The 72,089-nt window shown below is 40.5% G+C and overlaps 1 protein-coding gene across 1 annotated transcript; it reads right to left on the bottom strand.

Moving 5' to 3' along the window:
- Positions 1–37,181: 37,181 nt before the first annotated feature.
- Positions 37,182–40,941, bottom strand: LOC148121419 (secretoglobin family 2A member 2-like). The gene is made up of 3 exons (XM_087907635.1): positions 40,762–40,941; positions 38,828–39,015; positions 37,182–37,395 (listed from the first exon to the last, which is right to left on the bottom strand). The coding sequence occupies exons 1-3, from the start codon at positions 40,823–40,825 to the stop codon at positions 37,363–37,365; spliced, it is 285 nt and encodes a 94-aa protein (XP_087763761.1). The 5' UTR covers positions 40,826–40,941; the 3' UTR covers positions 37,182–37,362.
- Between the last annotated feature and the right edge of the window lie 31,148 nt (positions 40,942–72,089).

Genomic DNA, 72,089 nt, shown 5'->3' with positions numbered 1-72,089 from the left:
TACAATAGAAGGACTTGAACCTCTTAATTCAGAAGAATTGGAAAAAAATGCCATGATGAAAGCAATAGAGTCCCTTAAACAGGATATGAATAATTCCCTTAAAGAACTGGATGAGAAGTACAACAAAAGGATTGAAGAAATGAGTAAAGAAATGGATGAGAAGTATAACAAAAAGTTTGAAGAAATGAATAAATCCGTGAACGAAACACTGGGAAACCATGAAAAAACAATCAAACAGGTAATGGAAACAGTTCAAGAATTGAAAACTGAAATGGAGGCAATGAAGAAAACACAAAACGAGGGCTGGCTGGATATGGAAAATCTAGGTAAACGAACAGAGACTACAGAATCAAGCATAACCAATAGGATACAAGAGATGGAAGAACGAATCTCAGAGTCTGAAGATACCATAGAGAAAATAAATGCTCAGATCAAAGAAAACAGCAAATCCAACAAATTCTCATCACAAAACATTCAAGAAATCTGGGACAATAAAAAAACCAAATCTAAGAATAATAGGGATTGAAGAAGGAGAAGAACTGCAGATCAAAGGACCAGAAAATATATTCAACAAAATTATAGAAGAAAACTTTCCCAACCTAAAGAATGATATTCCTATGAAGGTTCAAGAAGCATACAGAACACCGAATAGACTTGATCAAAAAAAAATCCCCTTGCCATATAATAATCAAAACACAAAACATACAGATTAAAGAAAGAATATTAAGAGCTGCAAAGGAAAGAGGTCAAGTAACTTAAAAAGGTAAACCTATCAGACTTACACCAGACTTCTCTATGGAAACCATGAAAGCCAGAAGGTCCTGGATAGAGGTACTGCAGAAACTAAGAGACCATGGATGCAAACCCAGACTACTATACCCAGCCAAGTTATCATTCACTATCAATGGAGAAAACAAAATATTCCAGGATAAGAACAAATTTAAACAATTCGGAGCCACAATCCCAGCATTACAGAAAGTAATAGAAGGAAAATCACAACCCAAGGAATCCAATATCGCCAACATGGCCTACAATAACTCAGACATCTAGTGACCCTTCACGAGCTTAACTCAAAAAAGGGACACATACAAACTCTATTAAACAAACAAACAAAAAATAATAATAACAGGAGTCAACAACCACTGGTCATTAATATCACTTAATATTAATGGACTCAATTCACCTATAAAAAGGCAGAGACTAAGAGATTGGTTATGAAAACAGGATCCAACATTCTGTTGTTTACAAGAAACACACCTTAACCACAAAGACAGACATCTACTCAGAGTAAAGGACTGGGAAAAGGTTTTCCAAGCAAACGGAACTAAGAAATAAGCAGGTGTGGCCATTCTAATATCTATCAAACTTGACTTCAAACTAAAATCTATCAGAAGAGATGGAGATGGACATTTTATACTCATAACAGGAACAATTCACCAGGAGGAAGTCTCAATCCTGAATATCTATGCCCCTAATATAAAGCCTCCTACTTATGTAAAAGAAACACTTCTAGAACTCAAGGCAGTCATCAATCCACAGACACTAATAGTAGGAGACTTCAACACTCCTCTCTCACCAATGGACAGGTCAATCAGACAGAAACCTAGCAAAGAGTTAAGAGAATTATTGGAGGTATTGAATCAAATGGACTTAACAGACATCTATAGAACATTCCACCCAAATAGGAAAGAATATACCTTCTTCTCTGCAGCTCATGGAACCTTTTCGAAAATTGACCACATACTGGGTAACAAAGCAAACTCCCACAGATACAAAAAAATATTAGTAACCACCTGTGTCTTATCAGACCACCATGGATTAAAGTTAGAATTCAACAACAGTGCTACCCCCAGGATGCCAACAAATTCATGGAAGTTGAACAGTCAACTACTGAATCACCCCTGGGTCAAGGAAGAAATAAAGAAAGAAATTAAACTCTTCCTTGAATTTAATGAAAATAAAGACACAACATACTCAAACCTATGGGACACTATGAAAGCAGTGCTAAGAGGAAAGTTCATAGCACTAAGTGCCCAATTAAAGAAAACAGAGAAAGCACACATTGGAGACTTAACAGCACACTTGATAGCTCTAGAAAAAAAAAGAAGCTGATACACCCAGGAGGTTTAGAACTGGAAATAATCAAACTGAGGGCTGAAATCAACAAAATAGAAACACAGAAAACAATCCAAAGAATCAATGAATCAAAAAGCTGGTTCTTGGAGAAAATCAACAAGATTGACAAACCCCTATCCAAATTAATCAAACAGCAGAGAGAGAACATGCAAATTAATAAGATCAGAAATGAAAAGGGGGACGTAACCACAGACATAGAGGAAATTCAGAGAATCATTAGATCTCACTACGAAAATTTATATGCCACAAAGTTGGAAAATGTAAAAGAAATGGACATTTTTTTAGATAAGTACCATATACCAAAGTTGAACCAAGAACAGGTGAACAATCTAAATAGACCTGTCAGTCGTGAAGAATTAGAAGCTGTTATGAAAAATCTCCCTACCAAAAAAAGTCCTGGACCAGATGGTTTCAATGCAGAATTCTACCAGAACTTCCGGGAAGAGCTAATGCCTATACTCCTTAATATATTTCACAATATAGAAACAGAAGAATCATTGCCAAACTCTTATTATGAAGCTACAGTTACTCTGATACCAAAACCACACAACGACACAACCAAGAAAGAGAATTACAGACCAATCTCACTCATGAACATTGACACAAAAATACTCAATAAAATACTGGCAAACCGAATCCAAGAATACATTAGAAAAATCATCCATTATGATCAACTGGGCTTCATCACGGAGATGCAGGGTTGGTTCAACATACACAAATCCATCCATGTAATCCATCATATAAATAAACTGAAAGAAAAAATCCAAATGATCATTTCATTAGATGCCTAAAAAGCATTTGACAAAATTCAACACCGCTTTATGATAAAGGTGTTGGAGAGATTGGGGATACAAGGATCATATCTAAATATAATAAAAGCCATCTACAGCAAGCGAACAGCTAACATCAAATTGAATGGAGAGAAATTCAAAGCCATTCCACTAAAATCAGGAACAGGACAAGGATGTCCACTCTCTCCATATCTCTTCAATATAGTGCCTGAAGTTCAAGCAATAGCAATAAGACAACACAAGGGGATCAAGGGTATTCGAATTGGAAAGGATGAAGTTAAACTTTCGTTATTTGCAGACGATATGATAGTGTACATAAGCAACCCCAAAAAGTCTACCAAAGAACTCCTTCAGCTGATAAACACCTTTAGTAACGTGGCAGGATACAAGATCAACTCCAAAAAATCAGTTGCCCTCCTATACACAAAGGACAAAGAAGCAGAGAGGGAAATCAGAGAAACATCACCTTTCATGATAGCCACAATTAGCATAAAATATCTTGGGGTAACTCTAACCAAGGAAGTGAAAGACCTATTTTACAAGAACTTTAAGTCCTTGAAGAAAGAAATTGAGGAGGATACCAGAAAATGGAAAGACCTCCCCTGCTCTTGGATTGGGAGAATCAACATAGTAAAAATGGCAATTCTACCAAAAGCAATCTATAGATTCAATGCAATTCCCATCAAAATCCCACCAAACTTCTTCACAGACATTGAGAGAAAAATAATCAAGTTTATATGGCAAAATAAAAAACCCATTATAGCCAAAACAATCTTATACAATAAAGGAACTTCTGGAGGCATTACCATCCCTTACTTCAAACTCTATTACAGAGCAACAGTGTTGAAAACTACTTGGTATTGTCATAACAACAGAGAAGTTGACCTATGGAATCGAATAGAAGACCCGGGTATTAACCCACAAACGTATGAACACCTGATATTTGACAAGGGAGCTAAAGGTATACAATGGAAGAAGGAAAGCATCTTTAACAAATGGTGCTGGCATAACTGGATGTCAACCTGTAGAAGAATGAAAATAGATCCATATCTATCACCATGCACAAAACTCAAGTCCAAATGGATTAAAGACATCAACATTAATCCGACCACTTTGAACCTGATAGAAGAGAAAGTGAGAAGTAGTCTACAAGATATAGGCACAGGAGACCGCTTCCTAAGCAGAACCCCAGAAGTGCAGACAATAAGAGAATCAATAAATAAATGGGACCTACTGAAACTGAGAAGCTTCTGTAAAGCAAAGAACACTGTCAGTAAGACAAAAAGGCTACCTTCTGACTGGGAGAAGATCTTCACAAACCCCTCATCAGACAAAGGTCTGATCTCCAAAATATACAAAGAACTCAAGAAACTAGACACTAAAACCCTAATTAACCCAATTGAAAAATGGGGTACTGATCTGAACAGAGAATTCACAACAGATGAACTTCGAATGGCCAAAAGGTACTTAAGGTCATACTCAACCTCCTTAGCGATCAGGGAAATACAAATCAAAACAACTTTGAGATATCATCTTACACCTGTCAGAATAGCCAAACTCAAAAACACCAACTATAGCCTATGCTGGAGAGGATGTGGAATGAGGGGAACACTCATCCATTGTTGGTGGGAATGCAAACTTGTGCAGCCACTGTGGAAATCAGTGTGGCGGTTTCTCAGGAAACTGGGAGTCAACCTCCCTCAGGACCCAGCAATTCCACTCTTGGGAATATACCCTAGAGATTCCCGAACATACTACAAAAGCATTTGTTCAACTATGTTCATAGCAGCACTATTTGTAATAGCCAGAACCTGGAAGCAGCCTAGGTGCCCCTCAATAGAAGAATGGTTAAAAAAGGTGTGGAACATATACATATTAGAGTTTTACTCAGCGGTAAAAAACAATGACATCTTGAATTTTGCATGCAAATGGATGGAAATAGAAAACGCTTTACTGAGTGAGGTAAGCCAGACCCAAAAAGAGGAACACGGTATGTATTCACTCATAAGTGGATTCTAACCATAATTAAAGGTCTTTGAGCCTATTATTCATGATCCTAGAGAAGCTAAATAAGAAGATGAACCTGATGAAGATTATTTAGCTATCCACCAGGAGGTAGGAAATAGACAAGAGTCCCAGGTAACCTCGGGTACATGGGGGGGGCGGTGGGAGAGAGGAGAGGAAGGGGAAGGGTTAGAAGAGAAGGGGAGAGGGTTAGAGAGAAGGAAGGAATGGGGAAAGCTCCTTGGACCGGGATGGGGGGGAGGGAGGAAGGTTGAATATGGGATCAGGGAAGAATATATTTCAACTAAGGGAGTCATTTTTGGGATTACAGGAGACTTGATTATATATGGGATCCCAGGTCCAAGGAGAGATTCCCAGATTGTTCTCTGGACAGAGGAGAGGGTGCCTGAACCGGCCTTGACCCATAACCATACTGATGAATATTTTGCTTATCACCATAGATCCTTCATCTGGCGATGGATGGCGATACAGACAGAGACCCACATTGGAGCACCGGACTGAGCCCCACAAGGTCCAAATGAGGAGAAGAAGGACGAAGAAAATGAAAAAGGAAATAAGGACTGCGAGGGATGCTATCACCCACTGATACATGGGGACGGATCTAATGAGAGTTTACCAAGGGCAGTTGGTCTGGGACTGAACGAGGACGTCATCCAACCAGAACTCTGAATGTGGCCGGATTCTCTGAATGTGGCTGGCCCGGAGTCTTTCTGAAAAGCCATTGACAATGACACTGGGACTTGTTTCCTCTGCATATACTGTATTTTTGGGATCCAATCTGTTTGGATACTCACCTTCCTGGACCTGGACGGAGGGGGAGGTGCTTGAACTTCCCACAGGGCAGGAAACCCTGACTGCCCTTAGAGAGGAAGAGGGAGGAGGAGAGGGAGTGGGGGGAGTGGGAGGGTGTTGGGAGAAGGGGCAGAAATGGAAACTTTTATAATTTAATAAAATTACTTTAAAAAAAAACAAACAAAAAACAAAAAAAAACAAAAAAACAAAAAACAACAACAAAAAACAACAACAACAAAAAAGAAAACTATGTTTTAATGAATCATTTCTGGAATTGGAACACATTTCTAACTTGAGAAGCTACAGTTGAGGACTGTATAATTTACCTATTAAAATAGACAATAGAAATATTAGCAAATCTTAAACTGCAATGATTAGTTTTATAAATTGCAACACTTTCTCAGATTCCTTTTTCCTGAAGACACACGTCATTGCTAAATCAATGAAATTTATTTATTTATTTATTAAAAATTTCCACCTCTTCCCATCCTCCCGTTTCTCCAGTCCAAAGATGTCAGGGTGCCCTGCCTTGTGGGTAGTTGGAGGCCCCCCTCCTCCATTCAGGTCTAAGAAGGTGTGCATCCAAACAGATTTGACTCCAAAAAAGCCAGTACATGCAGGTGAATCAAAATTCAGTGTCATTATCATTGGCCTCTCAGTCATCCCACATTGTCAGCCACATTCAGAGAGTCCGGTTTGATTACATGCTCCATCAGTCCTAGTCCAGCTGGCCTTGGTGAGCTCCAATTAGATCAGTCCCACAGTTTCCATGGGTGGACGCATCCCTCGAAGTCCTGACTTCCTTGTTCATGTTCTCCCTCCTTCTGCTCTTCATCTGGGCCTTGGGAGCTCAGTCCAGTGCTCTAATGTGGGTCTCTGTCTCTATCTCCATCCATCACCAGATGAAGGTTCAATGTTGATATGCAAGATATTCTTCAGTGTGTCTGTGGGAGAAGGTCAGTTTAGGTACCCTCTCCTCTGCTGCCCACGGACCTAGTTGGGGAAATCCCTTTGGACACCTGAGAACCCCTCTAGAATTAGGTCTCTTGCTAACCCTAAAATGGCTTCCTTAGTTTAGATATCTTCTTCCCTGCTCCCATATCCATCCTTCCTCTATCTCAATCATCCCATTCCCCCAAGCTCTCCCCAATCCCCCCCTTCTCCCTTCTCTCTCCCCATCTCCCCTTCCACCCAATTCACCCCTACACCCCTGTACCCAACTTTTGCCCGGTGGTCTTGTCTACTTCCAATATCCAGGAGGATAAATATATGTATTTCTTTGGGTTCACCTTCTTATTTAGCTTCTCTAGGATCACGGACTATAGGCTCAATGTCCTTTGTTTATGGCTAGAATCCACTTATGAGTGAGTACATACCATTCCTCTTTTTGGGTCTGGGTTATCTCACTCAGTATAGTGTTTTCTATTTCCATCCATCTGCATGCAAAATTCAAGATGTCATTGTTTTACCGCTGAGTAGAACTCTAAAGTACATATGTGCCACACCTTCTTTATCCATTCTTCTATTGAGGGGCACCTAGGTTGTTTCCAGGTTCTGGCTATGACAAATAGTGCTGCTAATGAACATAGTTGAGCAAATACTTTTGTAGTATGATTGGGCATTTCTTGGGTATATTCCCAAGAGTGGAATTGTGGGATTCTAAGGTAGGTTGACTCTCAGTTTCCTGAGAAATCACCACACTGATTTCCAAAGTGGTTGCACAATTTTGCATTCCCACCAACAATGGATGAGTGTTCCTCTTACTCCACAACCTCTCCAGCATAGGCTTTCATTGGTGTTTTTGATTTTAGCCATTCTAACAGGTGTAAGATTGTATCTCAAAGTTGTTTTGATTTGCATTTCTCTGATCACTAAGGAGATTAAGCATGACCTTAATTGTCTTTTGGCCATTTGAACTTCTTCTATTGAGAATTCTCTGTTCAGATCAGTACCCCATTTTTTAATTGGGTTAATTAGAGTTTTAATGTCTAGTTTCTTGAGTTCTTTATATATTTTGGAGATCAGATCTTTGTCTGATGCGGGGTTGGTGAAGATCTTCTCCCAGTTAGTAGGTTGCCTTTTTTCTTAATGACAGTGTCCTTTGCTTTACAGAAGCTTCTCAGTTTCAGGAGGTCCCATTTATTTATTGTTTCTCTTATTTTCTGTGCTGCTGGGGTTCTTCTTAGGAAGTGTTCTCCTGTGCCCATGTGTTGCAGACTACTTCCCATTTTCTCTTCTATCAGGTTCAGTATGGTCAAATTTATATTGAGGTCTATAATCCATTTGGTCTTGAGTTTTGTGCATGGTGATAGATATGGATCTATTTTCATTCTCCTGCATGTTGATATCCAGTTATGCCAGCACCATTTGTTAAAGATGCTTTCTTTCTTCCATTGTATAATTTTGGCTCCTTTGTCGAAAATCAGGTGTTCATAGGTTTGTGGATTAATATCCGGGTCTTCGATTCAATTCCATTGATCAACCTCTTTGTTTTTATGTCAATACCAAGCTGTTTTAATTACTGTAGCTCTGTAATAGAGTTTGAAGTCAGGGATGGTAATGCCTCCAAAAGTATTTTTATTGTAAAGGACTGTTTTGGCTATCCTGGTTTTTTGTTTTTCCATATAAACTTGATTATTGTTCTCTCAAGTTCTGTGAAGAATTTTGTTGGGATTTTGATAGGGAGTGCATTGAATCTATAGATTGTTTTCCATAGAATTGCCATTTTTACTGTGTTGATCCTCCCAATTCAAGAGCTTAGGAGATCCTTCCATTTTCTGATATCCTCTTCAATTTTTTTCTTCAAAGACTTAAAGTTCTTGTAAAATAGATCTTTCACATCCTTGATTCGAGTTACCCCAAGACACTTTATGCTATTTGTGGCTATCGTGAAAGGTGATGTTTCTCTGATTTCCCTCTCTGCTTCTTTATCCTTTGTGTATAGGAGGACAACTGATTTTTTGGTGTTGATCTTGTATCCTGCCACATTACTGAAGGCGTTTATCAGATGAAGGAGTTCTTTGGTAGAGTTTTTGGGGTAGCTTATATACACTATCATATCATCTGCAAATAATGAAAGTTTGACTTCTTCCTTCTGATTCAAATCCCCTTGATCTCCTTATGTTGTCTTATTGCTATTGCTAGAACTTTAAGCACTATATTGAAGAGTTATGGAGAGAGTGGACAGCCTTGTCATGTTCCTGATTTTAGTGGAATGGCTTTGAGTTTCTCTCCATTCAATTTGATGTTAGCTGTCGGCTTGCTGTTTGTAGCTTTTATAATATTTAGGTATGAACCTTGTATCCCTAATCTCTCCAACACCTTTTATCATAAAGGTATGTTGAATTTTCTCAAATGCTTTTTCAACATCTAGTGAAATGATCATATGGTTTTTTCTTTTAGTTTATTTATATGATGGATTACATTGATAGAATTTTGGTATGTTGAACCAGCCCTGCATCTCTGGGATGAAGCCTACTTGATCATAATGGTTAATTTCTTTGATGTGTTCTTGGATTCTGTTTGCCAGTATTTTATCAGGAATTTTTGTGTCGACGTTCATGAGTGAGATTGGCCTGTAATTCTCTTTCTTGGTTGAGTCTTTTTGTGGTTTTGGTATCAGAGTAACTGTAACTTCATAAAAATAGTTTGGCAATGACTCTTCTGTTTCTGTTTTGTGAAAAACATTAAGGAGTATAGGTATTAGCTCTTCTTGGCAGTTCTGGTAGAATTCTACGTTGAAACCTTCTGGTCCTGGGCTTTTTTTTTTTTTTGGTAGGGAGGTTTTTGATGACAGCTTCTCATTCTTCACAACTTACAGGTCTATTTAAATTGTTCAACTGGTCTTGTTTTAATTTTGGTATATAATACTTACCGAAAAAAATTCATTTCTTTTACATTTTCCAAGTTTGTGGCCTACAGGCTTTTGTAGTAAGATCTAATGATTCTCTGAATTTCCTCTGTGTCTGTGGTTATGTCCCCCTTTTCATTTCTGATCTTATTAATTTGCATGTTCTCTCTCTGCCATTTGATTAGTTTGGCTAGGGGTTTGTCAATCTTGTTTATTTTCTCTAGGAACCAGCTTTTTGTTTCATTGATTCTTTGGATGGTGATCTGACAGTCCACAGGTGGTTACTACAATTTCTTTGTATCTATGGATGTTTGCTTTGTTACCAATTATGTGATCAATTTTTGAGAAGGTTCCATGAGATGCTGAGAAGAAGGTATATTCTTTTCTGTTTGGGTTGAACGTTCTATAATTGTCTGTTAAGTCCAATTGGTTCATTAGATATGTTAGTTCTTTTATTTCTCTATTAAATTTCTGTCTGGTTGACCTGTCCATTGGTGAGAGAGGAGTGTTGAAATCTTCCACTGTTAGAGTGTAGGGTTTGATGTATGCTTTGAGTTCTAGTAGTGTTTCTTTTACATATGTTGGTGCTTTTATATTAGGGGCGTAGATATTTAGTATTGAGACTTCCTCCTGATGAATTGTTCCTGTTATATGAATAAAGTGTCCTTCTCCATCTCTTCTTATTGATTTTAGTTTGAAATCAATTTTGTTAGATATTAGTATAACCACACCCACTTGTTTCTTTTGACCATTTGATTGGAAAACCTTTTCCCAATCCTTTATTCTGAGGTAGTGTCTGTCTTTGAGTTTGAGGTGTGTTTCTTGTAAACAGCAGACTGTTGGATCCTGTTTCTGTATCCATTCTCTTAACCTGTGCCTATTTATAGGTGAATTGAGTCCACTGATATTAAGTGACATTAATGACCAGTGATTGCTAACTCCGGTTATTATTTCTGGTGGTAGTGTTTGTGTGTTTCCCTTCTTTGAGTTGTGCTGGTGGAGGGTTGTCAGATGCTTGTGTTATTATGGGTCTTGTTGGTTTCCTTGGTTTTGTGGTTTTCCTTCTAGTATTTTCTTTAAGGCTGGATTTGTGGCTAAGTATTATTTAAATCTGTTTTTGTCCTGGAATATCTTTTTTGCTCCATCGATGGTGAATGCAAGCTTTGCTGGGTATAGTAGTCTGGGCTTGTATCCATGGTCTCTTAGTGTCTGCAGCACATCTATCCAAGACCTTCTGGCTTTCATGGTTTTTATTGAGAAGTCAGGTGTAATTCTGATAGGTTTCCCTTTATATGTTACTTGACCCTTTCCCTTGCAGCTCTTAATATTCATTCTTTATTCTGTATCTTTTATCTTTTGTGATTTGATTATTATATGGTGAGGGGATGCTTTTTTTTGATCCAATCTATTTGGTGTTCTGTATGCTTCTTGTACCTTCATAGGAATATCCTTCTTTAGGTTTGGAAAGTTTTCTTGTATAATTTTGTTGAATATATTTTCTGGGCGTTTGATCTGGAATTCTTCTTCTTCTTCTACCTCTATTATTCTTAGGTTTGGTCTTTTCACAGTGTCCCAGATTTCCTGGATGTTTTGTGTTAAGATTTTTTTGGATTTGTTTTGTTCTTTAATAAATGAGTTTATTTCTTCTATAGTATCTTCTGCATCTGAGATCCTTTCTTCTATCTCTTCTATTCTGTTAGTAATACTTGTCTCTGTAGTTCCTGTTCAATTACCCAGATTCTCCATATTCAGCCTTCCCTCAGTTTCTGTTTTCTTCATTACCTCCATTTCAGTTTTTAAGTCTTGAATTGTTTCCACTCCCTGTTTGATTTCTTTTTCTTGGTTTCCTAGGGTATCTTTGAGGGATTTATTCATTTCTTCAAACTTTTTGTTATTCTTCTCATCCATTTCTTTAAGGTAATTTTTCACATCCTGTTAAAGCGACTCTATCACTTTTATAATGTTATATTTAAAGTTGATTTCTTCTATTTCTTCTGGGGTAGGGTGTTCAATTCCTCTTGTTTTGTGATCCCTGGATTCTCGTGATGTCATGTTACCTTTCAGGTTGTTGGAGGAATTCTTGCATTGGCACCTGCCCATCTCTTCGTTCAAATGCAGCCAAGAGAGTCTTGGTGTCTTGGACCAATCTTTCCTGTGACTGACTCTCTGGTTGGAGCTCCTCAGAGCAGGAGTAGGTACTGTTCCTGGGCCAAAGACCTCGCAGACAATAGGGCAGGTTTGGTGGGGGGCAGGGATGTGTGGAACAAAGAAGCACCTGCAGCAGGAGCTGAAGGGGCCTAGTGCTCCTTTCCTGGACTTTCCGCCCTGCCCAGGATGTCACCCACTCACCAGTCTGAAAGGTTGCCCTCAGCACAGGGACTGGACTCTTGGAGGTTCAAGGACCCTGCAGACAAAAGGACAAACTTTTGGGGGAGGGAAGGTCCCCTCTGGGTGGATAGCCTCAATGCAGGAACGGGACCTGTTCCTGGGCCAAGGTCCAGTCTGAAAGGGTCTCAAGTTCTTTTTCTCAAGTTTGTTCTCTCTTTCTCTCCCTCCTTCTCTCTCTCTCTCTCTCTCTCTCTCTCTCTCTCTCTCTCTCTGTCTCTCTCTCTCTCTCTCTCTCTCTCTTTCCTTCCTTCTTTCCCTTGGAGACACAATTTGTGTGGAGGCCTGGCCATCCTGGAATTCACTCTGTATACAAAGCTAGCCTCAAACTGAGAGATCCTTCTGCCTCTGCTTCCCTAGAACTGGGATTAAAGATATGTGCCACCACCACTCTCATGTTCTTTCTTTAGGGCAATGTTTTTATTGTGGATATCTGTCTCTTCTGTGGCTAAGTTTATTTCTAAGGATTTTATTTTGTTTTTAAGTTGATTTTATGTATGTATGAATGTATGTATGTGTGTATGAGTATTGGTGGTGGTCACATGCCATATGAGTATAGAGAGATCAGAAGAAAACTTTCTGGATCAGCTCTGGACTTCTACCAGGTTTATGTAAGGTTGTTAAGTTTCCTCTGCATCCTTCAGGCTATCTGGCACACAAACTTCAGTCCCAGCATCTTGTGTCTGTTTGTCTTGTCTCCTTATAGGGCTACTCCAGATTGTATTTCTACATCTGGCTTTTTCCATGGATTCCAGGGATCAAACTCATCTCACCAGACCTGCATAGCAAATGTCTTCATCTGCTGAGCTACTGGTGTTTTACTAGTTTTATTTTTAAATATTGGTTGGCTTAAAAGTTTTGGTTATCTTAAAAATTCATTGTTTGATAACTTCATTCACGTATACAGTATATTTGATCATATCATCATCCATTATCTTATCAACTCTTCCCAAACCTCCCTTCCCAGCATCCCCTCCCAATTTTGTGTCTTCTTTTCATAGGCACTGATTCCAGTCTGTGCTGTCCTTATGTGCATGGGTGTGGGGCCACCCCTGACACATGGACACAAGACTAGGGGCCACTTGTTGAAGAAAACTGCCTCCCCCCACCTCAGTACCCTTCAACTGTCAGAGTGCCTTAGTTTCATAAGCCCTCCCCCCATCCATATTGGAATTTTGACTGGTTTGATCCTGCATAGGTCACTTACAGACCACCACAGTCACTGTGAGTTCATGAGTACATCATCTCTAATGTGTTCTGAAGACACTGCTTTATAACAGCTTCCCTAACCTCTGGCTCCTACAGGCTTCCTACCCCATCTTCTACAATGTTTCATGAGCCATGTTCGGGGAGGCCATGTCATAAATATTTTATTTAGGGAAGAGTATTCCACAGTTACTTACCCTGTACTCTGACCAGCAGTGAGTGTCTGTGTTAATTACCTTTTGGTACAAAATGAAGCTTCTATGGAAAGGGTTGAGGGTATCACTAATCTGTGGATATAGAGATTAGCATTTAGAAGGCAGTATGACGATCTTTCTATCAATAAACAAAACCAAAAATCCAATAAAACAGGTTCTCGTATAGGAACTGTGACCCCTTCAGCCACAGGTTCTTGGCCAGGTTTACAGAACCAGGCATGAGTTCTAAGCCATAGAATAGTCCTTGAGTTCATTAAGAAAGCCATTGGCTACTCCAGTAACATCCATTCACCCTGACACTAATGGTTGTAATTGCCAGATCAGTCATTTTGGTAGCTCTCAGGGTTCATGGCTGGGTAGAATTCATTGATTTTTCTTCCTCTGCCATCCATATAGTACCTTCTGGCTCTATAAATAACACTAGCCTCTAGGGAGGAATTTCTCAAATCATTACTAGCTTCATTGATCATGCCATGTAATTCAAATGTGCTGTGTTTTTAGATACAGGGTTTTATTATTTAATTCTTGTGGGTAACTAAGAACAATGATGATAGCCTTATTTTTGGCAATCTATAAAGCTTCTTTGACTGACAACTCGAAGACTCACCCTAAACCTGACAATGTACATTTTGTTTGATAATCATCAATTCCCTATTAGAGGGGCTCCATTTATACTCCTGTTTTATATGTACATGTGGAAGCTTCTAAAACATCAACTTTCCTTATGGTTTTTTCAAACATCCTTAGTATTAGTTATCCCTACTCTGTACTATGAACTTCTATACCCCTAAATCCCTCCTGACATAAATCTTCCCCCACCGTATCTCCTTCCTCTCGTCATACTACCTGTGTTCTACTGTCCTCCTTCCCTTCAGAGTCTCCCTCACAGTGGCCTCATTCTAGTGGTCTGATGTCTAAAGGCACTCACAGTTAATTGTACATATCTAAGGATTTAAAGGAAAGGTCTGCAAATGAAAGAGCACTTGAGATTTTTTTCTGGGTCCGTGTTTCCTCACTAAGTATGAATTTTTCCAGTTCCAAGTATTTATCTGTAAATTTCAAAATTTTATTTTTCTTTGTATCATATAATATTTCATTATGCCTATATGCCGCACTGTCATGATCCAGTCATTAGTTCATGTACATCTGGGTTATTTCCGTTTCCTAGTTATTGTGAACAGAGCAGCAATGAGTGGGCAATGTAGTAGGTTGTAGACCCTCCCAGTCTACATGGCCAGGAGAGGGATAGCTGGGTCATATGGTAGTTTTATTTACAGTTCGGTGAGGAAACCTTCACACTGATGTTCATAGTGTCTGTCTTTGAGGAAGCCTTCACACCGACATTCATAGTGTCTGTGAGGAAGCCTTAACACTGACGGTCATAGTGTCTGTGAGGAAGCCTTCACACTGATGTTCATAGTGTCTGTCTTTGAGGAAGCCTTCACACCGACATTCATAGTGTCTGTGAGGAAGCCTTAACACTGACGGTCATAGTGTCTGTGAGGAAGCCTTCACACTGATGTTCATAGTGTCTGTGAGGAAGCCTTCACATTGATGTTCATAGTGTTTAGGAAGCCTTCATACTGACAGCCACAGTGTCTGTGAGGAACCTTCACACTGACATTTTTAGTGTCTGTGAGGAAGCCTTCACACTGACGATCATAGTGTCTGTGAGGAAGCCTTCACACTGACGATCATAGTGTCTGTGAGGAAGCCTTCACACTGACGATCATAGTGTCTGTGAGGGAGCCTTCACACTAACGGTTATAGTGTCTATGAAGAAGTCTTCACACTGATGTTCATAGTGTCTGTGAGGAAGCCTTCACACTGACATTCATAGTGTTTGTGAGGAAGCCTTCACACTGATGTTCATAGTGTCTGTGAGGAAGCCTTCACACTGATGTTCACAGTGTTTGTGAGGAAGCCTTCACACTGACGTTCATAGTGTCTGTGAGGAAGCCTTCACACTGACGTTCAAAGTGTCTGTGAGGGAGCCTTCACACTAATGGTTATAGTGTCTATGAAGAAGTCTTGACACTGATGTTCATAGTGTCTGTGAGGAAGCCTTCACACTGACGTTCATAGTGTCTGTGAGGAAGCCTTCACACTGACGTTCATAGTGTCTGTGAAGAAGTCTTCACACTGATGTTCATAGTGTCTGTGAGGAAGCCTTCACACTGATGTTCATAATGTTTGTGAGGAAGCCTTCACATGGACTTTCATCATGGTTCCACCAGTAACAAGGAATAAAATTTAACCTTTCTCCACATCCTTGATGGGGGGTTTCCCTCTGAATGCTGTGATTACCATTAATGAATAAAGGACCTGCTTTGGGCCTATAGCAGAGCTATGGGGGAAGAGAGCTAGGTGGGGAAAACTAAACTGAGTGCTGGGAAAAAGGAGGCAGAAGTTGAGAGAAGCCATGAGGCAGCCAGAGACAGATGCTGGGGACTTTACCAGGTATACCACAGTCACGTGATGATATTCAGATTAATAGAAATGAGTTAAATAAATATGAGTTGGTCAATGAGAAGCTATATCTAATGGGCCCAGCATTGATTTAATAAATACAGTTTCTGTGTGATTATTTTGGTTCTAAGATAGCCAGGTACCAGGAACCAACAAGCAGTCCTTTCTCCAAAAATATCCTGGCCAGAATTTCTTTTCATAACATCTCTTGATAACAATCATCTGACCATGGTGTGATGAAATCTCAAAGTGGTTTTTATTTACACAGTGCATGCTGGGCTATTTCTCTGGCTCAAGTCAATCCTTAATTACACATAATGAGTGCATTATTTAATGTCAGGATTATCCTGATATCTTTCTTCCTGTCATTCGGAGGGACCAGAATATGCCAAGAACAAAGTTCACTTAGGAGGGGGCAGAAAGGAGTCATGTGTTTACCTAGTTGCGTGCTTTCATCTTCTGGTTCACAGCCAGAGTCCATCAGTCTAAAGTCAGGTAAGGACACCGAGTGTGAAATGTAACATTGTGTCCTTGTCCAAGACTTAATTATCATCTGCACAATGCCTCTGACCTTAATGAACTCAGTTTGTCATCTACTGGAGTCTCCTTTAGAGGCTTCTCATGCATATTAATAGTATGCCTCAGGAGGTGCAGGTGTTCAGAGTAAAGAGACTTTCTAATTTTTAAGACTCCTGTTGGTACTGTTTTTCCCCCTGAGGAATCAAATGACTATAACTTGGTCCAGAAAAGGCATAGTAGATATTCAAGGTGCCATATAAGGCAGAATAGCTGTGCTTTTGACTCTAATCCTATATGCAATGGTCTCCAGGTTTCAAAATAAGAATTGAAACTACACAATTCTAGCACTCCTCAAAGTCCTCGTATCCTGCCACAACTGGGTGCATTCGGGGTGTTATGACCACACAATGCCCCACATCATGGGTCAAGTATTTATGGTTCAATTGGAACAAAGTCTGGTACAACTGGAAATCTCAGGATAGTATTCTGGAGAAACTCATGTTCTCAGAGAGAATAAAGGTTGAAACACAAGAGAATGACATTTATGTGTACATTTGTTCATAGATGACTCAAAAAATAGTCACATTAACAGTTTTTGTCAACAGAAAGTACACATCATACTTAAGGAATGTGAAAAAATGAAAGATAAAATCAAGTGGCTTGTGTATTTACAGAAAAAAGCTACACAATAGAGAGATTTCCTGTTTAAATGTTCTTTTATAAACTTAATTTTCTTTTAGAACTTTAAACTTTATTACTAAAGATCTTGAAAGCAAACTAAACTGTTTACAATTAAAAGTTAAGGATGTCTCTGCTGTGTGGCATTTAGGAACAAAACAAAACACATTCCTGCCCCGCGCTACCGTCTCGCCTGCAAGAATCACGCAGGACACATAGGATACTTCTGCAGAAATAGCTTTAATGTCTCTTGGGAGCTAGAGCATAAGCCACATGGTGGAGACCCAGATATGAAGGAAACCATCCCTTATATATGAAACAGACCCTGCTTCGGACGTGTCACTCTTGGATTGGTCCGCTGCTCCCAGGCGGGGACACAGAAGTGGAAAGATACCAACACGTGTGCGTTCACCTGGTGGTGAAGCCGGATGTCAGCGCCATCTTGATGATGGAGAATGTGGTTGCGGCCTTCTACATCTCCCCCTAATTTTACTTCTTTGCAGAAAGGCAACTCCCTCAAAAGGTAAAGATAGAGGTCGCACTTCCCAAAATAGAAACATTAAAATGGGCTTACACAGAATCTGCCCCTAGGCTCATGACACCTGGAATTTATCCGGCCTGCCCTCTGCCATTTTTCTGGGAAAGGGAACATACGGCAGGAAATCCTTATGCAGGGTGACTTATCTCTCAGAGAGGGCCATTCTCTGTGCGATGCTCTTCAGCTCGACAACCTTCAGGACTAGCTAAGCCAAGCACTCCACCCTGTGCCATGGACCACAGTCCTAGGGGTGCAGGAGCTGGTTGGCTTAAACCTTACTGCTTTAACATAGATAACCACATATCAGTAGAGGCTCCCTGTTCTAGGGCAGCCAGCGCTGTGCAAAAACCACTTTGTCCCTAAGACTTTGGGATTTGAGTCAGCAGACCATCCAGAGGAGAAACACTATTCCATAGCGTAGGACCATTCCAAAACATTTCCACCCCCACCCATTCTTTGAAGTAGGGGATGAAGGACACAATCCAGGACTGGAATTCTTCGGCCAAGCTTATGTCCACTCGCGTGGAGTTGATTGTCACGATGGACCATCTCAAGGAGGACAGCAAATCATCAAAATTCTCCTGCAAGATACAAAGACAATTCTCGGGACAAGTTAGCCACTTTTATAAAGTTCTCATATGGTACACTGGTCACACATAAGGCTGGAGTTTTCCATTTACAGCCCAATTGGGCAAGCTGCCATAAGCTATCCACCTGTTCTTGCATTAGGTCAATTATTTGATTAAGAACCATTATTCCACCTCTAATAGATGGATCTATGGTAGCCTGCTGATCCAGGGCTCTAGCCACTGTGGTAGATAACTGATTGAGGGTCTTTGTTTTTCATGGTATAGGCTGTGCTGCCATTTAAAAAATGTATAATGAACAGAGCATCGGGGGCAGTTCCTTTATTATTCCCCCTTTTTTCAATTTTAACAAGAACTGGTAAGTCCTCCAGTCCAATTACCTAGAAGATAACTAGACAATTGCTTAATAATCTGGGATCACAGGGGCACAACTCTCCAGCTGCATCAAGAAGTCTGTAGTATCCAATTCTTAATTTGAATAACCATGGCATTTTGTAACCTGTCTTGAAGATACCCATAGTGTTTAGCAGAAATAACTGACAGGATAAGGGAAACTGATAGCACGCAATAACTGACAAAACAAGGGGAAATCCAGCAGCATAGCAATGGCACAGCAACAATAACATTACAATGTACAGCAACAACAGCACAGCAATAACTGACAGACCAAGGGCAGGAGCTGGACCATCCCTCAGGAACCCGCCAGCTCTGCAGCAATCAGGCCAGACAGCTCCATAGCAGAGGCTTTGTCCTCAGGCCTCTGGACAGATGAATCCACAGCATGAATAGTAGCATTCCTAGAAAAAAAACATAAACAAACTCTTCTCCCAAAATAACATTTAAGAGTATTAAAAAACTCAGTGTAAAAATTTAGCACAGTCAGTACTGGAAGTAGGCTGGTCTTGAACTTAGAGACCTATAGGTCTCTGTTCCAAAGAGCAATCTTGTTTGCCTGTGCCATTACAGCAGGTCTTAGAATTAAACCATTTTAAATCTGGCACAGATGAGATTATTGTTTCAAAAATATGAGAAAACCGTTTTCCTGTTTCCAGCCTGGAGTCCTAAGATGACGTGGCCACTGGGGAACCCATACGGGGGTCTCTGTTTTTTATGGTATGGGCCGTGCTGCCCCAGTGGCACCTAGGAAAAACCCAGGCCCTGTTTGTTGATATAAGGTTTAAGATTTATTGGCTCCCGTATTCCTTGCCGGTACGGTGGCCTTGGGTTCCAGAGCCCACCCCTCCATTCTCCGAGGCCCTGGGCCTGTTTGCTGTGCGGCTCCACCTGTCCCGGGCCAGGAAGTGGTGGCTCCACCCCCACGCGCCCCTGCCTTCCCTGCGGCTGTGTTGGTGGGGGAGTGTGGCGGGAGCCGACACCCAGACTGAGGCGGCACAGGCCGGCAACATCTCAAGGTCTGCACCAGAGCCGCTGCGGCTCAAGGGGCCGATGGGAGAGGTGGCGAACAGGGCCGCTTCCCTACTAGCAAACTCTCAACACCTGTGCCACAGCAAAAGCGGCTGTAAACTCTCACAGATCCAGCCAACGACCCAATCACCCCAAAATCCAAGGGCCCTTCGCATCCATCTCCCTGCGGAACCCGAAACATCAGACAAGCCAAGCGTATACACAGCAATCTTTCAGGAGGACTTGAGTTCTTAAAATGTTAAGCAGTTCTTAAAAACTTAAGTCGCACTATGTAGATGTAATACGGTACTGCCTGTTTACTGTGTCTAAACCTTAATTGCGCTTTTATTATGATAATTACGACCAGTCCTGCCTGAAGTTAGCATCGTTTAGCATAGCCAAATGGAACCAGAGCCGTTTCAACCTCAGAGACCCTCACAGTTTTAGGTACATTGCAAGGTACAATTAGGTACAATACTGGCCTGGCAGCTTGTGGCACCGCTCTCATTCTCGGTACGTGACACCCTCCAGGCCAGGCACCAACTGAGCCGGCGCAATGTGCCCCCCACCATAACCACCGAGCAAAGCTCTGCTCCAGCCGCAGCTGCACCCACTCCGAGCCCAAACCGGTGTACAGAGCAAAGCAGAACTCAGAGAAGCAGGTTTGCTGCTCTGCAACCATTGAAAGGACCTCATTTAATCTTTAAGGGAATTTGGGCATCGTTAGTCTCTCTGGCTGCTTCCTGCTGTTATTGGGCCGCTGCATTTTAGGGGTAAACACTACAACATTTCAGGAGGTCTCGGTGATTCAAACCACGTGGATCTCAAGCACATACTTAGGCTCCCATCCTCCGTGGAGGCGAAAACAGAACCTCTCCTCCAAAACATCATATTCTTAAGCCCATGTTTTAAATTTAAACTACCTTTTTTAGCAGTTCCTAAATTCAAATATCTTTCTCCTGTCCAGTACATAAAAAAAAACATGAACAACATAACATAAAGCTTTTGACCTTGTAAATCAGCCTTCTCCCCCATTTTTACTTTCTTAGAATCACTGGGGGGTCCTTTTTAACTTATCTGAGTGTGCACACAACCTCCCACTGCTGCTCAGTTTCTGATATGCTCTCTGGACTTTAGAGTGTACCTCTCTAAGCATGCATGCATGCAGTTCTGAATCCTTCCTGGTCTCCGGCGGTGCAAAGTTCTTCTTCTTCCCGGGTATCGCACCAGATGCCCCGTGCTCGGCCTCGCCTGAAAGAATCACGCAGGACACATAGGATACTTCTGCAGAAATAGCTTTAATGTCTCTTGGGAGCTAGAGCATAAGCCACATGGTGGAGACCCAGATATGAAGGAAGCCATCCCTTATATATGAAACAGACCCTGCTTCGGACGTATCACTCTTGGATTGGTCCGCTGCTCCCAGTCCCAGGTGATGCCTCGGGAGTAGGCGGGGACACAGAAGTAGAAAGATACCAACACGTGTGCGTTCACCTGGTGGTGAAGCCGGATGTCAGCGCCATCTTGATGATGGAGAATGTGGTTGCGGCCTTCTACACATTCCTATCTCCCCTGTCATTCTGCAGATCTGGATTCTCCCTCCCCTATGAGGCTAGATCAACTTCAGAAACATGTATAAAGCCCCTTCCTCTTAATGTCTTTTGAAGTCTAGAAATGTGGTAGGGTATACTTCCACAGCACAGAGATTTCAAGAGAGGCCTTCTGTAGTAGGAGGCCGCTTGTTTGTTCCCAGCTGCCCAGACTCGAAATAACCACACAGATTAATTAATTGTCCCATTAGCTCTAGCTTTATATTGGCTAACTCTTACAAATTAATTCAACCCATTCATATTAATTTGTGTATCATCATGTGGCTGTGGCTTACCTGGACAAAGTTCTGTCCAGCGTCTGTCTCTGGAAGAGCTTCTCTCAACTCCACTTTGTATCTAGTATCTCAGAGTTGTTTTGATTTGCATTTCCCTGATGTCTAAGGATGTTGAACATGTCCTTAAGTGTCTTTTAGCCATTTGAAATACTTCTGTTGAGAATTCTATGTTTAGCTCTGTACCCTATGTTTTAATTGGGTTTTTTGGAATTTTGATGTCTAGCTTCTTGAGTTTTTTTCTTTTTTTAATATTTATTTGTCTATTATGTATACAATATGCTGTCTTTGTGTATGCCTGAAGGCTAGAAGATGGCACCAAACCTCATTATAGATGGTTGTGAGCCACCATGTGGTTGCTGGGAATTGAACTCAGGACCTTTGGAAGAGCAGGCAATGCTCTTAATGGCTGAGCCATCTCTCCAGCCCGAGTTTTTTTCTTTTTATATATTTTGGAGATCAGTCTTATGTCTGATGTTGGGTTGTTGAAAATCTTTTCCATTCAGTAGGCTGCCTTTTTGTTTTATTGACTGTGTCCTTTGCTTTGCAGAAGCTTTTTAGTTTTGGGAGGTTCCAAAACTTATTTATTGTTGCTTTCAGTGTCTGTGCTACTGGGGTTATATTTAGAAAGGGTCTCCTGTGTGCATGCATTGAAGGTAATGTCCCAATTTCTCTTCTATTAGGTTTAATGAGTGAGATTTATATTGAGGTCTTAATCCATTAGAACTTGAGTTTTATGCACTGGGATAGATATAAATCTATTTTCTTTCTTCTACATGTTGACATCCAATTATGTCAGCACCATTTGTTGAAGATGTTTTCTTTTTTTCCCACTATATAATTTTAGCTTCTTTGTCAAAAATCAGGTGTTCATAGGTGCATGGATTAATATCCAGGTCTTTGATTTGATTTCATTTGTCAACCTTTCTGTTTTTATGCCAGTATCAAACTGTTCTCATTACTGCAGCTCTGTAATAAAGCTTGATGTCAGGGGTGGTGATGCCTCCAGAAGTTCCTTTATGGTACAAGTTTGTTTTGCCTATCCTGGGTTTTTTGTTTTTCCATATTCAGTTGAGTATTGTTCTCTCAAGGTCTGTGAAGTATTTTATTGGTATTTTGATGGGGATTGCATTGAATCTATATATTGCCTTTGATAGAATTGCCATTTTTACCATGTTGATTCTACCTATCCAACAGCATGGGATATCTTTCCATTTCCTGGTATCTTCTTCGATTTAGTTCTTAAAGTTCCTATCAAATATGTCTTTCATTTCTTTGGTTATTGTTACTCCAAGATATTTTATGCTATTTGTGGCTAATGTGAAAGATGATGTTTCTCTGATTTTCCTCTTAGCTTCTATTTAGCTTAGTATTTTGAAGGGCTACTGAGTTTTTTTTTTTTGAGTGGATCTTGTATCCTGCAACATTAATGAAGGTATTTATCAGCTGTAGGAGTTCGCTGGTAGATTTTTTGGGGTCACCTATATATACTATCATATAATCTGCAAATACCGAAAGTTTAACTTCTTCCTTTCCAATTTTAATCCCCTTGATCTCCTTTTGTTGTCTTATTGCTATAGCAATGTTGAAGAGATAATGGAGATAGTAAACAGTCTTGTCTTGTTCCTGATTTTAGTGGAGTCATTTGAGTTTTTCTCCATTTAATTTGATATTGGCTGTCGTCTTGCTGCATATTGCTTTTATTATGTTTGGATATGTTCCTTGTATCCCTGATCTCTCCAAGACTTTTATCATGAAGTGGTTTTGGATTTTATCAAATACTTTTTCAGCATTTAATGAAATGATCATATGCTTTTTTCTTTCAGTTTATTTATATGATGCACTACACTGATAGATTTTAGTATGTTGAATGAGCCCTGAATCTCTGGGATGAAGTCGACTTAATCATAGTGAGTAATTTTTTGATGTGTTTTTGGATTTGTTTTGCCAGTATTTTACTGAGGACTTTTGCATCTATCTCCATGAGTGAGATTAGCCTCTTCTCCCAGTTAGTAGGTTGCCTTTTTTTCTTAATGACAGTGTCCTTTTCTTTCCAGAAGCTTCTCAGTTTCAGGAGGTCCCATTTATTCATTGTTTCTCTTATTGTCTGTGCTGCTGGGGTTCTACCTAGGAAGTGGTCTCCTGTGCCCATGTCTTGTAGACTATTTCCCACTTTCTCTTATATCAGGTTCAATGTGGTCAGATTAATATTGAGATCTTTAATCCATTTGGACTTGAGTTTTGTGCATGGTGATAGATATGGATCTATTTTCATTCTTCTACAGGTTGATATCCAGTTATGCCAGCACCATTTGTTAAACATGTTTTCTTTCTTCCATTGTATACATTTAGCTCTCTTGTTGAAAATCAGGTGTTCATAGGTTTGTGGGTTAATATCCGGGTCTTCTATTCGAAGTCATAGGTCGACTTCTCTGTCCTTATGCCAATACCAAGCTGTTTTCAATACTGTAGCTCTGTAATAGAGTTTGAAGTCAGGGATAGCAATGTCTCTAGAAGTTCCTTTATTGTATGAGATTGTTTTGGCTATCCTGAGTTTTTTGTTTTTCCATATAAAGCTGATTATCGTTCTCTCAAGGTCTGTGAAGAATTTTGATGGGATTTTGATGGGGATTGCCTTGAATCTATAGATTGCTTTTGGTAGAATTGCCATTTTTACTGTGTTGATCCTCCCAATCCAAGAGCAAGGGAGATCTTTCCATTTTCTGGTATCCTCTTCAATTTCTTTCTTCAAAGACTTAAAGTTCTTGTCAAATAGGTCTTTCACTTCCTTGGTTAGAGTTACCCCAAATATTTTATGCTATTTGTGGCTATCGTGAAAGGTGATGTTTCTCTGATTTTCCTCTCTGCTTCTTTATCCTTTGTGTATATAAGAGTGGTTAAAGAAGGTGTGGAACATATATACATTAGAGTTTTACTCAGCGGTAAAAAACAATGACATCTTGAATTTTGCATGCAAATGGATGGAAATAGAAAACGCTTTACTGAGTGAGGTAATCCAGACCCAAAAAGAGGAATATGGTTTGTACTCACTCATAAGTGGATTCTAGCCATAATTAAAGGTCTTTGAGCCTATAATTCTTGATTTTAGAGAAGCTAAATAAGAAAGTGAACCTGAAGAAAATCATATAGTTATCCTCCTGGATATTGGAAGTAGGCAAGATTGCCAGGCAAACTTGGGGGCATGGGGGGTGGAGGTGGGGGTGGGGGGTGGGTGGTTGGAGGGTGGATGTAAGGGGAGTTGGGTAGAGTGAAGGAAGAAGGGGAGGATTCGATATAGTTTGGGGGAATGGGATGAGTGGGATGGAGGAAGAATGGATATGGGAGCAGGGAAGTAAATATCTCAACTAAGGGAGTCATTTTAGGGTTTGTAAGAGACTTGATTCTAGAGGGGATCCCAGGTCCAAGGAGAGATTTCCAGATTGTTCCCTGGGCAGCAGAGAAGAGGGTATCTGAACTGGCCTCGTCCCATAAGCATACTGATGAATATTTTGCATATCACCATAGATCCTTCATCTGGCGATGTATGGAGATAGAGACAGAGTCCCACATTGGAGCACTGGACTTAGCTCCCTAGGTCCAAATGAGAAGCAGAAGGAGGGAGAACGTGAGCAAGGAAATCAGGATCACAAGGGGTGCGTCCACCCACTGAGACAGTGGGACTGATCTAATGGGAGCTCACCAAGGCCAGCTGGACTGGGAGTGATGGAACATGCGATCAACATGGACACTCTGAACATGGCGGGCAATGAAGGTTGACTGAGAAGCCAAGGACAATGGCATTGGAATTTAATTCTGCTGCATGCTCTAACTTTGTGGGAGCCTAGTTTGTTTGGCTGTTCACCTTTAAAGACCTGTATTGATGGGGGAGGACCTTGGACTTGCCACGGGTCAGGGAACCCTGACTGCTCTTAAGACTAGAGAGGGACGGGGAGGTAGAAAGGGGAAGGTGGGGAGGGGGAGGGAAAAGGGAAGCGGGGAAGAGGTGGAAATTTTTAATAAATAAATAAATAAATAAAAGATTTGAATACATACTGAAATATACCATTATATATCTAGAAAATCTCTCTAACATGACTATAAGGTTGACTATTATAGATGATTGATTATCTATCAACCTATATTTCTTAATCTTATATAATTACATTTTTAAATAGCCATACAAACACAATACCTTAATCAAGAGCAGAAATATAAATACAACAAAATTGACCTTAAATTTGTATCAATAAACCAAGTTCCATATCAATGCAAAGTATCCATCTCTATAGCATAACCCCCTTTATATGTAAACAAACATTTATGAACAGTGTGTGGGTATATGGGAATAGTTCTCTTAAAACTGCTTCCTGCTGTTTGTAGGGTGAAATAATTTTTGGGGGTGTTCATGGTGATTTTTCAAAGGGTCTTGTTGCATCAAAGCACATTATTCTGGAATGAATTCACAGGTTCTCAACCTCTGTGTAAACAAAACAAGAACCTCTTTTCTAAAGCAACATATCCTTAGATCCATAATTTGAAGACAACATACCTTTAAAGTATATATGCTGGTTACTTAGCTCCTTCACAGTCAAAAATTCAAAGAAAGTACAATAATATACATAATGTGTATTTCATCTTTATGTGGTTTATTTTCTTTATTTCTTTATGATTGTCTATACTTGGTCTCTTTAAAGACTTTACCTTTTTAAAAACAAACTATTTACTTTTTAAAATAACTGTCTATATTCTTTTTCTTCTCTCTCCAATGCCTATGTACATTTATCCAACACTGTGACCAATTTAGAGGTCATTTCCACCTGAATTTGTCTTTATTGTCTATATGTAATTATTGTCTGACTAGAAGCACTTCTTAAAATTCTAAACGTTTCTTAAGAATCTAAGCTGTGGCATTGCCAGGATATATACAGCCCTGACTGCTTGCTCCACCCAGCCCAGCATGGCTGAGCTGTTTACTGCCACTGAGAGCCATGTACATTGCCCCATTTTTAGACACATAGTGGGTCTAAGTTTCCTTTAGGCAAGTTGTAGCAGTCTACACACAGAACCCATTTAAATGCTCTGCAGCTGGACCTCATGAAAGAGCCAGAGCCATTTGTGCTGGTGAATCAGGAAGTTGCAGTTTCAAAACAGCTCAGCCTTTTTTCAGCTACCACTGAATCAGGAAAACCTCTCTTAAAGGAGCTGCAGCATTAAGCTGTGCTTAATTCTGCTTTCTTTCCTTCTTTCTTTCTTTCTTTCTTTCTTTCTTTCTTTCTTTCTTTCTTTCCTTCTCTCTCTCTCTCTCTCTCTTTCCTGTGCCTAGAATTTCTCCCCAAACTCTCTGAAGTTTTAAGTGAATTTTAGTTGGCCACATGGGTGCCTATTTGTTGTAATGAGGCCACTTTTTCATCCTGACCACCCAGAACCAAAATAATCACACAGAAACTGTATTAATTAAATCACTGCTTGGCCCATTAGCTCTAGCTTCGTATTGGCTAACTGTTACATATTAATTTAACCAATTTTTATTAATCTATGTATTGTCACGTGACTGTGGCTTACCAGCTAAAGTTCCAGTGTCTGCCTCCAGCAGGGCTACATGGCTTCTCCTGTCTCTGCCCTTCTTTCTCCTAGCATTCAGTTTACTTTTTCTTGCCTACCCATATTCTACCCTGGCAATAGTACAATGAAGTTTATTTATTCACCAATGGTATTCACTGCATACAGAGGGGAATGCCACATCAACTTGCCTCTGTAGTTTCAATTCGTTTACCCAGATTTTCCATATCCAGAATTTCCTTGGTTTGTGTTTTCTTTATTGTAAGTTCTGTAACTGTGACCACACCACAGTGAAGAGTTGTAACTCGCAACTGTGTTAAAATAAACCTTTTCTCCCTTAGACTGTCTTTTGTCAGGATATTTTGTCACATCAATAGCAATGAATGTAGGGCAGACACATAGACGGGCATTTATTTTGAGTGACATTGTATTCTTAAATTCCTTCCCAATGTGTTCCTTAGAGGAGTATAGAAATGCTGTTGGGTTTGTACACTCTGTATCACATCTAATGTTTTTCTAGTAGAGCGTCTCTGGTCCAAGAGTTTTCTGGTAGAGACTGTTTTTCTTTGTAATTTTATTAAATTATAAAAGTTTCCATTTCCGCCCCTCTTCCCAATACCCTCCCACTCCCCCCCCTCCTCCTCCCTCTTTGTCCCTAAGGGCAGTCAGGGTTTCAAGCCCTGTGGGAAGTTCCAGTTCCTCCCACCTCCCTCCAGGTCCAGGAAGGTGAGTATCCAAACAGACTGGATCCCAAAAATCCAGTATATGCAGAGGAAACTATTCCCAGTATCATTGTCAATGGCTTCTCAGAAAGACTCCGGGCCAGCCACATTCAGAGAATCCGGCCACATTCAGAGAATCTGGTTGGATCACGTGCTCGCTCAGTCGCAGTCCAACTGCCCTTGGTAAACTCTCATTAGATTCGACCCCTTGTATCAGTGGGTGATAGCATCCCTCGCAGTCCTTCGTCATTTTCTTCGTCCTTTTGCTCCTCATTGGACCTTGGGGGGCTCAGTCCGGTGCTCCAATGTGGGTCTCCGTCTGTATCGCCATCCATCGCCAGATGAAGGATCTATGGTGATAAGCAAAATATTCATCAGTATGGTTATGGGCCAAGGCCGGTTCAGGCACCCTCTCCTCTGTCCAGAGAACAATCTGGGGATCTCTCCTTGGACCTGGGATCCCATATATAATCAAGTTTCCTATAAACCCTAAAAGGACTCCCTTAGTTGAAATATATTCTTCCCTGATCCCATATTCATCCTTCCTCCCTTCCCCCCATCCCGGTCAACCAAGCTTTCTCCATTCCTCCCTTACTCCCTTCTCTCTAACCCTCTCCCCTTCCAACAACCCTCCCACCCCCCCCCCCCCATGCACCTAAGGTTACCTGGGACTCTTGACTATTTCCTACCTCCTGGCGGATAGCTAAATAATCTTCATCAGGTTCGTCTTCTTATTTAGCTTCTCTATGATCACGAATAATAGGCTCAAAGACCTTTAATTATGGTTAGAATCCACTTATGAGTGAATACATACCGTGTTCCTCTTTTTGGGTCTGGCTTACCTCACTCAGTAAAGCGTTTTCTATGTCCATCCATTTGCATGCAAAATTCAAGATGTCATTATTTTTTACCGCTGAGTAAAACTCTAATGTGTATATGTTCCACACCTTTTTTAACCATTCTTCTATTGAGGGGCACATAGGCTGTTTCCAGGTTCTGGCTATTACAAATAGTGCAGCTATAAACATAGTTGAACAAATGCTTTTGTAGTATGCTAGGGAATCTCTAGGGTATATTCCCAAGAGTGGAATTGCTGGGTCCTGAGGGAGATTGACTCCGAGTTTCCTGAGAAACCGCCACACTGATTTCCACAGTGGCTGCACAAGTTTGCATTCCCACCAACAATGGATGAGTGTTCCCCTCATTCCACATCCTCTCCAGCATAGGCTATCATTGGTGTTTTTGACTTTAGCTATTCTGACAGGTGTAAGATGGTATCTCAAAGTGGTTTTGATTTGCATTTCCCTGATCGCTAAGGAGGTTGAGCATGACCTTAAGTGTCTTCTGGCCATTCGAAGTTCATCTGTTGTGAATTCTCTGTTCAGTTCAGTACCCCATTTTTTAATTGGGTTAATTAGAGTTTTAGTGCCTAGTTTATTGAGTTCTTTGTATATTTTGGAGTTCAGACCTTTGTCTGATGAGGGGTTGGTTAAGATCTTCTCCCAGTCAGAAGGCAGCCTTTTTGTCTTACTGACCGTGTCCTTTGCTTTACAGAAGCTTCTCAGTTTCAGTAGATCCCATTTATTCATTGTTTCTCTTATTGTCTGTGCAGCTGGGGTACTACTTAGGAAGAGGCCTCCTGTGCCTATATCTTGTAGACTACTTCCCACTTTCTCTTCTATCAGGTTCAAAGTGGACGGATTAATGTTGATGTCTTTAATCCATTTGGACCTGAGTTTTGTGCATAGTGATAGGTATGGATCTACTTTCATCCTTCTACAGGTTGACATCCAGTTATGCCAGCACCATTTGTTAAAGATACTTTCTTCTTCCATTGTATACCTTTAGCTCCCTTGTCAAAAATTAGGTGCTCATAGGTTTGTGGGTTAATATCCGGGTCTTTTATTCCATTCCAAAGGTCGATTTCTCTGTTCTTATGCCAATACCAAGCTGTTTTCAATACTGTTGCTCTGTAATAGAGTTTGAAGTCAGGGATGGTAATGCCTCCTGAAGTTCGTTTATTGTATAAGATTGTTTTGGCTATCCTGGGTATTTTGTTTTGCCATATAAACTTGATTATTGTTTTCTCAAGGTCTGTGAAGAAGTTTGATGGGATTTTGATGGGGATTGCATTGAATCTATAGATTGCTTTTGGTAGAATTGCCATTTTTACTATGTTGATCCTCCCAATCCAAGAACAAGGGAGATCTTTCCATTTTCTGGTATCCTCCTCAATTTCTTTCTTCAAAGACTTAAAGTTCTTGTCAAATAGGTCTTTCACTTCCTTGGTTAGAGTAACCCCAAGATATTTTATGCTATTTGTGGCTATCGTGAAAGGTGACGTTTCTCTGATTTCCCTCTCATCTTCTTTATCCTTTGTGTAGAGGAGGGCCACTGATTTTTTGGTGTTGATCTTGTATCCTGCCACGTTACTAAAGGTGTTTATCAGCTGTAGGAGTTCTTTGGTAGAGTTTTTGGGGTCACTTATGTACACTATCATATCGTCAGCAAATAACGAAAGTTTAACTTCATCCTTTCCAATTCGAATCCCCTTGATCTCCTTATGTTGTCTTATTGCTATTGCTAGAACTTCAAGCACTATATTGAAGAGGTATGGAGAGAGTGGACATCCTTGTCGTGTTCCTGATTTTAGTGGAAAGGCTTTGAGTTTCTCTCCATTCAATTTGATGTTAGCTGTCGGCTTGCTGTATATTGCTTTTATTATATTTAGGTATGATCCTTGTATCCCCAGTCTCTCCAACACCTTTATCATAAATGGGTGTTGAATTTTGTCAAATGCTTTTTCAGCATCCAATGAAATGATCATATGGTTTTTTTCTTTCAGTTTATTTATATGATGGATTACATTGATAGATTTTCGTATGTTGAACCAGCCCTGCATCTCTGGGATGAAGCCTACTTGATCATAATGAATAATTTTTCTAATGTGTTCCTGGATTCGGTTTGCCAGGATTTTATTGAGAATTTTCGCGTCGATGTTCATGAGTGAGATTGGTCTGTAATTCTCTTTCTTGGTTGTGTCTTTATGTGGTTTTGGTATTAAGGTAACTGTAGCTTCATAAAAGGAGTTTGGCAATGACTCTTCTGTTTCTATATTATGGAATACATTAAGGAGTATAGGAATTAGCTCTTCCTGGAAGTTCTGGTAGAATTCTGCATTGAAACCATCTGGTCCTGGGCTTTTTTTGGTAGGGAGATTTCTGATAACAGCTTATAATTCTTCACGACTAACAGGTCTATTTAGATTGTTCACCTGTTCTTGGTTCAACTTTGGTATATGGTACTTATCTAAAAAAATGTCCATTTCTTTTACATTTTCCAACTTTGTGGCATATAAATTTTCATAGTAAGATCTAATGATTCTCTGAATTTCCTCTGTGTCTGTGGTTATATCCCCCTTTTCATTTCTGATGCTATTAATTTGCATGTTCTCTCTCTGCCGTTTGATTAGTTTGGATAGGGGTTTGTCAATCTTGTTGATTTTCTCCAAGAACCAGCTTTTTGATTCATTGATTCTTTTGATTGTTTTCTGTGTTTCTATTTTGTTGATTTCAGCCCTCAGTTTGATTATTTCCAGTCTTCTAGACCTCCTGGGTGAATCAGCTTCTTTTTTTTCTAGAGCTTTCAAGTGTGCTGTTAAGTCTCCAATGTGTGCTTTCTCCGTTTTCTTTAATTGGGCACTTAGTGCTATGAACTTTCCTCTTAGCACTGCTTTCATAGTGTCCCATAGGTTTGAGTATGTTATGTCTTTATTTTCATTAAATTCAAGGAAGAGTTTAATTTTTTTCTTTATTTCTTCCTTGACCCAGGGGTGATTTAGTAGTTGACTGTTCAACTTCCATGAGTTTGTTTGCTCCCTGGGGGAAGCATTGTTGTTGAATTCTAATTTTAGTCCATGGTGATCTGACAAGACACAGGTGGTTACTAATATTTTTTTATATCTGTGGAAATTTGCTTTGTTACCGAGTATGTGGTCAATCTTCGAAAAGGTTCCATGAACTGCAAAGAAGAAGGTATATTCTTTCCTATTTGGGTGGAGTGTTCTATAGATGTCTGTTAAGTCCATTTGATTCAATACCTCCAATAAATCTCTTAATTCTCTGTTTGGTTTCTGTCTGATTGACCTGTCCATTGGTGAGAGAGGAGTGTTGAAGTCTCCTACTATTAGCGTGTGTGGTTTGATGACTGCCTTGAGTTCTAGAAGAGTTTCTTTTACATATGTGGGTGCCTTTATGTTAGGGGCATAGATATTCAGGATTGAGACTTCTTCCTGATGAGTTGTTCCTGTTATGAGCATGAAATGTCCCTCTCCATCTCTTCTGATTGATTTTAGTTTGAAGTCGATTTTGCTAGATATTAGAATGGCCACACCCGCTTGTTTCTTAGGTTCATTTGCTTGGAAAACCTTTTCCCAACCCTTTACTCTGAGTAGGTGTCTGTCTTTGTGGTTGAGGTGTGTTTCTTGTAAACAGCAGAATGTTGGATCCTGTTTTCGTAACCAATCTCTAAGTCTGTGCCTCTTTATAGGTGAATTGAGTCCATTGATATTAAGAGATATTAATGACCATTGGTTGTTGACTCCAGTCATTTTTGGGGGGGGGTAATAGAGTGTATGTGTTTTCCTTCTTTGAATTGTGCTAGTGAAGGGTCGCTAGATGTCTGAATTATTGTAGTCAGTGTTGGCAATGTTGGATTCCTTGGGATGTAATTTTCCTTCTAGTATTCTCTGTAAGGCTGGATTAGTAGTTACATATTGTTTAAATTTGTTTTTATCCTGGAATATTTTGTTTTCTCTGTTGATAGTGAATGAAAGCTTGGCTAGGTAAAGTAGTCTGGGCTTGCATCCATGGTACCTTAATTTCTGCAGTACCTCTATCCAGGACCTTCTGGCTTTCATGGTTTCCATAGAGAAGTCTGATAGGTTTACCTTTATTAGTTACTTGACCTTTTTCCTTTGCAGCTCTTAATATCCTTTCTTTAATCTGACTGCTTTGTGTTTTGATTATTATATGGCGAGGGGATGTTTTTTTCTGATCCAATCTATTCGGTGTTCTGTGTGCTTCTTGCACCTTCATAGGAATATCCCTCTTTAGGATGGGAAAGTTTTCTTCTATAATTTTGTTGAATATATCTTCTGGACCTTTGATCTGCAATTCTTCTCCTTCTTCTACTCCTATTATTCATAGATTTGGTTTTTTTTATTATGTCCCATATTTCCTGAATGTTTTGTGATGAGAATTTGTTGGATTTGCTGTTTTCTTTGGTCAGGGCGTTTATTTTCTCTATGGTGTCTTCATAATCTGAGATTCGTTCTTCTATCTCTTGTATTCTATTGGTTAAGCTTGATTCTGTAGTCTCCGTTCGTTTACCTAGGTTTTCCATATCCAGCCGGCCCTCGGTTTGTGTTTTCCTCACTGCCTCCATTTCAGTTTTCAATTTTTGAACTGATTCCATTACCTGTTTGATTGCTTTTTCTTGGTTTCCCAGGGTATCATTTACGAATTTACTCATTTCTTCAACCTTTTTGTTATATTTGTCTTCCATTTCTTTACTCATTTCTTCCATCTTTTTGTTATATTTGTCTTCTATTTCTTTAAGTGAGTTATTCATACCCTGTTTAAGAGACTCTATTGCTTTCATAATGACACTGTTTTCCACTTCTTCCGGAATAGGGCGTTCAAGTCCTTCTGTCGTAAGATCGCTGGGATCTGGTGTTTTCATGTTGTTTTTCAGATTGTTGGAGGAATTTTTGCCTTGGCACCTGCCCATCTCTTCCTTCAGATGCTCTCCAATGGCTCTTCCCTCCGCTGGGTCTTCTACTACTGGATTAGTGCCCCTTGCTATCCAGGAATCACTTTGCCTGCATCCTTAGCTTGCTGCAGGCAGGCTATTAGAACAAAGGGACTTCCTTTCCTTTGCACTCACCACCTGACCCGGCCCGCGGTGCCCACCCTGGCTGAGATGGAGGACTTTAAGCCCCGAAAGAGGGAGAGGGGAGGAGAGGGGTTCCAGGCAGAAAGCTGGGATGGCGTAGCAGAAGAGAGGGATTAGCTGGGGGAAGCTGCCCCTTTGGAGCAGCCAGGGAGATAAGGATGGTGGGAATACCGTGTGTACCTAACCGGAGTTGTATGGCGGTCAACACACTCAACCCTCCACAGGATCAGATCCCCTCACTGGTCAGAAGACTCCCTGCCTGCGGTCTTAGCTTGCTGCAGGCCGGCTATCAGAAAAAAGGGACTCCCGTCCCTTTGCACTCCGAGACTGTTTTAATTAATGAAGATAATCATATCATCTTCAAACAGGGACAGTTTGATTTCTTCCCGTGTTATTTGTAGTGTATTTATTTTTATGCTGTTTTTCTGGCTGAAAATTTAGGCAACTCTAGAAACTAGTTTTCGGTTTCTGTGATAAAGTTCCCTGACAAGAAGCAAGTTAGGATCATGAATTAGAGGCTCAAAGCCCTTTAATTATGGCTAGAATCCACTTATGAGTGAGTACATACCATATTACTCTTTTTGGGTCTGGGTTACCTCACACAGTAAAGCGTTTTCTATTTCCACCCATTTGCATGCATAATTCAAGATGTCATTGTTTTTTACCGCTGAATAAAACTCTAATGTGTATATGTTCCACATCTTCTTTAGCCGTTCTTCTATTGAGGGGTACCTAGGTTGTTTCCAGGTTCTGGCTGTTATAAATAGTGCTGCTATGAACATAGTTGAACAAATGCTTTTGTAGTATGTTAGGGAATCTCTTGGGTATATTCCCAAGAGTGGAATTGCTGGGTCCTGAGGGAGGTTGACTCCCAGTTTCCTGAGAAACCGCCACACTGATTTCCATCCTAGAGAAGCTAAATAATAAGGTGAACCTAAAGAAAATCATATAGTTATCCTCCTGGATATTGGAAGTAGACAAGATTGCCAGGCAAACTTGGGGGCACGGGGGTGGGGGGTTGGAGGTGGAAGTAAGGGGAGATGGTTAGAAAGAAGGAAGAAGGGGAGGATTGGGGATGGCTTGGGGAAATGGGATGGGGGAGAGGGAGGAAGGATGGATATGGGAGCAGGGAAGTAAATGTCTCAACTAAGGGAGCCATTTTAGGGTTTGCAAGAGACTTGATTCTAGAGGGGTTCCCAGGTTCAAGGAGAGGTCCCCAGATTGTTCCCTGGGCAACAGAGGAGAGGGTGCCTGAACTGGCCTTGGCCCATAACCATACTGATGAATATTTTGCATATCACCATAGAACCTTCATCTGACGATGGATGGAGATAGAGACAGAGACCCACATTGGAACACTGGACTTAACTCCCTAGGTCCAAATGAGGAGCAGAAGGAGGGAGAACGTAAGCAAGGAAGTCAGGACCGTGAGGGGTGCATTCACCCACTGATACAAGGGGAATGATCTAATGAGAGCTCACCAAGGCCAGCTGGACTGGGACTGAAAGAGTATGTGATCAAACCGGATTCTCTGAATGTGGCTGACATGGAATCTGACTGAGAAGTCATTGATAATGGCACTGGGTCTTGTTTCATCTGCATGTACTGACTTTTTGGGATCCTAGTCTATTTGAATGCTCACCTTCCGAGACCTGGAGGGAGGGGGGAGGAACTTGAACTTCCCACAGGGCAGGAAACCCTGACTGCTCTTAGGACTGGAGAGGGAGGAGGAGAGGGAGTGGTGGGAGTGGAAGGGTATTGGGAGGAGGGGAGGAAGTGGAAATTTTTATAAATAAATAAGTAAATTAAAAAAAGAAGCAAGTTAGGAAAGAATGGATTCATTCTGGTTTAAAGTTCAGAGTGACAGAGTCCATCCTTACCTATCACCCACCCAGCAGGAAGGGAAGGTGATAGGTAAGGGTGACATAGCAGTGGGACAGGAAGCTGACTGTGCACATTTTCATCTGTGAAGAAGGGAATTGTGATGTGGGGCCAGGCTTTAAAACCTCAGATCCTCTGAGTGATGTCTTCTGCCAGCAGAGCTCCACCTTTACCATTCACAGGGATCTCACATCATCTGCCCCGAATACCAGATGTTTCCATGACGACTCATAACAGTCGCAAAATTATAGCTATGAAGTAGCAATGAAAATAACTTTAAGGTTGCGGGGCTGAGGGTCACTCCAACGTGGGGAGCTGTATTAAGGGGCTGCAGCATTAGGAAGGTGGAGACCTACTGTCCTAAAGCTTCCATAAGACTTCACATCTCCACAAACTGGGGACCAAGGGTTCAAACACAGAAGCCTATGGGAGACATTTCTTAAGCTCAGTCACTACAGGCACCCCAGTGGAAAGCACTCAGAGAACAGACACACTTCTCTCCTTCCTTATTATTAGAGGAAACTGAGAGAGTTGTGGGTGGGGGGGCATAAGCCAGGCTCTCCTAGTAGCCTGATAGAAATTTAATTCTTAGCTTTGATTCACTAAAATGGAGTAGAACTAAACAGGCAGTCCTCAATTAAACCACTACCTACTGGCAACCAACTAGCAGATATCCCAAGTCTTCTGCTGACTCTGCAGGCCCCCAAAGCCTTTCTGCTAGCTCAGCAGATGCCCCCCAACCTTTTACAAGCTTAAGATAGCTTTCCCTTTCCTGCTACACAAAGGTCCCTTACTACTAAGCCCTCCCAACAATCAGTTCCCAGACTAATCTTTCCCCCACCAATCAGCCCTACATTAATCCCTCCTCCCTGGGATTCCCCTAACTGCTTAAAAGGAGGTTGTGACCTTCTTTGTGCTGTTGCCATGTGCCACTTAGTGTTGGAAATAATAAAGCGCTCTTGTTACTGCTTGTTTGGCTGTTGGTCTTTCCTCAGGGGCTTCTCTCGGTCCCTAACAGAAGCAGTTTACTTTTCTTGCATCAGAATCTTGTTATTTTATTTTATTTTATTAATTTTAACATAGGAAACATTTATTATGTTGTCATTTCCTTTGATACCTATGTTAACCAAGACATTTTTCCATTAAGGGAAGTATTTTAAATACTTCTCAAAGAAACTCCCTCCCCCCAAAAAAAACCAAAAATCAAACAAACAAAAATCCTCTGAAATTTGTAAAAGCCCTTTTCCTCATTTGAGATGATCATGATTTCTTTCCCTGAACCTATTTACATGAGGAGCTCTATTGATTGAGTGGTATATGTGGAACCATCTTTTTTTCCTAATTCTTGTAGACACAAAGCCCTGGTGACAGCAGGGCTGGGAGCACATCCCAGCCTCAGACCCCCAGCAGGATAATGCCAAGGATGCTGAACAGAGGTGGTGATGAGAAGGTAGCTGAGCTCTTCACCTGAGAGGGAACTCAGCAAGGCCAGGGAGAGACACCCTCCTTTCTTATTCTCACTTTAGAGTGGAGGGTGGCAGGCCTCTTAAACCCCCAGTTTTAAAAGATCACACAAAGGAGCATCGATATTTGCAATTAATTTAATGAGTAGAAAGAAATGCCTTTGAGATTCCAACAATAGTCTTGCACTTTATAGGCAGAAAGATAAAATCAAGAAGGAAAAGTTATGATTGTGGTATCAGCTGCTGGCTCATGATCATTCTCTTCATTTTTGTGAACCAGAGGTCTTGTGGAACTTTTAGGCAGACTATGGACAGTCTTTACTGTTGTATTCAGCATCCTGGAAAATAAATGAGGAAATGACTTACATGATGATTTGACTGAGAGCCACAATATTGAAAAGAAAAAAAATCTTATTTTTTTAAAATTATTTTTTCAGTATTTTTCAATTACTATTAAATATCCAGACAGCTTCCAGAGAAAAGGCCAATCAGGTGCAAGTTTTCTATCACTCTTAGGACTGGAGAGGGAGGGGGAGGGGTGTGGGAGGGAAATGGGAGGAGGGGAGGACGTGGAAATTTTTATTAATAAATAAATAAATTAATTAATTAAAGAAGAGACAGGAAACCACGAAAACAACAGTAACAAACCCAGATGTTTTTGGTTCTTTCTTCAAAGATTCCCCTTGATTACCTTCCCCTCTAACTTCCAACCCCCTGCTGAGCCGTTTCCATAGGAATTCATTCTACACCCACTCTGAAGCTAGAGTCTCTGTGGCTGAAGGTATCTGATGACCTTCAGTTTATACTACTGTGCTACTATTCTCTTACCTCTCACTCAATTGAAACCTTGCTTAACAGAGAGGGTGGCTTTTAAAAATTTCTCTGTGCTCTAAAAACTGAGATTTGTTAGAAGCGACTAGAGAGCCCTCACCAGTACTTTCAGGCCCTGTGTATTCCTGTGGTTTTAGTTAAAACTGGGCATATTCCTAAGATTGGCACCTGTGGGTTGCTTAAATGGAACAGGGACACTTTAGATAAATTCTTGGAACTACATTTTTATGCTTGAAAAGAGATTATTATTATTATTAATTATTATTATTATTATTATAATTATTATTATTGAAAGAGACTCTTAGTCATGACATTCTTATACTGGGGTCTTCTTCACTTGCTTTGAATTGGTGCCAAATGTAAGGGTCTCTGGTCACTGACACAAAGCAGGACTACTTGAGAGCTAATTGTATTTTTCTCTGACTAAAGAATTTTTAGTGTGAGGGCTTTATGTGTGTCATGACTTGCTTATGTGTGAGTGTGTGTGCACATGTGTGCACATTTGCCCATGCACATGCATGCATGTGTGTACCTATATTTGTGTGATTGGGAGGAAATGTATTAGAGAGTGATCTCAGGGTGATCTCCTTGGTTCTTGTGTTTTTCTTTAATTATTTTAAAATCCTCAAAATAATATGGAATATCAACTGTGTCTTTCAGTGGCTTTCCTGAACAAACTGTCACCACTAAATTAAATTATGTTGTTCAAAAATAGTACACAGACAATGTTTGTTTGGACCTTATCAGTCACAACATTGGAAATTGTTTTTCCTCATTAGTGGAAATATATACCTATGAATATAAATATGTATGCATATATGTAAATATAAGTGCATAAACATATAACAATGCACATATATGTATATGACGTATGCATATATATGTACATCATACAAATACATAGCAACATAATACAAAAAAGGGAAAATGTATAATTACCACCATCACGTTAACATTGACCAGAGTCTCCTCAGGCTGGTCTAGGAAACATTGTTTCAATTTGCTCACAGCATTTTCATCATAAGGAAGACGTGCATATGACTTAATCACTCCCTGAAAATCATCCACAGGCACTGATGAGTTAATAAGCTGTGCAATGACGTCATCCATTGCAAGGCAGTTAGAACCTGGAAAGACATGGCATTCATCACTGGAGGTCTGAACTCGGTAGGGGTTACCTCTCATCACAAACATCTTGTTGAGTACAAGTAGAGACACAGATAAGCACAGGTGTGGGCAATGCCAAATCTGGGACAGAAACTGCAGGTTGCAAGATTCCACTTAGAAACTGCAAACTCTGTCGCCGACATCCCAGCACAAAGAACCGAACCAAACACTTACAGACCCTTCACTGAGAAGGATACTGAAGAGACGGCAGGCAGTTGGGCTGGTTATGGTAAGTTTTTTGGATCTCTATTTGGACAAAGCCTGCCACATTTTATTACTGTTTTGAGAACATCATGGAATATGTTCAAACATCCTATAACTATCACGACTAGAATAGTATCAGCTTTGTTGTGTTAACTCGAGCATCTGAATCACAGAGCAACTTAAACAGAAACTCTGGTACTTGAAGTGATCTCTTGCAGAAAATGGAAGCAGACTGCAAGATTCCTTTAGTTTCTGCAAACTTGCCCCTAACAAGCCAAGAGTGTCCTTAAACCTCTCTGACCTTTCTCAGCAATGACACACAAGAAATGAGAAGCTTTGTTCTGATGGGGCACAGTGAACTGTTGTGTCTTTCTTGTAGCCATGATGCAGCTCAGTACTATTTTGTAAACCCTGTGAAATATTTTACAGTAGTTTATAAATATTAGCCATTGTCACTGTTAACTCTATCATCTGCATCAAAAGTATCATAAACTATAAACTCTTGTACTTGAAGTGATGTCATTGTTCAGCCAGTGGAAGAGAAAGAGGTCAAGGTTAACCCTGAATTTCCTATCAAGTTAACTGAGAACTCCGTCTTCTTGCCATTTTGCACCAGCCTCTCAGATAAGTGAAGGAGACAACATAAACAAAGCAAATACAAAGTCCATGACACTTGTGACATGTTTGTACTGACTGCGTTCTCAGGGACAAAGTTTTACTTCTGTTATTACTTCAAGTGGACTTGGGGAATGTGAACTCTCCTCCTTTGTACCAGCAGGACTAGGGTGTAAGTGGCCCTATGTGAAGGGGTCAGAACAAGCTTTCACAGTCTGTGTCATGGCTCACAAACTGTTTACTCCTAGGTTACATGCTACAGTTTGAGAAATAACTCCTTCCACAGTTAAAGAGATTCCGAAGTATAATTTTTAGGAAACCCATTTAGTTCCAGGGTCACTTATATTTCCCCATTTTCTATAAAATATCTTGTATTCAAATCCAAGACCTGCCATGGATTTTAGGAGAGCTGTCATCATCTTGGGACTTCTTGCGTGGTAGTGACATATCACACACAGCTCAGTGCTGTAGCCCAACCTGCAACTGTGACGCCTCTTTGACTATCTGGACTAACGTTGAGTTTCAGAGCTATTGAGTCAGACACTTTGCACCACTGTTGGCAAGTTCTAGAGCTCAGGCACTAGGGCTTCTTCCCATAAAACAGAAACAGTGTGTGGTCTGAAAGCAGCCCACCCCTCCACAGAACTCACCAACCAACCCTACACAGAACTCACCGCCCACCATTCACAGAACCCACTGCCCACCCCTCCACAGAATCTACCGCCCACCCCTCCACACAACCCACCGTTCACCCCTCCACAGTCCTCACCTCCCAACCCTCTACAGAACTCACCTCCCATCCCCCACAGAACTCACTGCCCACCCCTCCACAGAACCCACCACCAAACCTCCACAGAACCCACCACCCACCCCTCCACAGAACTCACTGTCGGCGCCGGCATAGCAGCAAATGGGGATGGCGGCCAGCAGGAAGACCAGGACCAGCTTCATGTTGAGGAAGCCCTTGTGGGTTGGTCTTTGGTACAAGATGGAGATCAGGTACTTTCTGCAGTTGAGACCTCAGCTCTCCACTATTTATTTCTTGGGCAGGCACTTTAGTATCACCCAGGAAATAAGAACGCAAGTCATAAGAGCAACGTGGCATTGTAGCAGACAAGACAAGAGAACATGAAACAGAGCCAAGGAAGCCTATGATTTGTTTGTACAAAACAAGGAAACAAATTATTAAGAATGACAACTGGTGACCTTTCACTGAGCTCTTCCAAAAATATTGCAGATCGCAGCATTGTAGTTTGAATTTTGAAAAGATACTCTCTTCCCCTTCATACCCCCTCTCCTTCATTTGCTCCTCTCTGTCGTCTGGGTCCTTCTTCATCTTCTTCTCACTCCTTTCATTCTTTCCCTTTTTTCTCCTTCTTCATCTTTCTTTGCCTATGCCTTTTTCTTGTTCTTTTTTTATTTTCCAATTTTAAGCAGATTCATTTTATTTACATCTGTTCCTGATGGGCCCAGTGGCTAGGGTCAGTGCACAACCACACACCCTTTTGTAGGTAGAGTTCCTATTGACCCTCTTCTTCTTTGACTTCCAGAGGAAGTTTATTGTCCACAGATCCTTACTGAAGAGTCTTACAAAGAGTCATTTTATAAGATGAACATTCACTGTTCATTCCAGATAGCTAAACACATTTCTCCTTCTGTGTTAAAGGTCTAGGGTGTCACCTCTCTTGAATCAAGGACACTGTCAACTATTAGGGATCCTTATTATTTCATGGGTGGGAGGGATGATGGCGTAGGGTGAGTGACCTGTGGTTCATGCAGATGTGACTTCAAATCCTGGGGATAGCGTCTGCTCATGACTTACCATGTCTTATCATGGAGCAGCTGTTCTGTCTCTCTGAGCTTCCTTTTACCCATGGTAAAGTGAGTATAGATAAAACTCTGCTGAAGATTTATCAGGACAGCAGATTCAGCATGTAAGTAACCCTTCCAAATAGTCTATATAACCACTGATTTGTGGGAGTTTTCTGCTGCTGAATCTGTGGACATTAGTATGACAGTCCCTCAAGTTAAAAAACAAGCAAATCAACAAACAAAAACAATGAAAACAAACACAAAATTACTATGAAATCCAGTTAGATCATGTGGGTATATAATCGAATGTCACAAATGGCATGCACATCCATACTTATTATAGCATTAGTAAAAATAGCCAAACTATTGGATCAGCTTGGATGTTTATGAGAAGATAACTAGACAAAGAAAATGTGGCATTCATACACAATGGAGTTTTATTCAAAGGACAATGTAATTATGTCACTTGCATGGAAATAAATGGGCCAGGATATTATCAAATTAAACAAAAGAGTTGAAGCCAGAAAGAGAAACATCACATTTTCTATAATATACACACCATATATGTATGTATCTATCTATATTAGTGTGACATGGAAGTGGAGGATTTATTATCTGTAGTGAAGAAGGGAAAGGAGGGCGTGGATGTGAACAGATAACCAAAGTAAAATGATGCATCTGTGTGAAAATCCATAATAAAATTCATTGTTTTTAATCACCTAAAACTTCAAGTTATGTAAAGAGAAGCACGCTTTCACAAAAAAGAAATATTCAGGTAAAAAATCCAGTGGGAGTTTTCTTCCAGGCATTAAAACATACACCAGTCTGTTGTGGAAGACGTAATTTAAAGATATCTCCTATGAACTGTAACCTTCATTGAATGTACATTTAGTTTAGAGAATGCTTTGTCCCAGGTCTTGTATAGGTCAGTTTTAATTTGAGAGTCTATACAACCCAAGCAATAAATGTAAGATTTCAGAGAGAGTGAGCGAGCAAGAGAGCAGGTGAGAGTTATATGTGGGAAGAACAGTACTTTATCAATGAGAACAATGATGCCATTGGTTCAGGGCACTATCCTCTACAGAGCATGGGGCAGCATTTTGGAGAAGGTACTGTTGTCTGGAAAAAGTGGATGGTGGTGGAGCAGATTTGGGAGTAGCTTCTAGAGGGAACAGGATAGGATATGCTTAAAGGAAAAATACCACCTGCTATTATCCAAAATGGTGGGAGAGGTAGGGAGATTGAATCAAATTGTAGACAGGATGTTTGTGGATAGTGTCACGTTTGTGACACAAGGAGAAGAAAAACAAAATTGATTCCAGTATAAAAAAGAAGGGGAAAATGTGTATGTGAGCCAGAGAGACAAAATCCTTTGTTTATTTGTTCATTTATTTATTAAAAATTTTCACCTCCTCCCCACCTCCCATTTCCCTCCCACTCACCCCCTCCTGCCCCCCTCCATCTCCAATGCTAAGAGCAGTCAGGGTTCCATATTCATCTTTTTGGGTCTGGGTTATCTCACTCAGTAAAGCGTTTTCTATTTCAGTCCATTCGCATGCAAAATTCAAGATGTCATTGTTTTTTTACCACTGACTAAGAACTCTAAAGTACATATGTGCCACACCTTCTTTATCCATTCTTCTTTTGAGGGGCACCTAGGTTGTTTCCAGGTTCTGGCTATTACAAATAGTACTGCTATGAACATAGTTGAACAAATGCTTTTGTAGTATGATTGGGCATCTCTTGGGTATATTCCCAAGAGTGATATTGCTGGATCCTGAGGTAGGTTGACTTCCAGTTTCCCGAGAAACCGCCTCACTGATTTCCAAAGTGGTTGTACAATTTTGCGATCCCACCAACAATGGATGAGTGTTCCCCTCACTCCACATCCTCTCCAGCATAGGGTATCATTGGTGTTTTTGATTTTAACTATTCTGACAGGTGTAAGATGATATCTCAAAGTTGTTTTGATTTGCATTTCCCTGATCTCTAAGGAGGTTGAACATGACCTTAATTGTCGTTTGGCCATTTGAATTTCTTCTATTGAGAATTCTCTGTTCAGTTCAGTTCCCTATGTTTTAATTGGGTTAATTAGAGTTTTAATGTCTAGTTTCTTGACTTCTTTGTATATTTTGGAGATCGGACCTTTGTCTGATGTCGGGTGGGTGAAGATCTTCTCCCAATCAGTAGGTTGCCTTTTTGTCTTAATGACAGTGTCCTTTGCTTTACAGAAGCTTCTCAGTTTTAGGAGGTCCCATTTATTTATTGTTTCTCTTATTGTCTGTGCTGCTGGGGTTCTACCTAGGAAGTGGTCTCTTGTGCCCATGTGTTGTAGACTACTTCCCACTTTATCTCCTGTCAGGTTCAGTGTGGTCAGATTAATACTGAGGTCTTTAATCCATTTGGACTTGAGTTTTGTGCATGGTAATAGATATGGATCTATTTTCATTCTTCTACAGGTTAACATCCAGTTATGCCAGCACCATTTGTTAAAGATGCTTTCTTTCTTCCATTGTATAATTTTAGCTCCTTTGTTGAAAATCAGGTGTTCATAGGTTTGTGGATTAATATCTGGGTCTTCAGTTTGATTCGATTGGTCAACGTCTCTATTTTTGTGCCAATACCAAGCAGTTTTCATTACCAAAGCTCTTTAATAAAGCATGAAGTCAGGGATCATAATGCCTCCGGAAATACTTTTTTTGTATAGAATTGTTTTGGCTATCCTGGGGACAAAACTCATTCTTAATGATCTACGAATGTTTTATTTAATGTTACAATCATGATTTCATTTCCTTCCCATCATTAAGCAGGAGCAGAAACCAAAAATAAAATTGATATAGTCAAGCTTTCTCCCTCCCTCCTTCCCTCCCTCCCTCCCTTCCTCCTTCCCTCCCTCGCTCCCTACATTTCTTCCTTCTGAGACTAGTTAGTGCTGTGATTAAGCACAGGGGCATGAGGACATCCCCTGGGCCTAGGTAATTTCCTAAGGCCCATATCCCTAAAGAAAAGTAACTTTTATTTCTACAGAAACCATCAACTGCAAATAGTGCCTCAAATTACTTTTTTGTTAATGTTTGGGGAGGTGGGCATAGTTGTTCCGTGGTTCTTGCATGACATAGAACACATATGTGGAAGTCAGAGAGCGACTTTGTGTACTAAATTGTTCTCTTTTACTTCTATGTGGTTTCTGGACATCAAATTGCTACCAAGAGGTCAACCTCCTGAGTCACTGTGCCAGTCCAGAACACCTTTGAATGAGAAACAATATTTCATTGAAGAAATCATGACAGAAATTCAAAAAGTCCAAGAAACAAATATAGATCAACATAATCTAAGGAGGAAGTTATCGCTATAAGTGCTCACAGTAAAATCTCCACAAGCACTCAAATAAATAATCTAATATACAGCTTAAAGCTCAAGAAAATAAGAAGCCAAACCCAGTACAAAGCAAAAATAATAAATATTAATGTGGATAGTAGTGAAATAGAGAATGAAAGAATATGTAAAATAATCAAAGAATTTACTGAGAAACTAAGCAAAATTGACAAACACCCAGTCAAAGTAATGAAAAAAGAGAGATTATTCAAATTAATAAAATTAGACCTGAGAAGAGGGAAACATAACAAAATGCATTCTCTGCAGCCAGTATCAGCCAAATACCAAAACTGGATAAAAGCAAAACAGCATGAGTATAGGTAAATAAGAACAAATAGGCCTAAATCTACCACAGCACAGCCCACTCTGCTGTATGTTAAAATAAAAATTAGTTTAAACTGAAAGTAACTCTCATCAGAAATGAGCTGTAAGTGTAAGGATAGCTGGGGCAGAATAAACGAGCTGCAGGTATGAAGGAGGCTGAAGTAGGCGAATGAGTTTTTCAGGTCTTACTGTGCTGTACACACAGACTGTCTCCAGCCCCAGTGCATTTGGGAAGGAAAAGGTGGAGTTGAATAGAAGGCTTAGGAAAGAGTAGAGGGAGGAAGAAATTACTCGTTTTAATTAAAATCCACAAATAAATTCTGTTTATTTTGAAAAATAAATGAAAGTATGACTGTCTCATTTGAGGCTGGTCTGAGGGGAGAGATATTGAGTAAAACCTATAAAAATTCAGAAGGACAAAATTTTGCACTTGTACAGGAATGATTAAGGGAATGGAGGTGAAGATGGAGGAAGGAAAGAGTCGTGGCAGGCAAAGGAGTCAAGGTAAAAGGACTAGACGTGAAGCTGAGCCCTACACGCTGGAGGACGAATGTGCTCCTGCTGCTTCGGTCACCTAACTAAACTGAGGACTCGATGCCTGAGAGAAAGATCCCTATCCGCACTATGCACCAGCTGTCACCTTGTCTGCACTTGAGATCGTTTCTCTGATGCAAGTTTGTTCTTTAACTGAAACTAATGATGCTTGAGGAACATAGGTAGGAAGTGTAGCAGGCTTCTACACACGAGATAAGCCAATAGAACAGCGGCCATCATCTAGTTCTAACAGCAATATATCTCCAGATATGTCTGCAGGGCTTGGGGGGATGTGGGGAGTAAATCTCTCCTAGCTGGGATTCTCTGCTCTGCAGGAGGGAAACCTCGACATTAGAGGCCTTGTCTCCCTCTCTTTGAATGACTGAAATAACAACTTCACACCTATGGTCTCCTTATGGCTCACAGAAAAATGTTGTCATTACAATGGAAGAGCAGTCCCAACTAACCTGGATAATATGTCAGGGTAGGCAGCCAAGAAATCAAATAAACTATTACTTTGTGAGGAGATTAAAGGTTTAACCACACACACTTGGCCCAGGAAAGTTGGGTAAAGTTCAGTTTCAGTGGAGGTTCCATGTGTAAGAAATGAGAGGCTGGCACTTGGTCTTGACTGTGCTTCAAAATCAGGCTTCTGACCTTAAATGATTTTTTTTGGATCCAGGTTAGAAAATATCATGTAAATAATATCTCTACTCTGTTGCTGACTGTCAAGTCCTTATCTAACAAAGTAAAGGGTGCTGTGAGTGCCCAGGAAATCATTCAACATGTGGCTTTAGAGTGAGATCTGACATCTTCCTTATCTAAAGTTTAATGTTTTGGTGAAAATCCACTCTCTAAGTGAATATAGTGTTAAACTGAGACTTATGATTAGTGTAAAACAGAGGGGCCATGAGAGGCAGTTGCACTGTTCTTAATAGGCACTCACTGTAATTCTTGTATGAAGAAAACTGAATAGACTGTGCCCTCGAATAACACAAGGAGGGAGGATGGGAATTAAAGCCTTGGGAAATTCAGGATTTGGTGACATTCCCTCATCTCCTAAACCTAGCCTAAAGCACATGCACTCTATGCCCACATCTTACTATAGAGGCTAATACCTGCAGTCCCAGAACATGGTGGGCTGATGAGGAGGATTAAAGGCTGCATGAGTTTGCAACTAGTGTAAACTATATTTAAATTTAGGTTTGGGCTATTCTGCATTAGAAAACAAGACACACTCTAGAAAACAATAAAAGCAAAGGTCTCAGCTGATCTTCTGATTCACAAGGATTTCTTCCCTTTAAAGTTTCCTTCCCTGGTCTACATTCTAGAACAGTTTAGCTATATTTATTACAGTTTGATAGCCCCAGAATTTTATTCTACTGTGTATGTCCCTTGAGCCTTCTCAGAAACATAAAGGGATACAAACCTTTCCCATAGATGAGTCATGTGACTCACTATAGACTCTCCACTGAGGCCATGGCCTCTCTCTTATCCAACCCCATTTCAGACTGTTCCAGATAAAATCTCTCTCAGAGAGATCACAGCTGCCAATTTCACTCTGTTTTCAACCCCTGTGTGCACACATGTCAAGGATCATGTCAGTTACACACAAGACCACTGAGCAGGTACAGATGGGGCAAGGTATGTTGTTTTCTCAAGTCAGTGTTTTGAGAGAGGCATGACTTACCTGGAGGTTCCTCTGATGCTGTCGGGAAGGGCCAGGCTAGGGATGGTGTCTTTGGGAGAGCTGAGGACATTGTTCTTCCTGTGGAAGGGCTATGAGGAAGTTTTGATACTGGGATTGGTACAAGTGATTGAAAAATGAACAACACAGTAGATCAAGAGAAACACTTAGCAAAGGGAAAACACCAGGGACATGAGATACAGACATCTACCAAAGATGTGTCTGTGTGTGGAGGCCTCTTCTTAGAATTACTTTTTTTGAGCCAACTCAATTTCTCTCCATTTCTGAGCTTTTTTGGGGGCTTTTCAGAGAAAGTGGCTCACCTCTGAAGGCATGTATTTGGTTGACCTCCTCTAAGTATTTATTATGTTCATATCCCTAGACTTATTCTACTCCCATTCTTGATTGAAGAAGTTTTTCTTTGCAGTGAATGGTGATGAACGCAATCATTCACAACTGCTCAGGGTGCTGAGCAAAAATGACAGTTGACTGCATATTCAAAACCAAGACATTTATATCACCCCCTTTCTGGAAGGAAACATTGGAAAGAGGGGACTGAAGAATGTGACAGGTGGAAGATGTGGAGAAAGGAGAAATGATATCTTCTAGGCATGACACAGCCATTGCAATCATGATCTCATAATAGTTTTGGTGGCCTGTATAGGACCTGAACAAGATTACCTAACAAGTCAATCATGCATCAATACAGGGCTCTCAAGGCCCTTATAAATGATTAGGTACTGATAGATTCTGGAAGAAGGGCAGTTGTTATGAATCACTCATAACCCACCAAACTCCAGTGGATATCTCCAAACTCAGGGTCACATAGACGATCCTGGTTAAACTTTGTGGATCACAAAACAAAACAAAGAGACAAGAATGTGAGAAATGAATCTGTAGATAACAGGGATTGAGAGTGAGGCGTGAGAGTATAGGAGTGAGCTTAATCAGAATGCATTGCAGAAATAAATGAAATTGTCAAATAACAAATTCAATAAAAGTGGTCAAGGGAAAGGCATGAGACCTCAACCCTGCAAAAAGAACTACAGGTAACCAAAAGGCACTTAAGGTCACGCTCAATCTCCTTAGTGATCAGGGAAATGCAAATCAAAACCACTTTGAGATACCATCTTACACCTGTCAGAATAGCCAAACTCAAAAACACCACTGATAGCCTATGCTGGAGAGGATGTGGAATGAGGGGAACACTCATCCATTGTTGGTGGGAATGCAAACTTGTGCAGCCACTGTGGAAATCAGTGTGGCGGTTTCTTAGGAAACTGGGAGTCAACCTCCCTCAGGACCCAGCAATTCCACTCTTGGGAATATACCCTAGAGATTCCCTAACATACTGCAAAAGCAATTGTTCAACTATGTTCATAGCAGCACTATTTGTTATAGCCAGAACCTGGAAGCAGCCTAGGTGCCCCTCAATAGAAGAATGGTTAAAAAAGGTGTGGAACATATACACATTAGAGTTTTACTCAGCGGTAAAAAAACAATGACATCTTGACTTTTGCATGCAAATGGATGGAAATAGAAAAAGCTTTACTGAGTGAGGTAAGCCAGACCCAAAAAGAGGAACATGGTATGTATTCACTCATAAGTGGATTCTAACCATAATTAAAGGTCTTTGAGCCTGTTATTCATGATCCTAGAGAAGCTAAATAAGAAGATGAACCTGATGAAGATTATTTAGCCATCCGCCAGGAGGTAGGAAATAGACAAGAGTCCCAGGTAACCTCGGATGCATGGGGGGGCGGTGGGAGGGTTGTTGGAAGGGGAGAGGGTTAGAGAGAAGGGAGTAGGGGAGGAATGGGCAAAGCTCGGTGGACCGGGATGTGGGGAAGGGAAGAAGGATGAATATGGGATCAGGGAAGAATATATTTCAACTAAGGGAGTCATTTTTGGGATTACAGGAGACTTGATTATATATGGGATCCCAGGTCCAAGGAGAGATCCCCTTCATCCGACGATGGATGGCGATACAGACAGAAACCTACATGGGAGCACCGGACTGAGCCCCCCATGGTCCAAATGAGGAGCAGAAGGAGGAAAAACATGAAAAAAAAACCTCAGGACCGTGAGGGGTGCGATCACCCACTGATACAAGGGGACTGATCTAATGAGTGTTCACCAAGGCCAGTTGGACTGGGACTGAACGAGCATGTGATTCAACCAGATTCTCTGAATGCGGCCGGATTCTCTGAATGTGGCTGGCCCGGAGCCTTTCTGAAAAGCCATTGACAATGACACTGGACTTGTTTCCTCTGCATATACTGGATTTTGGGGATCCAGTCTGTTTGGATACTCACGTTCCTGGACCTGGAGGGAGGGGGGAGGAACTTGAACTTCCCACAGGGCTGGAAGCCCTGACTCCTCTTAGGGATGGAGAGGGAGGAGAAGGGAGAGGGAGGGAGTGGGAGGGTGTTGGGAGGAGGGGTGGAAATGGAAACTTTCATAATTTAATAAACTTTGAAAAAAAACAAAAAACAAAAAACAGAAAAAAAAGAAATAAATGAAATTGTCAAAGAACAAATTCAATAAAAGTGGTCAAGGGAAAGGCATGAGACCTCAACCCTGCACAAAGAACTACAGGTAATCAAGGAATACTGAGAGCAGAAGAAATTGTCTTCCCCAGGCAAGAGCATACCAATTGGTTATTCAATATCCCTGAAAACTTGTATACAAGTGACACTATACAGACTGAGCAACTTATATTTAAGAATATGTATAACTACAAAATGACGTAATTATAATCTCAACAAAAAGTTTACAAAAAGAAATAAAGTACAGAAGTTTGTTGTATTTTGGGTTCTAAATTTGTAAAAAAAATGATGTGAAATGTGTCTCATGCCTAATTTTAGTTCACAATAGACTAAATTTCAATGAAATAAAAATAGTGATGTGATTGCACATTTAAAAATATCCAATACAATAATTTCAGCAATGAGGTTGATCATTGGGAGAATTTCAGTGGCCCTAGGACAGTTGCTACTCACCAAGGTCAAGTAAGGCAAGGAATGTGAACATATGAGATTAAGAGACTGACAAGACTAAACTTTGTGTCTGAAAACCTAGATCAGTTAAAGACAAGGGGAAAAGTTGAAGGAATAAGGAACAAGAAAAGAATAGTTGGCTGATATACTAAAGAATTAAAACAGCAGAAATAAGCGGGAGTACCAGGAAGGACTGCATGTTCTGATTATCCACGAGTGTGCTTTGCTGTGTGACGACTAACGATGCTGTTTTTTCCATCAGTCAATAGAACATGTTGCCAAGAACAAAGCTGACTTCTCCAGGAAGTACACGTGAACTCTCCTTCATGGGGATTCGCAGCTGGTTGCCCATGGCTGAATCTTCATCCTCCAGTTAAGTAAAGACCTTCAGTAGTAAATGGGACACTGCAGCATTGGCCATGATGTAGAGGAGTTCTACCTGGTGTCCCAGACTTATATCCATATTCTGGCACTTGCTGGGCTGGAGGTCACTTAAATGGCTTCCATTTCCAAAAAAATACCCAATTCTATGCTGGCGGGACTGTGACTTCATTTGTACCTGGATACTAGGTGGAGGTCATTCTTTAGAGAGTGAACAATGGTCACTGGGTGAAGAAAAGCTTCTCTGTGAAGCTGTTTAATAGACAATGAGAGAAGACACAAAGCCCAGGGCGCTTGTGCTTCTGGTCTGAGTTTTTCTCTTTCCAGGAAGTGACTTGTCTCAGGCTTCCAAACAGAGGTCAGAAATGGCAGGTGTCCAGCTTCTTTCACATGTGCGGGGACAGGTTTATGTCTCAGCTGCTCTAAAACCACATTGCAAGGATTATTCGGTCACAGATTCTGCCCAAAGAGAGCCAGAGTCTTTGGAAAGATAGAAGATGTGGAGTAACAGCCATGGCTGTCCTGTGCCCAGACTTTTGGAAAACCTCAGATACTGATACAAGGGTAGAGCTGGCCACATGAAATGTCATACAACTTTTAACAGTAGGAGACATCTCAAGGGAACTCTTTCTCAGTGCTTTGCACACTTTCACGATAAAACTATCCCAAATCTCTCTAGAAGACAGACTGAGGGCTAGAATATTGTTCAGAGATGAAATGCTTCCCCAGCACCAATAAATAAATATGCCTAGCTGATATGGCAGGCAATACTATTGTGTTAATATCTCCAAGACAGCTGGCCCTTACAGTGACTAATAAAATGTATTCATGATAAATAAGTTGAGCTGGTGAGATGACTCGGTGCATAAAGGTATTTCTAGCCAAGTCTGAGCATACGAACTCAGTACCTGAGGCATAGACCTTAGACAGAAAGAACTGACACAGTTGTCATCTGACCTACACTTGTACACTACAGCATATACATATTCATGGATGGAAGGGAGAGGGAGGGAGGAAGAAGTAAGAAGGAAAAAAGAAGGAAGGAAGGGAGAAAGGAAGGAAAGAAGGGAAGAAGGAAGAAAGGGAAGGGGGAAAGAAGGAAGGCAGAAAACATAAAATATTTAAAGTCAAAATATCTGGTTACCACCATGTCCATAGGATCCCACTGAAATCCCTGCTTCTGCTTTATAATTTACAGAAGAAAGAACCAGAGCAGGGCAGTAGTGGTACAAACTCTTAATCCCACAAGTTGGGAGGCAGGGGCAGGTAGCTCTCTGAGGCCATCTTAATCTACAGAGTGCATTCAAGGGCAGCCAGGGATACACACAGCAACCCTGTCTCAAAAAAGACAAACCAAAACAGCAACAAAAGAGACAGAACTTAGCCGTACTTGAAATATACCTGTAATATATCTCTGTACATCTAGAAAATCCAATTAACATGTTAGAAGCTTGAGTATTATAGATGATTCTATATTAACCTATACTTCTTAATAATACATTATATTTGAAATGAACTACACAATCACAATACCTTAATTAAGAGGAAAAATATACATATAAGAAGATAGACCTTATATTTGCATCAATAAAGCAAAATCCATACCAATGCAAATTATTCATATCTATATCATATCCCCCTTTACATGTAACCAAAGAGTTATAGACAATATTTGGGAATATGGGTGTACTTTTCTCCATACTACTTCCTGCTGAGTGTTGGGCATAGTAAATTTTGGGGGTATTCATGGAAACTTTGGGGGGGGTTGCATTTCCCTGATCGCTAAGGAGGTTGAGCATGACCTTAAATGTCTTTTGGCCATTTGAATCTTCTATTGAGAATTCTCTGTTCAGTTCAGGGCCCCATTTTTTAATTGGGTTAATTAGAATTTTAAAGTCTATTTTCTTGAGTTCTTTATATATTTTGGAGATCAGACCTTTGTTGCAGGGTTGGTGAAGATCTTCTCCCAATCAGTAGGTTGCCTTTTTGTCTTAAAGACAGTGTCCTTTGCTTTACAGAAGCTTCTCAGTTTTAGGAGGTCCCATTTATTCAATGTTGCCCCTATTATCTGAGCTACCGGGGTTCTACATAGAAAGAGGTTTCCTGTGCCTATGCGTTGCAGTTTACTTCCCACTTTCTTTTCTATCAGGTTCAGTGTGGTCATATTTATATTGAATTCCTTTATTGTATAGGATTGTTTTGGCTATCCTGGGATTTTTGTTTTTTCAAATAAAGTTGATTATTGTTCTTTCAAGGTTTGTGAAGAATTTTGGTGGGATTTTGATGGGGATTGTGTTGAATTTATAGATTGCCTTTGGTAACATTGCCATTTTTACTATGTTGATTCTCCCAATCCAAGAGCATGGTGAATCATTCCACTTTCTGGTATCCTCTTCAATTTCTTTTTTCAAAGACTTAAAGTTCTTGTCAAATAGATCTTTCACTTCCTTGGTTAGAGTTACCCCAAAATATTTTATGCTATTTGTGGCTATCGTGAAAGGTGATGCTTCTCTGATTTCCCTCTCTGCTTCTTTATCCTTTGTGTATTTTAGAGCAACTGATTTTTTGGAGTTGATCTTGTATCCTATCACATTACTAAATGTTTTTTTCAGGTGTAAGAGTCTTTTGGTAGAGTTTTTCGGGTCGCTTATGCACACTATCATATCATCGGCAAACAACGAAAGTTTAACTTCTTCCTTTCCAATTCGAATCCCCTTGATCTCCTTATGTTGTCTAATTGCTATTGCTAGAACTTCAAGCACTATATTGAAGAGGTATGGAGAGAGTGGACAGCCTTGTCGTGTTCCTGATTTTAGTGGAATGGCTTTGAGTTTCTCTCCATTTAATTTGATGTTAGCTGTCGACTTGCTGTAACTAGCTTTTATTATATTTATGTATGAACCTTGTATCCCTAATCTCTCCAACACATAAAGGTGTGTTGAATTTTGTCAAATGCTTTTTCAGCATCTAATGAAAAGATCATATAGTTTTTTCTTTCAGTTTACTTATATGATGGATTAAATTGATAATTTTGAGTGTGTTGAACCAGCCCTGCATCTCTGGAATGAAGCCTACTTGATCATAATGGATAATTTTTCTAATGTATTCTTGAATTCGGTTTGCCAGTATTTTATTGAGAATTTTGCATCGATGTTCATAAGCGAGATTGGTTTGTAATTCTCTTTCTTGGTTGAGTATTTGTGTAGTTTTGGTATCAGTGTAACTGTAGCTTCATAAAAAGAGTTTGGCAAAGATTTTTTTCTGTTTCTATATAGTGAAATAAATTAAGGAGTATATGTACTAGCTCTTCTTGGAAGTTCTGGTAGAACTCTGCATTGAAACCATATGGTCCTGGGCTTTTTTTGGTATGGAGGTTTTTGATAGCAGCTTCTAATTATCCGTGACTAACAGGTCTATTTAGATTGTTCACCTGTTCTTGGTTCAACTTTGGTATATGGTACTTATCTAAAAAAAGTCCATTTCTTTTACATTTTCCAATTTTGTGGCATATAGGCTTTTGTAGTAAGATCTAATGATTCTCTGAATTTCCTCTGTGTCTGTGGTTATGTCCCCCTTTTATTTCTGATCTTATTAATTTGCGTGTTCTCTCTCTGCCGTTTGATTAGTTTGGCTAGGGGTTTGTCAATCTTGTTGATTTTCTCCAAGAACCAGCCTTTTGCTTCATTGATTCTTTTGATTGTTTTCTGTGTTTCTATTTTGTTGATTTCAGCCCTCAGTTTGATTATTTCCAGTCTTCTACTCCTCCTGTGTGAGTCTGCTTCTTTTTTTTCTAAAGTTTTCTGGTGTGCTGTTAAGTCTCCAATGTGTGCTTTCTCTGTTTTCTTTAATTGGGCACTTAGTGCTATGAACTTCCCTCTTAGCACTGCTTTCATAGTGTCCAATAGGTTTGAGTATGTTGTGTCTTTATTTTCATTAAATTCAAGGAAGACTTTAATTTCTTTCTTTATTCCTTCCTTGACCCAGGGATGATTCAGTAGTTGACTGTTCAGCTTCCATGAGTTTGTAGGCTTTCTGGGGGTAGCATTGTTGTTGAATTCTAACTTTAATCCATGGTGATCTGACAAGACACAGGTGGTTACTAATATTTTTTTTTGTTTCTGTGGAAGTTTGCTTTGTTACCGAGTACGTGGTCAATTTTTGAGAAGGTTTCATGAGCTGCAGAGAAGAAGGTATATTGTTTCCTATTTGGGTGGAATGTTCTCTCGATGTCTGTTAAGTCCATTTGATTCACTCTCCCCATTAATTCTCTCATTTCTCTGTTAGGTTTCTGTCTGATTGACCTGTCCATTGGTGAGAGAGGTGTGTTGAAGTCTCCTACTATTAGTGTGTGTGGTTTGATGACTGTCTTGAGTTCTAGATGTGTTTTTTTTTACATAAGTGGTGCTTTTATATTAGGGCATAGATATTCAGGATTGAGACTTCATCATGATGAATTGTTCCTGTTATGAGTATAAAATGTCCATCTCCATCTCTTCTGATTGATTTTAGTTTGAAGTCAATTTTGTTAGAAATTAGAATGGCCACACCTGCTTGCTTCTTAGGTCTGTTTGCTTTAAAACCTTTTCTTAACCCTTTACTCTAAGTAGATGTCTGTCTTTGTGGTTGAGGTGTGTTTCTTGTAAACAGAAAAATGTTGGATCCTGTTTTCGTATCTAATCTCTAAGTCTGTGCCTTTTTATAGGTGAATTGAATCCATTGATATTAATGACCAGTGGTTGTTGACTCTGGTTATTATTTTTTTGGGTGGGGTTGTAGAGTTTTTGTGTTTCTCTTCTTTGAGTTGTGCTTGTGAAGGATCGCTAGATGTCTGAGTTATTGTAGGCAGTGTTGGCAATGTTGGATTCCTTGGTTGCGATTTTCCTTCTATTACTTTCTGTAAGGCTGGATTTGTAGCTACATATTGTTTAAATTTGTTTTAATCCTGGAATATTTTGTTTTCTCCATTGATAGTGAACGATAACTTGGCTGGGTATACTAGTTTGGGCTTGCATCCATGGTCTCTTAGTTTCTGCAGTACCTCTATCCAGGACCTTCTGGCTTTCATGGTTTTCATAGAGAAGTCCGGTGTAAGTATGATAGGTTTTCCTTTATTAGTTACTTGTCCTTTTTCCTTTGCAGCTCTTAGTATTCTTTCTTTAATCTGTATGTTTTGTGTTTTGATTATTATATGGTGAGGGATTGTTTTTTGATCCAGTCTATTCAGTGTTCTGTATGCTTCTTGAACCTTCATAGGAATATTGTTCTTTAGATTGGGAAAGTTTTCTTCTATAATTTTGTTGAATATGTTTTCTGGGCCATTGATCTGCAATTTTTCTTCTTCTACCCCTACTATTCTTTGGTTTGGTCTTTTTATTTTGTCCCAGATTTCCTGAATGTTTTATGATGAGAATTTGTTGTATTTGCTGTTTTCTTTGATCAGAGCGTTTATTTTCTCTATGGTGTCTTCAAAATCTGAGATTCATTCTTCTATCTCTTGTATTCTATTGATTATACTTGTCTCTGTAGTCTCTGTTCGTTTACCTCGATTTTCCATCGAGCCGGCCCTCGGTTAGTGTTTTCTTCATTGCCTCCATTTCAGTGTTCATTTCTCGAACTATTTCGATTAACTGTTTGATTGTTTTTTCTTGGTTTCCAGGGGTATCATTTACGGATTTACTCATTTCTTCGAACTTTTTGTTATACTTGTCATCCATTTCTTTAAGGGAGTTTTTCATATCCTGTTTAACAGACTCTATCACTTTCATAATGTCAATTTTTTCCACTTCTTCTGGTTTAGGGTGTTCAAGTCCTTCTGTTGTAAGATCGCAGGGATCTGGTGTTTTCATGATGTTTTTTAGATTTTTGGAGGAATTATTGCCTTGGCACCTCCCCATCTCTTCCTTCAAATGCTCTCCAATGGATCTTCTGGTACAGGGTCAGGTTCCCTTGTTGGCCAGGGACCTCGATGACCAAAGGTCTACCTTGCTGCAGGCAAGCTATTGAAACAAAGAAACTCCCGCCTGTCTGGTTGCACACACTACCCACTTCCAGCGCTCAAGCAGGCTGACCTGGGGGATTTTATGGCACAGAGGAAGGGAGGAAGAAGAAAAGGGGTTCCTGGGTGAAAGCTGGGAAGGGATAGGAGGAGAGAGGGCGTAGCAGGTTGGAGCAGCCCCTGCAGAATGACCAGGGAGTTAAGGGTGTTGGTGAATGTCTGTACTCTGTTTCCAGGCTTCTGCTGTGGGACAGGAGAATACTCATCCCTCTGATGGATCTTCTGCTACAGGATCAGTGCCCCTTGCTGGCCAGGGATCTCGCTGACAAAAGGCCAACCTTCTGCTGGCAGGCTATTGAAACAAAGGAACTCCCGCCTGCCTGGTTGCACTCACCACCCCATCCCAATGCCCAAACAGGCTATTTCTTCTACCTCTTCTGGATTAGGGTGTCCAAGTCTTCCTGATGTATGTTCGCTGGGTTCTGGTGTTACCATGTTGTTTGTCAGATGTTGGAGGAATTTTTGCATTGGCGTCTGCCCATCTTTTCCTCCAAATGCTCTCCGATGGATCTTCTGGTACAAGATCAGGTCCAATTGCTGGCCAGGGACCTTGCAGACAAAAGGTCTGGCTTGTTGTGTGCAGGCTCAGTGAAACCAATGAACTCCTATGCAGTTGCACTCACCACTTTGTCCCCAGAGCCTCAGCTGTAAAACAGGCTGAGTTGGGGGATCTTATGACCCAGCAGAAGGGAAGGGGTGCCTGGAATCCAGCTGGCATGGGATGGAAAGAGAAAGGCAGTTGCCTGGGAGAGAAGCCCCTGATGAATGACCAGAAAGTTTAGGGGGCTGAAGGGTGTCTGTTCTCCCTTTCCGGGGCATCCACCAGCCAGTTGGAAAAACACTCACCACTGTGATGAATTTTCTGGTACAGGATCAGGACAAGTAGCATGTCCCTGTCCCAAGCATGGTTTCCTGCTGCTTGTTTGGCAGCCGCTTCCTCGTTTGCAAACTCTATCAAAAAGACTCTCTAGTCTACATATTGTCCTGGGCTTAAACATGCACGAGCAAGCACATTCCAATCACTGGGCATCATACAATATCAGTTCAGGGCTTCTATTTGTGCCACCGTGAAGGAAGCATGAGCCCCATAAGTTCTTATGGACTCAGCCAGGGATTTAATAATCTTAAAATCTAAAGGTTCCTCATATCTGTTCCCCTGCGGATCCTGAAACACTGGATGAGCTAGTCTCAGCTCAGTTCTCACTGCTTTCCAGATGCCCTGACAAAATGTGCATCTGGAGCCACCCTGACCTCCTTCCACATAAAGAGGGGGTGCCGAAGGTATTGCTTGGCACGAGGAAGGCTCGCAGCACTCCTCTCTCTTAGGGTCTCCCTTCTCTCTCCCTTTTTCTTTCTTTCTTATTCTTGTTCTCTCCATCTGTTCTACAAGCGCCTGTAGCTCTTCTTCTGAATCTATAGACTCTGAATTTTCTATGTCCTTCTCACTGTCTGCTTGTTCTGACCTCTTCTCCTGAAACATCTCTAAAGCGGCCTGTCCATTCTCTACTGCCTCACTACATTGTTGGTCCTCAAGACAGCCTTTAACTAGTTTCCAAACTGGCCTGACCCCACTCTTAAGGGTCCCTTATTCAAAAGCAAAGTCTAGATCTCTCCCTAACTTCTCCCATGATGACATTGAGAGACTTCCTGAAACGGCGAACCAGGGGGCAATGGTATCGCACTCATTCAGAAACCTCTCCAAGATACTTCATTTTATCTTTAATTTCTTTGAATGTAGCAGCTCATTTAGAGCCAAAAAAATTGGGTGCGACTGAGAAGCGCCCATAATTAAACTATCTCCCCTTTTTACTTTCAGTTCATCAACTTGTGGAACCGCTCTTACTTTCGGTTTGTCAACTTGCAGAACCACTTGTACTTTCGGTCTATCAACTTGTGGAATCCCTCGTACTTTCGGTCTGTCAGCTTGCTGAACTGCTCGTACTTTTGGTCTGTCAACTTGCAGAACCGCTCCTCGCTCTTTCTCTATGTACAGAGTAGAGCGATTATTCTCGCTCTTATCGCGGTCGCTATCCCCGCTCTTATCGTGGATTTCCACCTTACCTGGGAACTTACCAGTGCACTGTCCTGACTGCAGAAAGTTCTGAGTCCTTGACAAGAGGGATTCTCCGTACAGGCCACCACTTGTCACGACCACCTAGACCAGCAAGGAAGACACAACACTTGACTCTTCTTTCTGCAGTTTATTCAGGAACCTTGAACAATCTTCTGACCCTGGGGAAAGCCAGCCCACAGCTTAAATAGCCTCTGGGTAGCCAACCCCAGCATGCTAAGTGGAAAATGCAGATAGGTCCAGAAATGCGTAAGCAAGCCAGATCCTTAGCCTTAGCCATATATGGAGTTGTTTACAACGGAGAGCACTCACCATCCGGGAGGTGGAAGGCAGAAACCAGTGCCATCTTTAAGGGGTGGCACTACACAGCTCTCTACAGGAAAACACTCACCACTCTGATGAATCTTCTGGTACAGGATCAGGACCACTTGCTGGCCAGGGACCTCATAGACAAAAGGGCAGGCTTGTTGTGTGCAGGCTCAGTGAAACAAAGCAGGGTTCCAGGTCTTATGTTGAGGTCCTTGATCCATTTGGAGTTGGGTTTTGTGGAGGATGGAGATAAGGATCTAGTTTCACTATTTTAATGTAGCTATTCCATTTTATCAACATTATCTGTTGAAGATGCTGTTATTTCTCCAGACAGCACTTTGGCCTCTTTTTCAAAACTTGGGTGGTTATAGTTGAATGGACTCATAGCAAGCTTCTAAGTTCTATGTTAACGATTAATGTTTATCTTTTTATGTCAGTTCCATGTTTTATTTATTTTTTTATTAGTTATGAATGCTTACTGATAGCTTAGGCTTCTTTATAACTAGTTTTTATAGCTTGCACTAACCCATACCTTTAAATCTACATTATTTTTTTATTCAAACATTTTTTTTTTGCTTTATAAATAATACCATTCAAAATTTCCCCCTCCTCCCCTCCTCCCATTTCACTCCCACTCTCCCACTTTCCCTCCCCTCATCCCTCCAACCATAAGAGAGGGCAGGGTACCCTTCCCTGTGTGAAGTCCAATGCCCCCCCCCCATCTAGGCCTAGGAATGTGTGCATCCAAATAGACTAGGATCCCCAAAAGCCAGTACATGCAGTAGAATCAAATCCCAGTGCCGTTATCATTGGCTTCTCAGTCTGCCCTCATTGTCAGCCACATTCAGAGAGTTCGGTTTGATCACATGCTCATTCAGTCCCAGTCCAGCTGGCCTTGGTGAGCTCTCATTAGATCAGTAACACCATCTCAGTGGGCAGACAAACCCCTCACATTAATAAAGGTGTTTAGTGGCTGTAGGAGTTCTTTGGAAGAGTTTTTGGAGTCTATTATGTACACTATAATATCATCTGCAAATAATGAAAGATTGGCTTCTTCCTTTCCAATTTGAATCCCCTTGATCTCCTTATGTTGTCTTATTGCTATTGCTAGAACTTCAATCACTATATTAAAGAGATATGGAGAGAGTGGACAGCCTTATCTTGTTCCTGGTTTTAGTGGGATGGCTTTAAGTTTCTCTTCATTTAATTTGGTATTAACTGTCGACTAGCTGTATATCGCTTTTATTATATTTATGTATGATCTTTGTATCCCTAATCTCTCCAAGACCTTTATCATAAAGGAGTGTTGAATTTTGTCAAATGCTTTTTCAGCATCTAATGGGATGATTATATGGTTTTTTCTTTCAGTTTATTTATATGATGGATTTCATTGATAGATTTTCATATGTTAAAACAGCCCTGCATGTCTGGAAAGAAGCCTACTTGATCATAATGCACATTTTTTTTGATGTGTTCTTGGATTCGGTTTGCCAGTATTTTATTGCAAATTTTTAAAAATTTATTTATTTTATTTTTCCATTCAAAAATGTACACTTCCTTCCTTCTTCCCAATTCCCTCCCACTACACCACTCCTCCTCCTCTCTCCCCCTCCCTGCTTGAGAGAGGGCAGGGAATCCTGCCCTGTGGTAAATCCAAGACCCTCCCCCCTTCATCCAGGCCTAGAAAGCTGTGAATCCATATAAACTAGGGTCCCAAAAAGCCAGAACATGCTGTAAATACAAGTCCCAGTGCCTTTATCAATGGATTCTCAGTTAGTCTCCATTGTCAGCTATAATCAGCCAGTGCAATTTGATCACATGCTCCTTCAGTTGGTGGACCAACCCCTCACAGTCCTGATTTCCTTGCTCATCATCTCCTTCCTTCTGCCCTTCAATTGGACCTTGGGAGCTCAGTCCATTGCTCTAATGAGGTCTCTGTCTCTATCTCTACCTGTTGCTGGTAGAAGATTCTATGGTGATATTCTAGATAAGCATCAGTGTGATAGTGGGGAAAGGACAGTTCAGGCACCCTCTCCTCTGGCGTTGATGTTCATGTGTGAGATTGGTCTGTAATTCTCTTTCTTGGTTGATTCTTTGTGTGGTTTGGGTATCAGGGTTACTGTAGCTTCATAAAAAGAGTTTGGCAATGATTCTTTTTTTTTCTATTATGTGGAACACCTTAAGGAGTATAGGTACTAGCTCCTTGGAAGTTCTAGTAGAATTCTGTATTAAACCAATCTGGTCCTGGGCTTTTTTTTGGTTGGGAGGTTATTGATGACAGCTTCTATTTTCTCGTGACTTATATCTCTATTTAAATTGTTCACCTGGTCTTGATTTAATTTTGGTATATGGTCCTTATCTAAAAAATTGTGCATTTCTTTTACATTTTCCAACTTTGTGGCATACAGGCCTCAGTGGCCTCTGACTCTGGCTCACATGCTCAGGAGTTACTCCCCTGTACCTGGTCCAGTAGAGATTGCTGACTCTGGATCACGTCCTGGCTCAGTCTGCCTTCCCATAATTTTTAATTTCATCATTAGTAAAAGGTAGTTTATTCTCTGCTGCTTCAATTTCTTCTAATTGACCAAATCTCAATTTTTCTTTTATAATTAAGTGACCTTTTCCACATAAGATTTTATTTTTTTAAAAGTAATTTTATTAAATTATAAAGGTTTCCATTTCCGCCCCTCTTCCCAACACCCTCCCACTCCCCCCACTCCCTCTCTTCCTCCCTCTTCGTCCCTTAGGGCAGTCAGGGTTTCCTGCCCTGTGGGAAGTTCAAGTTTCTCCCCCCTCCCTCCAGGTCCAGGAAGGTGAGTATCCAAACAGACTGGATCCCAAAAATCCAATATATGCAGAGGAAACAAGTCCCAGTGTCATAGTCAATGGCTTTTCTGAAAGATTTCGGGCCAGCCACATTCAGAGAATCCGGCCACATTCAGAGTTCTGGTTGGAACTCTGAATGCCCTCCCCCCTCTATCCAGGCCTAGGAAGGTGTGCATCCAAATAGACTAGGATCCCCAAAAGCCAGAACATGCAGTAGAATCAAATCCCAGTGCCGTTATCATTGGCTTCTCAGTCTGCCCTCATTGTCAGCCACATTCAGAGAGTTCGGTTTGATCACATGCTCATTCAGTCCCAGTCCAACTGCCCTTGGTAAGCTCTCATTAGATCGGTACCCTTGTATCAGTGGGTGATAGCATCCCTCGCAGTCCTTATTTCCTTTTTCATTTTCTTCGTCCTTCTGCTCCTCATTTGGACCTTGGGGGGCTCAGTACAGTGCTCCAATGTGGGTCTCCGTCTGTATCGCCATCCTTCGCCAGATGAAGGATCTATGGTGTAAGCAAAATATTCATCAATATGGTTATGGGCCAAGGCCGGTTCAGGCACCCTCTCCTCTGTCCAGAGAACAATCTGGGGATCTCTCCTTGGACCTGGGATCCCCTTTATACTCAAGTCTCTTGTAAACCATAAAATGACTCCCTTAGTTGAGGTATATACTTCCCTGATCCGATATCTATCCGTTCTCCCTCCCCCCCATCCCAGTCCCCCGATCTTTCCCCATTCCTCCCCTACTCCCTTCTCTCTAACCCTCTCCCCTTCCAACAGTCCCCCCAACCCCCATGCACCCGAGGTTACCTGGCACTCTTGTCTATTTCCAATCTCCAGGAGGATAGCTACATGACTTTCGTCAAGTTCACCTTCTTATTTAGCTTCTCTAGGATCATGAATAATAGGCTCAAAGACGTTTAATTACAGTTAGAATCCAGTTATGAGTGAATACATACCGTGTTCCTCTTTTTGGGTCTGGCTTACCTCACTCAGTAAAGCGTTTTCTATTTCCATCCATTTGCATGCAAAAGTCAAGATGTCATTGTTTTTTACCGCTGAGTAAAACTCCAATGTATATATGTTCCACACCTTTTTTAACCATTCTTCTATTGAGGGGCACCTAGGTTGTTTCCAGGTTCTGGCTATTACAAATAGTGCTGCTATGAACATAGTTGAACAAATGCTTTTGTAGTATGTTAGGGTATCTCTTGGGTATATTCCCAAGAGTGGAATTGCTGGGTCCTGAGGGAGGCTGACTCCCAGTTTCCTGAGAAACCGCCATACTTATTTCTACAGTGGCTGCACAAGTTTGCATTCCCACCAACAATGGATGAGTGTTCCCCTCATTCCACATCCTCTCCAGCATAGGCTATCATTGGTGTTTTTGAGTTTGGCAATTCTGACAGGTATAAGATGATATCTCAAAGTTGTTTTGATTTGCATTTCCCTGATCGCTAAGGAGGTTGAGCATGACCTTAAGTGATTTTTAGCCATTCGAAGTTCATCTGTTGTGAATTCTCTGTTCAGTTCAGTACCCCATTTTTTAATTGGGTTAATTAGAGTTTTAGTGTCTAGTTTCTTGAGTTCTTTGTATATTTTGGAGATAAGACCTTTGTCTGATGAGAGGTTTGTGAAGATCTTCTCCAAGTCAGAAGGTGGCCTTTTTGTCTTACTGACAGTGTCCTTTGCTTTACAGAAGCTTCTCAGTTTCAGTAGGTCCCATTTATTCATTGTTTCTCTTATTGTCTGCGCTCCTGGGGTTCTGCTTAGGAAGTGGTCTCCTGTGCCTATGTCTTGTAGACTACTTCCTACTTTCTCTTCTATCATTTTCAAAGTGGTCGAATTAATGTTGATGTCTTTAATCCATTTGGACTTGAGTTTTGTGCATGGTGATAGATATGGATCTATTTTCATTCTTCTACTGGTTGACATCCAGTTATGCCAGCACCATTTGTTAAAGATGCTTTCCTTCTTCCATTGTATAGCTTTAGCTCCCTTGTCAAAAATCAGTTGTTCATACGTTTGTGGGTTAATACCCGGGTCTTCTATTCGATTCCATAGGTCTACTTCTCTGTTGTTATGCCAATACCAAGCTGTTTTCAATACTGTTGCTCTGTAATAGAGTTTGAAGTCAGGGATGGTAATGCCTCCAGAAGTTCCTTTATTGTATAAGATTGTTTTGTCTATCCTGGGTTTTTTGTTTTTCCATATTGTTCTCTCCAGGTCTGTGAAGAAGTTTGATGGGATTTTGATGGGAATTGCATTGAATCTATAGATTGCTTTTGGTAGAATTGCCGTTTTTACTATGTTGATTCTCCCAATCCAAGAGCAGGGGAGGTCTTTCCATTTTCTGGTATCCTCCTCAATTTCTTTCTTCAAAGACTTAAAGCTCTTATCAAATAGGTCATTCACTTCCTTGGTTAGAGTTACCCCAAGATACTTTATGCTATTTGTGGCTGTCATGAAAGGTGATGTTTCTCTGATTTCCCTCTCTGCTTCTTTATCCTTTGTGTATAGGAGGGCTACCGATTTTTTGGAGTTGATCTTGTATCCTGCCACATTACTAAAGGTGTTTATCAACTGTAGGAGTTCTTTGGTAGAGTTTTTGGGATCGCGTATGTACACTATCATATCGTCTGCAAATAACTAAAGTGTAACTTCATCCTTTCCAATTCGAATCCCCTTGATCCCCTTATGTTGTCTTATTGCTATTGCTAGAACTTCAAGCACTATATTGAAGAGGTATGGTGAGAGTGGACAGCCTTGTCGTGTTCCTGATTTTAGAGGAAAGGCTTTGAATTTCTCTCCATTCAATTTGATGTTAGCTGACGGCTTGCTGTATATCGCTTTTATTATATTTAGGTATGATCCTTGTATCCCCAGTCTCTCCAACACCTTTATCATAAATGGGTGTTGAATTTTGTCAAATGCTTTTTCAGCATCCAATGAAATGATCATATGGTTTTTTTCTTTCAGTTTATTTATATGATGGATTACATTGTTAGATTTGCGTATGTTGAACCAGCCCTGCATCTCTGGGATGAAGCCCACTTGATCATAATGGATAATTTTTCTAATGTATTATTGGATTCGGTTTACCAGTATTTTATTGAGTATTTTTGCGTCAATGTTCATGAGTGAGATTGGTCTGTAATTCTCTTTCTTGGTCGTGTCTTTGTGTGGTTTTGGTATCAGGGTAACTGTAGCCTCATAAAAAGAGTTTGGCAATGATTCTTCTGTTTCTATATTGTGAAATGCATTAAGGAGTATAGGTATTAGCTCTTCCTGGAAGTTCTGGTAGAATTTTGCATTGAAACCATCTGGTCCTGGGCTTTTTTGGTAGGGAGATTTTTGATAACAGCTTCTAATTCTTCACGACTGACAGGTCTATTTAGATTGTTCACCTGTTTTTGGTTCAACTTTGGTATATGGTACTTATCTAAAAAAATGTCCATTTCTTGTACATTTTCCAACTTTGTGGCATATAAATTTTCGTAGTAAGATCTAATGATTCTCTGAATTTCCTCTGTGTCTGTGGTTATGTCCCCCTTTTTATTTCTGTTCTTATTAATTTGCATGTTCTCTCTCTGCTGTTTGATTAATTTGGATAGGGGCTTGTTGATCTTGTTGATTTTCTCCAAGAACCAGCTTTTTGATTCATTGATTCTTTGGATTGTTTTCTCTATTTCTATTTTGTTGATTTCAGCCCTCAGTTTGATTATTTCCAGTCTTCTAGACCTCCTGGGTGTATCAGCTTCTTTTTTTTCTAGAGCTTTCAAGTGTGTTGTTAAGTCTCCAATGTGTGCTTTCTCTGTTTTCTTTTTTTTTTTGTAATTTTATTAAATTATTAAAAGTTTCCATTTACGCCCCTCCTCCCAACGCCCTCCCACTCCCCCCTCCCTCTCCTCCTCCCTCTTTGTCCCCTAGGGAAGTCAGGGTCTCCTGCCCTGTGGGAAGTCCAAGTTCCTCCCCCCTCACTCCAGGTCCAGGAAGGTGAGCATCCAAACAGACTGGATCCCAAAAATCCAGTATATGCAGAGGAAACCAGTCCCAGTGTCATTGTCAATGGCTTCTCGGAAAGACTGCAGGCCAGCCACATTCAGAAAATCCGGCCACATTCAGAGAATCTGGTTGGATCACATGCTCGTTCAGTCACGGTCCATCTGGCCTTGGTAAACTCTCATTAGATCCGACCCCTTGTATCAGTGGGTGATAGTATCCCTCGCAGTCCTTCGTCATTTCCTTCCTCCTTTTGCTCCTCGTTTGGATCTTGGGGGGCTCAGTTCGGTGCTCCAACGCGGGCCTCCATCTGTATCGTCATCCAACGCCAGATGAGGGATCTATGGTAATAAGCAAAATATTCATCAGTATGGTCACGGGCCAAGGCCGGTTCAGGCACCCCCTCCTCTGTCCAGAGAACAATCTGGGGATCTCTCCTTGGACCTGGGATCCCATATATAATCAAGTTTCCTGTAAACTCTAATATGACTCCCTTAGTTGAAATATATTCTTCCCTGATCCCACATTCATCCTTCCTCCCTTCCCCCCATCCCGGTCAACCGAGCTTTCTCCATTCCTCCCCTACTCCCTTCTCTCTAACCCTCTCCCCTTCCATCAACCCTCCCACCCCCCCCATGCACCCAAGGTTACCTGGGACTCTTGACTATTTCCTACCTCCTGGCGGATAGGTAAATAATCTTCATCAGGTTCGTCTTCTTATTTAGCTTCTCTAGGATCACGAATAATAGGCTCAAAGACCTTTAATTATGATTAGAATCCACTTATGAGTGAATACATACCGTGTTCCTCTTTTTGGGTCTGGCTTACCTCACTCAGTAAAGCGTTTTCTATGTCCATCCATTTGCATGCAAAATTCAAGATGTCATTATTTTTTACCGCTGAGTAAAACTCTAATGTGTATATGTTCCACACCTTTTTTAACCATTCTTCTATTGAGGGGCACCTAGGCTGCTTCCAGGTTCTGGCTATTACAAATAGTGCTGCTATGAACATAGTTGAACAAACGCTTTTGTAGTATGTTTGGGCATCTCTAGGGTATATTCCCAAGAGAGGAATTGCTGGGTCCTGAGGGAGGTTGACTCCCAGTTTCCTGAGAAACCTCCACACTGATTTCCAAAGTGGCTGCACAAGTTTGCATTCCCACCAACAATGGATGAGTGTTCCCCTCATTCCACATCCCCTCCAGCATAGGTTATCATTGGTGTTTTTAACTTTAGCTATTCTGACAGGTGTAAGATGGTATCTCAAAGTGGTTTTGATTTGCATTTCCCTGATCGCTAAGGAGGTTGAGCATGACCTTAAGTGTCTTCTGGCCATTCGAAGTTCATCTGTTGTGAATTCTCTGTTCAGATCAGCACCCCATTTTTTAATTGGGTTAATTAGAGTTTTAGTGTCTAGTTTCTTTAGTTCTTTGTATATTCTGGAGATCAGACCTTTGTCTGATGAGGGGTTGGTGAAGATCTTCCCCCAGTCAGAAGGCAGCCTTTTTGTCTTACTGACAGTGTCCTTTGCTTTACAGAAGCTTCTCAGTTTCAGCAGGTCCCATTTATTCATTGTTTCTCTTATTGTCTGTGCTACTGGGGTCCTACTTAGGAAGTGGTCTCCTGTGCCTATATCTTGTAGACTACTTCCCACTTTCTCTTCTATCAGGTTCAAAGTGGACAGATTGATGTTGATGTCTTTAATCCATTTGGACTTGATTTTTGTGCATGGTGATAGATATGGATCTATTTTCATTCTTCTACTGGTTGACATCCAGTTATGCCAGCACCATTTGTTAAAGATGCTTTCCTTCTTCCATTGTATAGCTTTAGCTCCCTTGTCAAAAATCAGTTGTTCATACGTTTGTGGGTTAATACCCGGGTCTTCTATTCGATTCCATAGGTCTACTTCTCTGTTGTTATGCCAATACCAAGCTGTTTTCAATACTGTTGCTCTGTAATAGAGTTTGAAGTCAGGGATGGTAATGCCTCCAGAAGTTCCTTTATTGTATAAGATTGTTTTGTCTATCCTGGGTTTTTTGTTTTTCCATATAAACTTGATTATTGTTCTCTCCAGGTCTGTGAAGAAGTTTGATGGGATTTTGATGGGAATTGCATTGAATCTATAGATTGCTTTTGGTAGAATTGCCGTTTTTACTATGTTGATTCTCCCAATCCAAGAGCAGGGGAGGTCTTTCCATTTTCTGGTATCCTCCTCAATTTCTTTCTTCAAAGACTTAAAGCTCTTATCAAATAGGTCATTCACTTCCTTGGTTAGAGTTACCCCAAGATACTTTATGCTATTTGTGGCTGTCATGAAAGGTGATGTTTCTCTGATTTCCCTCTCTGCTTCTTTATCCTTTGTGTATAGGAGGGCTACCGATTTTTTGGAGTTGATCTTGTATCCTGCCACATTACTAAAGGTGTTTATCAACTGTAGGAGTTCTTTGGTAGAGTTTTTGGGATCGCGTATGTACACTATCATATCGTCTGCAAATAACTAAAGTGTAACTTCATCCTTTCCAATTCGAATCCCCTTGATCCCCTTATGTTGTCTTATTGCTATTGCTAGAACTTCAAGCACTATATTGAAGAGGTATGGTGAGAGTGGACAGCCTTGTCGTGTTCCTGATTTTAGAGGAAAGGCTTTGAATTTCTCTCCATTCAATTTGATGTTAGCTGACGGCTTGCTGTATATCGCTTTTATTATATTTAGGTATGATCCTTGTATCCCCAGTCTCTCCAACACCTTTATCATAAATGGGTGTTGAATTTTGTCAAATGCTTTTTCAGCATCCAATGAAATGATCATATGGTTTTTTTCTTTCAGTTTATTTATATGATGGATTACATTGTTAGATTTGCGTATGTTGAACCAGCCCTGCATCTCTGGGATGAAGCCCACTTGATCATAATGGATAATTTTTCTAATGTATTATTGGATTCGGTTTACCAGTATTTTATTGAGTATTTTTGCGTCAATGTTCATGAGTGAGATTGGTCTGTAATTCTCTTTCTTGGTCGTGTCTTTGTGTGGTTTTGGTATCAGGGTAACTGTAGCCTCATAAAAAGAGTTTGGCAATGATTCTTCTGTTTCTATATTGTGAAATGCATTAAGGAGTATAGGTATTAGCTCTTCCTGGAAGTTCTGGTAGAATTTTGCATTGAAACCATCTGGTCCTGGGCTTTTTTGGTAGGGAGATTTTTGATAACAGCTTCTAATTCTTCACGACTGACAGGTCTATTTAGATTGTTCACCTGGTCTTGGTTCAACTTTGGTATATGGTACTTATTTAAAAAAATGTCCATTTCTTGTACATTTTCCAACTTTGTGGCATATAAATTTTCGTAGTAAGATCTAATGATTCTCTGAATTTCCTCTGTGTCTGTGGTTATGTCCCCCTTTTTATTTCTGTTCTTATTAATTTGCATGTTCTCTCTCTGCTGTTTGATTAATTTGGATAGGGGCTTGTCGATCTTGTTGATTTTCTCCAAGAACCAGCTTTTTGATTCATTGATTCTTTGGATTGTTTTCTCTATTTCTATTTTGTTGATTTCAGCCCTCAGTTTGATTATTTCCAGTCTTCTAGACCTCCTGGGTGTATCAGCTTCTTTTTTTTCTAGAGCTTTCAAGTGTGTTGTTAAGTCTCCAATGTGTGCTTTCTCTGTTTTCTTTAATTGGGCACTTAGTGCTATGAACTTCCCTCTTAGCACTGCTTTCATAGTGTCCCATAGGTTTGAGTATGTTGTGTCTTTATTTTCATTAAATTCAAGGAAGACTTTAATTTCTTTCTTTATTTCTTCCTTGACCCATGGGTGATTCAGTAGTTGACTGTTCAACTTCCATGAATTTGTTGGCTTCCTGGGGGTAGCACTGTTGTTGAATTCTAACTTTAATCCATGGTGGTCTGACAAGACACAGGTGGTTACTAATATTTTTTGTATCTGTGGAAGTTTGCTTTGTTACCCAGTATGTGGTCAATTTTCGAGAAGGTTCCATGAGCTGCAGAGAAGAAGGTATATTGTTTCCTATTTGGGTGGAATGTTCTATAGATGTCTGTTAAGTCCATTTGATTCAATACCTCCAAATATTCTCTTATTTCTCTGTTAGGTTTCTGTCTGATTGACCTGTCCATTGGTGAGAGAGGAGTGTTGAAGTCTCCTACTATTAGTGTGTGTACTTTGATGACAGCCTTGAGTTCTAGAAGTGTTTCTTTTACATAAGTAGGAGGCTTTATATTTGGGCGTAGATATTCAGGATTGAGACTTCCTCCTGATGAATTGTTCCTGTTATGAGTATAAAATGTCCATCTCCATCTCTTCTGATTGATTTTAGTTTGAAGTCAATTTTGTTGGAAATTAAAATGGCCACACCTGCTTGTTTCTTAGGTCCGTTTGCTTGAAAAATCTTTTCCCAGCCCTTTACTCTGAGTCGATGTCTATCTTTGTGTTTGAGGTGTGTTTCTTGTAAACAGCAGAATGTTGGATCCTGTTTTTGTATCCAATCTCTTAGTCTGTGCCTTTTTATAGGTGAATTGAGTCCATTAATATTAAGTGATATTAATGACCAGTGGTTGTTGACTCCGGTTATTTTTATTTTTTGTTTATTTGTTTAATAGAGTTTGTATGTGTCCCTTTTTTGAGTTAAGCTCGTGAAGGGTCACTAGATGTCTGAGTTATTGTAGGTAATGTTGGCAATGTTGGATTCCTTGGGTTGCGATTTTCCTTCTATTACTTTTATTAAGGCTGAGTTTGTGGCTGCGAATTGTTTAAATTTGTTCTTATCTTGGAATATTTTGTTTTCTCCATTGATAGTGAACGATAGCTTGGCTGGGTATAGTAGTCTGGGTTTGCATCCATGGTCTCTTAGTTTCTGCAGTACCTCTATCCAGGACCTTCTGGCTTTCATGGTTTCCAAAGAGAAGTCTGGTGTAAGTCTGATAGGTTTACCTTTATAAGTTACTTGCCCTTTTTCTTTGCAGCTCTTAATATTCTTTCTTTAATCTGTATGTTTTGTGTTTTGATTATTATATGGCAAGGGGATGTTTTTTTTTTTTGATCAAGTCTATTTGGTGTTCTGTATGCTTCTTGAACCTTCATAGGAATATCATTCTTTAGGTTGGGAAAATTTTCTTCTATAATTTTGTTGAATATATTTTCTGGTCCTTTGATCTGCAGTTCTTCTCCTTCTTCAATCCCTATTATTCTTAGATTTGGTTTTTTTATTGTGTCCCAGATTTCTTGAATGTTTTGTGATGAGAATTTATTGGATTTGCTGTTTTCTTTGATCAGAACATTTATTTTCTCTATGTTATCTTCAGACTCTGAGATTCCTTCTTCCATCTCTTGTATCCTCTTGGTTATGCTTGATTCTGTAGTCTCTGTTCATTTACCTAGATTTTCTATATCCAGCCGGCCCTCGTTTTGTGTTTTCTTAATTGACTCCATTTCAGTTTTCGAATCTTGAACTGTTTCCATTACCTGTTTGATTGTTTTTTCTTGGTTTCCCAGTGTATCATTCATGGATTTACTCATTTCTTCGAACTTTTTGTTATATTTCTCATCCATTTCTTTACTCATTTCTTCAATCTTTTTGTTGTACTTCTCATCCATTTCTTTAAGGGAGTTATTCATATCCTATTTAAGGGACTCTATTGCTTTCATAATGGCATTTTTTTCCGCTTCTTCTGAATTAAGAGGTTCAAGACCTTCTATTGTAGGGTCATTGGTATCTGGTGTTTTCATGTTGTTTTTTAGATTGTTGGAGGAGTTCTTGCCTTGGCGTCTGCCCATCTCTTCCTACAAATGCTCTCTATTGGATCTTCTGGTACCAGG

The sequence above is a fragment of the Myodes glareolus genome, chromosome 7 (assembly GCF_982192425.1).
Source record: "Myodes glareolus chromosome 7, mMyoGla1.1, whole genome shotgun sequence".
In the NCBI taxonomy this organism is placed as follows: domain Eukaryota; kingdom Metazoa; phylum Chordata; class Mammalia; order Rodentia; family Cricetidae; genus Myodes; species Myodes glareolus.
This window is presented reverse-complemented; position numbering and strand designations above follow the sequence as displayed.

What these genes read in the sequence shown, in the direction of transcription:
- LOC148121419 (XM_087907635.1), bottom strand. Translation starts at nt 40,825, where the DNA reads ATGAAGCTGGTCCTGGTCTTCCTGCTGGCCGCCATCCCCATTTGCTGC. An exon ending in CTGCTATGCCGGCGCCGACA is followed by an intron (nt 39,016 to 40,761) that starts GTGAGTTCTGTG and finishes ATGTCTTTCCAG; the next exon opens with GTTCTAACTGCCTTGCAATG. An exon ending in TCAATGTTAACGTGATGGTG is followed by an intron (nt 37,396 to 38,827) that starts GTAATTATACAT and finishes TTTATTTTCCAG; the next exon opens with GATGCTGAATACAACAGTAA.